The 63,147-nt window shown below is 46.2% G+C and overlaps 7 protein-coding genes and 2 pseudogenes across 10 annotated transcripts; 5 read left to right on the top strand and 4 right to left on the bottom strand.

Moving 5' to 3' along the window:
* Positions 1-8,578: 8,578 nt before the first annotated feature.
* On the top strand, positions 8,579-9,391 carry LOC112881170 (transcription factor MYC2-like). The gene has a single exon (XM_025945862.1). It carries the CDS (start codon positions 8,579-8,581, stop codon positions 9,389-9,391), a length of 813 nt encoding a protein of 270 aa, XP_025801647.1.
* A 7,667-nt stretch (positions 9,392-17,058) lies between these two features.
* LOC112882445 lies at positions 17,059-18,561 on the top strand (annotated as a pseudogene).
* A 4,770-nt stretch (positions 18,562-23,331) lies between these two features.
* Positions 23,332-24,155, bottom strand: LOC112881169 (annotated as a pseudogene).
* A 4,011-nt stretch (positions 24,156-28,166) lies between these two features.
* LOC112881693 lies at positions 28,167-29,741 on the top strand. The gene has a single exon (XM_025946509.1). It carries the CDS (start codon positions 28,292-28,294, stop codon positions 29,336-29,338), a length of 1,047 nt encoding a protein of 348 aa, XP_025802294.1. The 5' UTR covers positions 28,167-28,291; the 3' UTR covers positions 29,339-29,741.
* A 1,785-nt stretch (positions 29,742-31,526) lies between these two features.
* Positions 31,527-34,171, bottom strand: LOC112881694 (cytochrome c oxidase assembly factor 5). The gene is made up of 3 exons (XM_025946510.1): positions 34,011-34,171; positions 33,660-33,764; positions 31,527-32,057 (listed from the first exon to the last, which is right to left on the bottom strand). The coding sequence occupies exons 1-3, from the start codon at positions 34,077-34,079 to the stop codon at positions 32,016-32,018; spliced, it is 216 nt and encodes a 71-aa protein (XP_025802295.1). The 5' UTR covers positions 34,080-34,171; the 3' UTR covers positions 31,527-32,015.
* Positions 34,172-43,481: 9,310 nt separating this feature from the next.
* On the top strand, positions 43,482-44,136 carry LOC112879633. Its single transcript, XM_025943976.1, has one exon. It carries the CDS (start codon positions 43,491-43,493, stop codon positions 43,839-43,841), a length of 351 nt encoding a protein of 116 aa, XP_025799761.1. The 5' UTR covers positions 43,482-43,490; the 3' UTR covers positions 43,842-44,136.
* A 372-nt stretch (positions 44,137-44,508) lies between these two features.
* LOC112881993 (inositol-tetrakisphosphate 1-kinase 6) lies at positions 44,509-57,486 on the top strand. The gene is given in 17 exon segments (XM_025946934.1): positions 44,509-44,832; positions 45,353-45,388; positions 45,969-46,164; positions 46,333-46,421; positions 46,510-46,581; positions 46,669-46,871; positions 47,405-47,558; positions 47,653-47,766; positions 47,969-48,031; positions 48,137-48,273; positions 48,374-48,521; positions 48,667-48,801; positions 55,398-55,450; positions 55,543-55,742; positions 56,032-56,110; positions 56,199-56,313; positions 56,614-57,486. Coding segments are annotated over 17 exon segments (2,565 nt in total). The 5' UTR covers positions 44,509-44,691; the 3' UTR covers positions 57,244-57,486.
* LOC112881992 (L10-interacting MYB domain-containing protein-like) lies at positions 51,110-53,052 on the bottom strand. 2 transcript variants are annotated; one of them, XM_025946932.1, is made up of 3 exons: positions 52,190-53,052; positions 51,777-52,106; positions 51,110-51,697 (listed from the first exon to the last, which is right to left on the bottom strand). In XM_025946932.1, exons 2-3 carry the CDS (start codon positions 52,104-52,106, stop codon positions 51,134-51,136), a joined length of 894 nt encoding a protein of 297 aa, XP_025802717.1. In that variant the 5' UTR covers positions 52,190-53,052; the 3' UTR covers positions 51,110-51,133. The 2 variants fall into 2 exon arrangements, with proteins under 2 accessions (XP_025802717.1, XP_025802718.1); XM_025946933.1 differs by lacking the exon at positions 52,190-53,052 and having other exon boundaries at positions 51,777-52,169.
* Positions 57,487-58,565: 1,079 nt separating the features above from the next.
* On the bottom strand, positions 58,566-62,595 carry LOC112880348 (ankyrin repeat-containing protein At5g02620-like). Of its 3 annotated transcripts, none has more exons than XM_025944920.1 (4): positions 62,275-62,595; positions 61,276-62,124; positions 60,088-60,518; positions 58,566-59,714 (listed from the first exon to the last, which is right to left on the bottom strand). In XM_025944920.1, the coding sequence occupies exons 2-4, from the start codon at positions 61,682-61,684 to the stop codon at positions 58,845-58,847; spliced, it is 1,710 nt and encodes a 569-aa protein (XP_025800705.1). In that variant the 5' UTR covers positions 61,685-62,124; positions 62,275-62,595; the 3' UTR covers positions 58,566-58,844. The 3 variants fall into 3 exon arrangements, with proteins under 3 accessions (XP_025800705.1, XP_025800707.1, XP_025800706.1); XM_025944922.1 differs by having other exon boundaries at positions 60,088-60,497; XM_025944921.1 differs by lacking the exon at positions 62,275-62,595 and adding an exon at positions 62,241-62,269.
* Between the last annotated feature and the right edge of the window lie 552 nt (positions 62,596-63,147).

The raw sequence follows: 63,147 nt of genomic DNA, 5'->3' as shown, positions 1-63,147 counted from the left end.
TATTTTTTTTGAAATATTGTATAATCAACATTTTGGAAGACTTGCATCAACATCTATTGGCGACCCTTTTATTCATAGTGTCATGCATGTATGTATGCACAGATCCTTGCATGCATCTCTCCTATATAGATTTGATACTCGAATTCTTTTTAGTATTATAATTAAAAATGACAAGCTTATCCTGCGAGTATGTGCACAACTCCGTACCGGGTGATAACGGAATGCAATTATGGAGTTTGGTGAATTTACACCATGATTTAATTTTATCTAGGTTGGACCGGGCGAACCCACTCCAACCCGCCTCACTCTGCACTTGTGTAATGAACTCCATCCATCCTGACTCACTGAATTAAATATTACTCCCTCCGTTTCATGAAAAGTGAAATTCTAGATTAAAAAAATTCCACAAAGAGTGCAATTTTATAAATTGCATCTCAACTACCTGCCTAATTAAGTGGCCAGATTTGATTTGCAAGCTAAAACTAACTGCATTTAGCCAATAAATAAGGGTATAAGAGTCTTTTCACACCAGCACTAATCTGTCCGAAAAAACTTTATAGAATAGAGACAATATAACCTATTTTTGACCAATCTAAACACAGTCTACAAGTGTATTGGCTAGTTGAGCTAGTAGTACTATGCTAGCGATACTAGCTCGGATTAACTGTTTCTATCTGTATTACACTATTACTCCGCACTGGCCGCATCATCAAACTGAGAAGACCGCTACCAACACAAGCCCCTTGAAATGATAGGTTCAAACTTATCTGACAGTGTGCTACATAGGCAGCATGTAATTAGTGTTTACAAAGTCGGCTATATTAGCCTTTGATATCTCCCTCTACATAGCTAGGATACCGCTATTTGCTCCCATGTGTAATTTAATAGCTCTTTACCTCTCTATATAATTTTTTTCCATTTAACCAGCTATTCTCTCTTTTATAAGGCTGAACACACGCTAAAAATGTCTTAGCCTAAAAGTTAAAACATTTTATTCAATAAGGCGAGATCCATCTTGCATGCGCAGCAGCCATGAAGACCGGACACTCGGACAGCAGAACGCTCGATCCGCTACCGGTTCCTAAGATGGGCGATCATCGCAAAAGTTGCGATCAGGGATCATAATTTTACCCAAATTTCGTGAAATTTGGTATTTATTTTCTAAAAAAAAGGCACAACCCGATTGTCAGCTACTGCAAGCATGCTATTAATTAATTCTATACTTATTCTCATGGCTAATGGCTTCATACATTACTCATCTCCCCCGCCTTGTCTGTATCGTCGGAGTTGTAATCAGATATTCAGATGATGCGCTCAGACTCGGACAATAACGGAGGTAGCTAGGCACGGTCACGTGTAGCATGTAGCCATTTGCTTCCATACAAACCCATGACGACGAAAATAGTACCAAATAGGCTATACTAGCCTGGTACCTAGCTACTCCGTAATAACAGTATCTTGGCACATGAAATGTTTCATGCATTCTCTTTATCTGAACAATAACTTAGATGTAGCTCTCGTTAAAAGATTATGAGAGAGGAGACCTAACTACAGGGAGAGGGAGAGGGCTCTCCCGATAACGATAGGTGGAAAGGGCCCTAACCCCACCATCCATATGTTGCATGTGAACCGTGACGGACATCTGCATATCAATCTCAACTTTAAAAAAAAATCAATAGTTCTACAACCATACATCCAAATCAAATTTTGATTATATCATGATATTCTCATTTTAACAAGAGCTTCGAAACAAGATCCCACATGAGTATGTTTTGTTAAAAGTGGTGAAGTTCTTTTTTAAAAAACAAACCTCACTTCCTCTAACATATGAATTAGTCACTAGTTACTTTTTTTATCATGTATACTATTAACAAGTTACTTTCTGTCACAGACAAAAAATTACTTTTTCTAAAATTCATATACTACAATGTTACTTTTTCTTAACTTTCACAAAGTATAAAATTATATTTTTTTAATAGAGGCACGGATCAGAAAAGTTACTTTTCTAATATTAATGTACTACGAAGTTACTTTTTCGTATTCTTTATGGAGTACAAAGTTACTTCCTTGGCACTGAGCCCTCAAATTATTTTTAAGGTAAATATAATCTAGCTTTTCTTTTTTAAAAATCTGGTGGGATTAGATTTTTCATTTTAAGAAAGTTGGAGGGCTCTCCTTTTAAGACTAAATAAAGATCTCTCCGTTTATATTTTACCCAAGAGTATTGCCCACATGTAATGTAACATATATATTTTGCAGCCTCCGACATGTGTTTACTTTGAAAGAGGCGGGGGAATGGATAAAACAAAATTAGAACGGAAAACTGTGCATTAGAAATTAAGAAAACTAGCCCATGAATCCGTGTTCCTACGGTGCAACCTAGCGCTCATAGGATACATAAGTATTTTTAATGGAAAAATAGCTGAATTCATCCTAAAACTATCATGTTTGGCTCAATTTCATCCCTTAACTACAAAAATATCTAATTTAGTTCTCAAACTACCCAAATCGGTCTAATTTCATCCATCTGCTAACGTGGCTCGCCACGTCAACTTGCCTCATCACCTGCCCAGTCAGCTTCTTACCCTCTATGCAACATTTATACAACAAGCGATGATTTTAGTGCCAACTCTTGATGATTTAGCGTTTGATTTTACTGGCTCTTAAGAATCTTTTCTCATGTTTTCTTGGCAGACCTGGCATCTTTCCCACTCTAGGAGGCAACTGTTTAGGATTTTGGGACACATGCCATGCCGACTCATGCTCTAGTGGTTGCAGGACATGTTGATATGCCGTCTTGTATGCTTCAAGAGAAAAACACATATGCACATATTTATTAGGTTCTTTAGACATCTTGAACAGGACAGCACAAGCATATGCACTTGGATTCCCAGAAACTTGCCAATATCTGCATGAGCATGTCTTGTTGAGATACAGTGATCTACACTGAACATGTATTTTTTATCTCTCACTTCAAAACCAATTTCAAGATACAACATTACTGGATACTATGCCTGATCTTGCAGACCTTCCTGATAATGTATAATTTTAGGGGCGGCAGGTTGCCTGGGGGCGGACATTGGATGGGATGGGGTCTCGAACTTTGACGAGAAAATGCATGAGGGCGAGCTACAACATAGAGGGTAAAAAGGATATTTTATAAACTACATGACTGGGCAGGTGACGAGACGAGCAATTTAGAAAGATGGATGAAATTGGGCCGATTTGGATAGTTTGAGGACTGCATAGAATGTTTTCATAGTTGAGGGATAAAATTGAGCCAAGCACGCCAGTTCGGGGATGAATTTAGCTATTTCGCTATTTTTAGTACCATCTTTTAAATGTGTAGCACTCGAGAGTAGTCTCCACGTCGTCCATTACAATGCGAGAAGCCAGCCCAAACAAGGCCGCAAAAGCTAACTGAACCAACCTCGCTTTCATTGTCTCTACCTATGCCTATTGCCGTCCGCCTGTGCCCCTACCTATATGCCTCCCGTGCGGCAATCAGTCATCACGGGTGGACCAGCAGCAGCCGCGTGATCAACGGCCGGGGTCACCTCGATCTGAACGGAGGGCGCGCGCCGTCGACGCGTCGTCGTCGTTGATGGCCTCCGCCTGGCTGGCCGGGGCCCTGCTGGGCTGGTGGGAAGGCGTCTCGGATCCAACACGGCACCGCCCGGGTGACTGGCAGAATTGGAAAAACGCCAAGGGTGTATGCATGCAATGTATATGACGGATCGGATGGCTACACACAACTAAGTCTAAGCGAGTAAGCGTACGGTAAAGTGACCTAAAGGTATCATGAATAATGCCTCAAGAAATTAAAATTTTTACCAGCTAGGCTACAATAATCTTTGAGTTAAATCTCATGTTCAAAAACACGTACGGTCCGCTTTCCAGATTTCTGCAGCAAGCAAGGAATGTCCGCCTAGGTCTACACTCGTTCCTTTCACTCATACATAGTGTACGTGCCGCGTGTGCACGATTAACGTACCAGAGATCGATTGCTAGCTCTATTTGTGCACTACACCATCGAATTAGGCCATCTGACGGTCCAAAAATTACGCTAGCTAGGCCTGATCAGGATAAACTAGTTCTGTAAATTCAACGTTATCATGCCACGCTGAAACCTAAGATAACTTCATTCGATAATGTATTGAACCTAAGTCAACGTATCGAAAGCTGATTTTGTTTTTTATAAGTTATTAGTAAAATGCCTGTGCATTGCTACGGGTGAAAAAATTAAATGTAGAACCTCATCCTACCATATACAACCATAGATGGATTATTGAACCAATATAAGGGTTGAAATTAAGTGTGGGAGCTAATCATAGGATAAATCCGTACTCGAATGGTAAGCATACGATGTACCAATCCTTAAATCTTGAATTCTTGGTTGTTCAAACATTAGTTTATTTCCTTTTTATTTTTACAACCTGCTATACATTCCATCAAAAGTCCAAAAGGGTGAAAACTAAATTTTACAGTAGTTAGTTGCCAAACGAAAACGAACAACCAAAATGCTCACCAATTGGTTGTGCCAAGTTTCAACATTCCTTTTCCTCATCCATGCATATTCATGACACCCATGCTTTTATTTCTCTCAAACTGCAAACTCTGGTATGTGGTTTGTTGGTAGAGTATGCTATCATAGTTGTGATGCGGCATAAAGCATGTACCCAAGCTTTAAGGATATATTTTTCACGATATATTCAAAAACTGAGGAGTATAGAATGACTATATGGAACTGACGCCCTACAAACTCAGAAAGTGTTTCTCCATAGTCTGAAAAAATTATAAGAAAAGACTATCACTTATCAGTTACAAATCAAGACAAGAGAACAAGTCTACCACAACTCGTCATGGCTCCAAACAGACAGACTACCAGAGTTTGCAGTTCATTGGACATGGGAGTCTTCTTCTCAGGATCTGAGAGGTGTCTCCTCTTGTCAATATTTATCAATTCTCTCTCTTCTCGTGCAGATGGGACAAAAAAATTGGATTTCAATCCACTTCATGGAGTCCAATTTAGAATAATAGCACACTCAACATCCATGCCTGCACATCGGAAAAGATAAATGAGTTTAATATATTTAGCATTCAGACATCCTATTGCACTATTCCAAGAGAGCATTCAAGATGCAAATAGCTGAAACGCAAGCTCTATTGGGAACTGATGGCTGGCTGAACCCAGAGTTTACCACACTGTACATGGTGCAAACTATTCTATCCACTACCAGAAGCAATCCTTGGACCAACGTCTAAAAGATAATTTTTTACTTGGCACCACAAAAACAATGAGATAGGAAATACCCTATCCTTTCACTATCCTTAACAAGATGGCACATGATACAATTGCAGTGAAGGGAAAGAAGAAACAATATGGCACATGATACAATTGCAGTGAAGGGAAAGAAGAAACAACATATAAAATCGCATGTCATGCCCTAAATATAAATAATCAATTAGTGTTTGCACAATTTCTTCATTGTCCCATTTTGAGGGCTCGCAGAGCAAGCGACATGCTAATTGGAATAGATTTTTACCCTATTACACACTTGATTTAATTTGAATAGAAGATTGCCAGTGCTAATTAACAAAAATTATACAAAATTAACCTTAACTTCAGAATCACCTAGATTGACATCATCAATGAGAATGAGGATACAGGATGCAACGTATGAAAATAAAGGGAAACAAAAACTGAAGCCAGTAGCAGGGATGGGTTCAATATGCAGATGGCTGTCTTTAAAGGAAAAAATTATAGAGATTACAAACCAACTTGTACAGGTAGATATGCCAATCGCTATGCTCAGAATATGCTACCTGGATATCTTTCGTATCTTCATGAAGAGCTTGAACCTTTCATCCTTAGCAATCTACAGATCCGAGGAGACACATCCTGCACTAAACCCATCAAAGCAATAGAGGAGGGCATCATGCTCCCTCTATGTCCCCCGCGACAAGCTGGCTCTAGCTAGCGATGCTCCCCTGTGCCATATTTCGTCTAACACCACACGGACATCGCCGGTGGAAACTGAAGCAGAGACGGACAATTGTTTCCTTCATAAGGTGCAGCCGCTTCCTTCAAGAACTATTCATGGTGGTTCACTCATCGATTATAGAGCAATCATGATTAAACTATCAGTTTTAGCTCCACGTCATGTTCATGGGCAGTACACTTGGCGGTCATTGTCGTGAGCATGCACAACCAAAGATATATTGTTCAAAATATTAACTTGGTCTATTAAATAAAAATAGTCCAAGCTAGAATTAAAAACTTTGCAGATGTATTTCTCCCAAAATAGATTAGCCAAATAGATTCTAAATAAGGTTGTGATATTGGATAAAATAAGAGAGAAAGTAGAATAAAATTTAATTTACCAAGAAGCAAACAATTATGATTTGCAGGATTGCCTCCATCAAACTAGTAACAATGGGGTCACTTGGATGGACAGAAAAAGATCCCAAAAGCTTGATCCTTGATCCACTTGATTGAAAATGAATCGAGAAAATAATTCTTCTAATTGTGAGAACATGTTCAGAGTTCAGATCACAAAATTTTCAGGTAGTAAGAAAGAAGCTAGAGTTCATAGTCAGAGCATAAAATCTCTAAACTCATCTTCAGTTCATAGGTCAGAGCTACAAACAAACTGAACTTTCAACCTACTAATTCAGCAAAATGTGCCTGGCTAATCTAAGAAATTACATTTAAAACATGTTTACTATCTGAACTGGTATTCATCTTCATCAATTAAAATTATCGATTTATTTAAGAAATAGTAGACACAAATCATAAGAAATAGTAGACACAAATCACCAGATATCTGGACCTGTATCCCTAGAACAACAAATCAATGCACAAATCTAATTGCTTAGTTCGTTTTGGTTCCAAAGCTGCAGGTAAGAGGAAAGAAAATTAAATTTATGTACTTACATACTTCTGTAAACAGCAGGGTATTCTTTGTAGCAAGGATAACAATACCATATATTGGAAATGCAAAATAAGGCATAACAATACAAACACTTTGATTATCTTATATGTACAACAATTTCAGTTTCCAACTTTAGTTATTGCCAAGTTCATGTCTAGGTAGGAGTTTTGTGACCGAGACACTGCAAGCAGAGCCCTCAAATCCTCAATTATGGATTGCTGATCTTTCTTTTTCAATGTTCGATCTTTGGTGTGTCTTTTTTATTTTGCGAATATACCTTTCTCCTCCAAGTGTTGATTGGTCCAATCTAACCGAAAAGGTCAATTTGACATGGAAACGAAAGGCAATGTTAACTACCAAGCCATTTGGGTGCTCACTAATCACTGAACAGAACAAGTAAAGAAAGTCAGAGAGATGCAAAGAGCTATGTTTTGTGCCCATGCTACTAATTGTGTAATTGTTGAAAATAAAATAGAAGTATAGCCTTGCTAGTGGTTGTGGAATAAACATCCCGAAATGCCAATAGCATGTTCCTAAAATCTAGATGAAGGGATCAATCTAATTGCACCAACAATTGAATTTCTTCACCCGCTTGGTTAGGTATGGAAATGGATGGGGTGCGGGTGGAGAAAACCCTACAAACCTACAATGGATCGGGTGCAGGTGGAGAACTATCACATCTAGTAATATCCTTATTATGATGAAATTAATCCAGTTTGTAGGTTTCGTAGTCTTGCCCAGTGTATACCTAGTTTCATCTTGATGAAATCCACCATTTCTCTTTCTCTATAGATTACTTTGCTATGTATGTCATCACCGTTACCTATGTAGCAACTTATTTATTAGTGAGAATGAAACTTGTATAAAACCTTCGTTGGGAATGACTTATGAGGAAAAATCAGAAATTTACCGCCGGTAATTATTGGTAAGAATATGGGAAAACATGGAGAAGTGAATTTTCGTTTTTGACTTCCGTATTTTTCTTGTCATTTTTATTTCATTTTCGCGTTCTTGGTTTTGCTCTAATTTTCACTCCCCCCCCCCCCCCCCCCTACAAACACGCATTGTACTGACCCTAGTGTGACGGTAATCTGTGTGTAGGGTACATGAAACCCGACTCGCACGGGCGCACGGCTGCCCCACGTCAGGTGTCCCCAACAGTTTCATTCGGGCACGTTGGCGTGATTCGACCGTTGAGCTGCACAGCTTGTACCGGATGCCTGAAGTACCAGAGCGAAGGTACAGGACGCACGTATGGTATCCGGCCATGTCCTGCAATTTATTTGGGTTGATATACTGTATGTATCCATTCGCCGACAGGACATTCGTCATCTCGTTTCTAGTAGGTGGCAAGTAGTAGTACGTGGATTGTGTACGCGCTACGTTTTCCTTCCCTCCGGCGGCCACTGCAACTCGAACAGCATCAACGCTACCCGTTCGGAACTACGAGATCGAGCGTCAAAGCCGGTAGATGATTGGACGCGTTGGTGCATGGAGCTGAGTCGGCATTGGCATAGGCGTCTCCGCCTTCTAGATGAAAGCTGATCAGCGATCACGATATAAAACCTCATGATCACCATTTGCCATCTGCCACCTTCATCAGCAGTAGTGTTGCGGCGGAACGTGCGAGGAGCGACGCCGCCATGGATGAGCATCTCTCCCCATCCTCCTCCTCCAGACCGGCGCTTCTCTCCTTCTCCGAGGCGGCGTCATGCACGATTCTCGAGCTACCGTCCTTCGAAGTCCCGGAGCAGTGGCTGCTGGCCGATGTCATGGCGGCGGGCGAGAACGAGAACGATGACGTGGGGGGGACGCCGCGGCCGGCGGGCGGCGTGCACGTGCTCTCCCCAGCAGACTCGGAGCTCTCCAAGCTGCCCCTCCCGAGCCCCTCAGCACCGGCGCCGGCGAAGCGGCGGGGCCGGAAGCCAGGGCCGCGCGCCGCCGCGGGGGCCGCGGCCGCCAGCCACGTGGAGTCCGAGCGGCAGCGCCGCGAGAAGCTGAACCGCCGGTTCTGCGACCTCCGCGCCGCCGTGCCCACCGTGTCGCGCATGGACAAGGCCTCCCTGCTCGCCGACGCGGCGCGGTACATCGCCGAGCTCCGCGCCCGCGTGGCGCAGCTCGAGGCCGACGCGAGGCACCACGCGCCCGTGGCGAGGTGGGAGCCGGACAGCGCCGGCGGAGACGCGGCCGCGGCCGTCGGCGGGGAGCTGTACGTGCGGAAGGTGGGGCGTGACGCGGCCGTGGTGCGCGTGACGAGCGGCGCGCGCCACGCGCCGGCGTGGCTGATGGGCGCGCTCCGGTCGCTGGAGCTGCAGGTGCAGCACGCCTGCGTGAGCCGCGTGCACGGCGTGACCACGCAGGACGTGCTCGTGAATCTGCCCGCCGGCGCCACCGCGCTGCAGGACCATGATGGCCTGCGCGGGGCGCTGCTCCAGAGGCTGGAGGACAGCGGCTAAAATCGTCTTCAAACTCTCGTGTGATCTCAAAAAGGGCAGCATGTTCGATCTCTTCGTTCTAAGACGTGTGTTAGCCTTTTTATTTTAGTGTGTCAAATGCGTAAACACATCAATGTTCCATAGCGTAGAGGGACATCACAGAGGAAAGACAATCTGATGGTGTTTGTGCACAAGCGAATAAAACATGTGAGTTGGGACCACCGTCGATCACAGTTAGAAAACGAGCATTGGATGGGATTCTGCCCCATGAAAGCAGAGACAAGCCACGGCGAAGCCCCTTTTGCTCTGGGAACCGTGGCATCGGATCTAAAACCACGTATTTGCATGGTCATAGTCGTTGCCATATGGAATGTTGCACAATAGAACAAATGCAACAAATGAGATCTCGTATTTCTTTTTTCTCTACTATAATAAAAGAACGAAGTTGGACAAAATGCGACCTTTGATCTCATCCGCGTGGGTCCGCTAACTCTACATCTCAGTCGTCCGATCAATATCCCCGTACATCTGAGCCACCCACCCCTAGGGCTAGACGCCGAGCTCAAAACTTACGAGCTAGCTCGACTTGGTTACTGCTCAGCTTGACTCACTCGGCTTGATGGATCTTTTAACGAGCCAAGCAACGGTTTTTGCTCGTTTCATTAACAACTCGAGGCAGCTTGCGAGCTGCTCACGAGCTAATCGAGTTAAGAGGGGCTAAGGGAGCCAAGCTGAAATGGCCCAATCTGTCCTGCTTCCAAAATACTGTCCGTCTAAATTCTAAACTAAAACTCATATCTTTATTGTTGGTTCCTGTTCTACGATTTTTTTCATTATATCATTGAAATCTGATAATTAGAACCAATATAATTAGAAAACTATTGATAGGTTGTGGTTTTTTCATGCTCGATACATAGTGGATTTAGGAAGTTTGGAACTTTATAATTGTATATCTTTTATATTTCACCTTTGCCGAGGTGGTAATTCTAAATTTACATCTGTAGCCTAACGAGCTACTATTTCTGCTCGTTTGGTTAACGAGGCGAGCCAAGCTGGTTCGTTAGGCTAACGAGCCAGACCAAGCTAAGCCGAGCCAAGCCGAGCTGACTCGTCGTCTAGCCCTGCCCGCCCCCTCCTCCCCGATCCGCCTCCCACCCCCGCGTCTACCGACGGTTCTTGCCTCCTAACCCCGCCGCCCATTCCCCACGCTCCACACTCCGCACCTCCCCTCGCGCCGGCCTCCCACTTGCACCACCCTATCCCTCGCGACCCAATCCTCCATGCCGTCCCACTCCGCCGCCGCCGCGCTGCCGCTGCGGCCGACCCTCGGTGCTGCGTTTCCGCTCTAATCTTGTTGCGTGATGCTAGGTGCTGGGAGGTAGAGCATAATGGCAGCGCCGCCGGCGAGGGCTCAAGCCTACTACGACTACGACTACCTCATCAGGCTGCTTCCCATCGGAGACAGCGGTGAGCTCGCCGAACCTCTCGACCCCTTCCTCTCTGTCGTCCCTCGATCTGCGCGAGATCTGGTTGCTTCGGGATCGTGTTTTCTGTTCCGTGTGATTTGGCGTTTCGATGAGGATCTGGTACCCAAATCAGCCTCTTTTGCAGATGGTTGCGCGAAATGTGAACGGGTGAATGAATTTAACCACTGGACGGCACATGGGGGTGTTATTTGTGTAACGTTCATGTTGTTCGAGTCACTGTGCCCCTGCTTGCATTGACCAAGCGTCTGGATGGAAGGAGAGGGCCGGGGTGGCTTCGCCGGCATCCCATCGGCGGCGACGGATCGATGCAGAGGGTGACTGGATCGCCACTAGCTCAACCCAAATGGAAGGGAAGGCAAACTCGATCTCCATGCGCTGGAGTAGCTCTTCTCGTACGTGTGTACTACTTGCGGTGGGAGCTGCGGCAGGGCAGCAGCGCCTGACCGCTGCTGGGGGCGCCGCTACGTCTCTTCGACGATGTTGCCGGTCGTCGTTGTTACGTACGTAGGGTACTTTTTTGTGTGTGTGTGTATTCTTTGCCGGGAGAGGTAGCTAGATGCGATTCGCATCGACCATCTCCTACTCCTACCAGCAGGCTACCAGCAGAGTAGCCGGCCGGCCGGTGAACGGCGTCGTCACCTTAACAACACGTACATTGCTTGTGTAATGGTACATGATGTATGATGTATCTCGGCAAGGACACCGTGTATCGATCGATGCATGTTATTAGCACGCACGATCTCGTACGGTCGCACGGGTTCATGCATGTGATGTTAGGCTGTCTCCAGCGATATCCTCCAAATTCCATCCTCTACATCCTTCATTTACAGAATTCTCTACAAAATTCTCTCCTCTATATCTTATTTCTCTCCAACAACGTTCTCTAAATCTCGTTCTCTATACATTAAACCCTATATTAGAAACGTATTTTGTTCCAAATTTTTGTACATACGTATTTATCATACCTCAAACGCTATGGACATATTTTATTTTTATTTAATTCAGTGTTTAAAACGTAAAGAAAAAATAGAGAAGAGGAGAGAGAATCTCTATATATAGAGGAAACCTGTAGCGTTCTCTATTTTAGAGGACCATTTAAAGAACGCTGCTGGAGCAATAGAGAACGGAATCTTTCTCTATATACAGAGTACAGAACGTTTTACAGAACGCTGCTGGAGACAGTCTTAGTGCTACCCGTGGTAATGGAAAAGGAGGAGCTAGCTGCAGGAGAAGGGGTGGCCGGCCAGGGAGCAACGGGGCACCGCCATGAGCTGCTGCAGGACTAATTCAGCCAAATTTCATCTCAGGACTTTGCCCCAAACTTTTGATGAGTTATATATAAATAACGTATAAACAATTTTTTGCTGTACAGACCACATTATTGTTGTAAAGACAAAATTGTTGTGCAGATTTCTAATAATTGGAAATGGCCAGGTATCTTGGGTTCTGAACACAGTGAGCCAAAGTAATAACCAATGGAGAACAAAACAATAGCTATCCTGAATGCGTTCTCCTCCACAATAATGCTCCTGCCGCCAATGTACTCCTTTGTCAAAAGGTGCTCTATGTATTCCATGGTCAAGGTGTCATAGGGGCTGCTAAGGAGAACCAGCGACTTAATCATGTCAATGTAGGGAACAGGAGCACCTAATTCATCATGAACTACATCTGGCCCTCTGTACAGGATACCAAGAACAAGATGCACATCCAACACAGACTCTGTAGGGTATACCAAGAACAAGATGCACATCCAAATCAGAGATTGGAAGGTCAAAACCATTCCCAATTCTTAGCGCAGAGCTGCCACTATCAAGATGTTTTAGCAGCGAGAATATCAAACCATGGTCAAGCTCACGAATATCTGGTGTTTTAAGCAGCCCTCCACAGCCTGTAGGCTTGACAAGCCTTAACTTCTCCCAGCCGAAAGCACTAAAAACACGCGATGCACATTCCAGGGGGAGCTAGCAGTGTACCTCGGGCACTTTAACTCGAACCTTCGCTTGTTGCTGAGCCATCACCATTCCCACCAACAGCAAGTGGACATCGCCGGATCTACCAGTTCTTTACCACGATGAGATCCAGCGCAGTGGACATCGCCGGCAGGAGCGGAGGGAGAGAGAGCGACAGGAAGAAGATGAAGGGATGAGAGGGCGACGGGAAGAAGAATCTGCTTGGAGGCAGCTGGTGAGGTAAAAACGCGGGGCAGAAGGGTGGCGAGACGAATAAAAAATTGGAAATGTGGTACAGACACGAATTTTGAGAAAGGCACATTAAATGCAGCAAACTTACGGGATGTTACCTACGCTAATTAGAGGACTAAATATGAATTAATTATAAAACTAATTGCAAAAGTCTATGACTAATTTACGAGACGAATCTATTAAATCAGATTAATTTATAATTAGCATATGTTTATCATAGCATATCATATGATCATGAATTAATTAGGTTTAATAGATTCATCTCACGAATTAGCTTAGAGATTATGCAATTAATTTTATTATTAATCTATATTTAATACTTCTAACTAACAATTAAAATAGGGTTAAAGTTTAACCCTGCTGGATCCAAAGAGAACTAAACATTCAATTTAACAGAGCTAAAATTTAAACTACCGGATCCGAAGAGGATATTACCTATTCGGATAGGGTGGGATGCTAATTCCTTGGAGGCATCTATTTTCTCTGCGTCTGCATAATAGCGGAGCTCGTGAAGGCCACGCAACTAGCTACGGCTCCGACGTACTCCGTCCATTTTTAAAGAATGCAACTCTTATCTTCTGAGGAGTCAAATAATTTTAAGTTTGATCAAATTTATATAAATAAATACTAATATTTATGTCTCCAAATATATTTAGTATAAAAATATATTACATGATTAATCTAAAGATACTTATTTTGTTACATAAATTTTAATACTATTTTGTATATATTTAGTTAAATTTAAAATTATTTGAGTCCATGAGAAGGGAGAGTTGCATTCTTATTCTTTTAGAGACAGAGGGAGTACTCCCTCTGCCTCCAAGATAATGCAACCATTGCTCCTTGAGGAGTTAAATAATTTTAAATTTGATCAAATTTATACAAAATAGTATTAGCATTTATGTTATAAAAATATATCTTTAGATTAATCATGTAATATATCTTCATACTAAATATATTTGTAGATATTAATATTAGTAATTTTATATAAATTTAGTTAAATTTAAAATTATTTGACCAGCTAGAAAGCGAGAGTTGCATTGCCCGGAGGGGTATATGATGTAGCTCGCGGAGCAGGGCATTCATGAGCGTAGCAAAAGTTAGCAAGGACTTGACCTGAACAAATCCGGCCCGCCCCGTTGCTAGATTTAAAGACTGTTTTTCTATTAAACCCTCCATTGAGCCCTGCGCCATGGCCTGCTCGTAAGACAGGAAAGTGGGTTCAGAGGCCCAGTACCCAGCACCAAGGCCAGTATGGGAACACATGAAGCAAGGCCCAATAGCTGCACCATTCTGTTTCTCAATGTCGTGATTGCATTATTTATTGCAGTAATCAGCAAATTTTGCGCAGGCACTAAAAAAGAGAGAGAGAGTAGACTTGGAGTGTGCAGACAAAGGTCTTGCATGTCCCCCCGGTGGTGGGATCTGCGGAAGAGCTGGGAATTCTCCCGTCCGTGGCTCCCTCGTGGAATACTATGCTACTCCGCGCGATTCAACCGTAGAAGGGAGTGCCGGCCGCTGCTGGCGGCACCACCGGAATGGTGATCGAAGCGGCGGAGATTAGTGTTGACAGATTGCCATGGAACCAGTGGTCACCGGCGGTCTTAGAAGAGATCTTAGAAGAGGGGGAGGAAGGAAAGACCGACTGCGGTGGCAGATTGCGGGATGGCGGCGGGGACGCCGGATGCCGGAGGTGACGGCTTGACAGCCAGTGGGTCAGAAACCAGAGCAGGGGCGCGAGAGCTAAACGATGGATGGAGACGGAGCAAGTGCCGAGCGGTAGAATCCGGTGGCGAAAGCCATCGAAGATCAGGAAGACAACCGGCGGCGGAGCGAGCGCCTTCTGCAACACGTCGCTCCTCACTCGCATATGCGGGGAATATAACTCCCCGGCCCCCTCTCCCCGATTCTTCCGCCAGCCACCACGCACCCATGACAGCATGACCCCCAACGGGGGCTGTTAGGGTAACCTGCGTGATTAGCATTGGATAATTTGGATTCGTCGCAAAAGGGATCTCACGGAGCAGCTGGTTTGGTCTGAGAATTTAGAGATCCAAGTTGATTCCTTGATGAGAGCGTGAAACGAATTAGACGCTCGAGTATGTTTCTGCGGTGCAAATCTTTACAGCGTATCATTTATTCCTCGTACTCAAGAGTTTCTGTTAAAATAAAAAAATAATTATTTTATTTTAAAGTAATTGTACCAGAACAAATTGATTATATGTGAAAAAAGTGCAAATAATTGTACAAAATATAATATATAAAGTTTTAAAACTTGTTGCAATAGAATAGATAAAAATAATTATAAACACATGAACTTTGTTTTTAGTTAACATAAATTGAAAAATCATGCTAAATAAAAAAACACTTGTTCCATTGGAACATACGCTTATAGATATCATGTGAAACAAGAACTCATATCTTGTGGAACAAAAAATACGATGATATGGAACAAATATTTTGATCTGATGGAACAAATATAGATATGCATAGAACACAAACTCGTGCTGTGTGGAACAAATGATCTGATTATATGGAACAAATATTTTTAACTAGTGGAACAAATATAGATGTCACGTGGAACAAAATATATTGAAATGCAAAATGCATAAACTACATTTACACTAAAAAAATTGACCTTCTTAGGACCTCTCGTGAAGAAGTCAAAAGGAACCGAGAGGTTTGACCGCGCACGGGCCAGCCGTACAAAAGGTTGTGGGCTTGTGGCGTCATGGTTGTTGAGAATTTAAGGAGGTGTCAGGATATCCGAATTAATACTAATTAAAAATATTAAATACGGACTAATTATTAAACCAATTGCATAAATAAAGATTAGTTTGTGAGATAATCCATTAAACCTAATTAGTCTAATAATTTGGTAATATTATGCTACAGTAAATATATGTTAACGATGGATTAATAGGCTTAGACCCGTTTGGCATAACTTCAGCTTCTCTGGTGAGGCAGCTTCTCTGTTGAAGCTGAAACTGTTTTCAAAATTATTTGGCGAAACGTGGGTCTGCGGAAGAAGCTGGGCGAAGTTATGATTTCCAATTTCTCCTTCCTAGTGTAAGATAAAAATAGCTTCATCAGGTGCTTCATGGATGAAACTGTTAGAAAAATATCCTTTTGGCATAGCTTCATATGAGGTTCTTTTTTAAGCTCTTCAACAAGCTGTGCCAAAGGGCTCTTAATAGATTTGTCTTCTGAATTACTCTATTTATATAATTAATTTTATAATTAGTCTATATTTAATTTTTCTAATTGGTATCAAATATGTGATGTGATAGGAATAAAAATTAGCCACCTAGATTTAATTAAACAGGCTCTAAGAAAGATTGAGCACTAGAGCTCTAGAAGCAGTTGGGGCTTGTGTAGAGCGGCCTGCGGCAACAGTGTTCAGCGGGACTGACCTGTCGAAAACGTGCTGCGGGTGAGCTGCCCAATTTCACCAGCGAAGTCTGCGTACTCCCCCATGAGACGTTCAGTTCCATCGTTCCGCCCAGTATTCAGTATCCCGATTAAACTTTAATCCCTATCACATTAGATATTTAGACACTAATTATAAATATTAAATATATATTAATTATAAAATCAATGTATAAATGGAGACTAATTCGTAAGATGAATTTATTAAGCCTAATTAGTTATATGTATAATTTATATCCGCCATAAAAATTATGCTACAAAATTATTATGTAACAAGTTAGGAGGAAAAAGTTACAAGTATAAATCGCGTATAAATTGTATATATCTTGAAAGTTAACTGTAATAAAATATCAGTAACGAGTTATATGTCAAAATTATATACATAAATTATCATATTCTAAAAGTAGAAAGTTACGGGAATAAAAAATTTTCAAAAGCGGAAAGCTCGGTGTCTTCGGAAATCGCTCGCATACAGAATCCCAAACCTAATCCTCTGGGGGAAAAAAATCTAAACCGACGAATAAAGGAGAGATAAGTTGTCTGTCAAGGCTCCAGAGTCCAGAAGAGCCACAAACGTAGATAAAGAGGCTCCCTTGTGGCGTGACCATGATGCCACGCCCGTCGGCGGGGGCGTCGTCCGCTTCCGACGTGCCGGCCAGGCTCCGGCCGCACCTCGCGCGGATCACCTCCGTCCTGATCGTCTTCGCCGTCGGCTACTCTGTCGGCCTCCTGTCCTCGTACACCCGGCCGTCCCAGACGACGATCGTGCGGCCGCACGCCGCGCACCTCAACGACGCCTCCACCACCGTCCCGGCGCCGAACGCCACGGCCGCGGCCGTGGCGACAACGACGGTGGCGAGCTACCCGCAGTCGCCGCCGCACGATCTGTTCCGGTTCAGGGATGAGTGCGGGGAGCCTGTGCCGAGCGACGCCGTCGTGCCGACGCTCCTCGAGAAGCTGTTCGACGGCGAGAGCCCCTACGCGGGCTTCCCCGCTCCGCGGACCGCGACGCTGCTGCAGTGCTGCACCCGGCGAAGGTGCGCCCGCGCGGGTGGGGCTCGACGGGGGCCGTGTGCGCGGAGCTCATCGAGGCGGTGCGCCCGGAGGTGATCGTGGAGCTGGGCGCCTTCCTGGGCGCGTCGGCGCTGCACATGGCGGCCGTGTCCCGGAACCTCTCGCTGTCCCCGGCCATCCTCTGCATCGACGACTTCCGCGGGTGGCCGGCGTTCCGCGAGCGGTTCCGGCGCGACGTCCCGCCGCCGCGGCACGGGGACGCGCGTGCTGCCGCTGCCCTTCTCCACGGCGTCCGCGCTGGCCGCGCTGTGCGGGTGGGGCGTGTACGCGGACCTCATCGAGGTGGACGCCGGGCACGACTTCCACTCGGCGTGGGCGGACATCAACCTGGCCTGGGCCGTGCTCCGACCCGGCGGCGTCATGTTCGGCCACGACTACTTCACCTTCGCGGGCGGGCGCCGCGCGGTGACGCTCTTCGCCAAGGTCAAGGGGCTCACCATCCACCCCCACGGCCAGCACTGGGTGCTCTCCCCGAAGCCGCGCGGCAACGGGCCACGGCAACGCCCGGTGAGCGGTGAGTACGTGCTCGTCGCTGTCGCCATCGATCGCGACCCGGGCAACGCACTGGCCATCATCCTCCGGCCGGTGCGGAACCTGACGTGTCCCGTTGCACCAGCGCCCTGCTTGCCCGTGTACGTACTTGCAGGTTCAGCACCCACCTTGATCAAAAGCCGACGAAAAAGGTTGCGGCGTTGCTACTATTCTCCGAAGTGTTCCTTCCAACCACCATCAATCTTTTTCCGGAAATCCAATTCCGCCAGCGCGCGCTAGCACGCTTCCTGGCGCGCGACGAGACGCTGAGACAGACTAGCTTGTGTCTATACGTGAGGGTCTCGAGAGTCTCAGACATACATATACGTATTGAAGTCTGTTATCAGCTAATATTTTATTAGCGCAGACGCACATGATGCGATGATGGGAAATGTATTAATTATACCGTTTAGTTCTGTTAAACCAAGTGTTATCTTTTTTCCCTTTTCAATATTTGTGCCTTCTATTATGTTGTCACCTGAGAAGATTTTGTTTGATAAATATTTCATTGAAATTATGCTAAAATACATTTCTCGGGAAGTTGGATGGTGAACTTATGCGTAAAAGTTGCGCGAGAACTTATCTTGGGAGTTATACTAAAAAAATCTTCGGATAAATTTTCTGAAAAAAAATGTTATGCATGTAAGTTCTATGTCGTGAAAAGTTATGCTAAAAAATATCTTCTGAGAATTTGATTGAAAGAAGTTATGCGTAAAAATTTCATGTATCATGAAAGTTGTGCTAAAAAAATATTCCTTGAGAAGCTGTTTGGAAAAAAAAATATATGTAAAATTTATGTGCGTTTCCAAAACTAAAAAGTTGCGGATGAAAAAAGTTTCCTAAAAAGGAAACTCGCCTGCTGTCGGAGATCACGTGCTAGCGGCCTTCCTGGCGCACGCGCGCCGATTAGAAAAGCCCATCTTTTTCCCCGCCTTATTCTTCTCTAATTAGACGAAGATTGGTAACAAAACTAAGAGTGCATTGTTCCTCTGAGATACTATATTGGAGTAGCATTGGACGATGTATTATGGAGTAAATTAAGCTAGATAGTATATGGAATGTTGCTGTTGATGGTCTGTTTCTTTCTTGCTTGTTTTATTTTCAATCGGAGAGAAGCGGATGTATACATCTTTCATGGATGCGAAAGTGTATTATAGAGTAATTTACAAGGCGATCTCGGGCCACTGATGGCGTATGGATTAAGTTACTGCGATTGTTGGACGGCCAGACAGCCATGAACACTAGGGTTTTTGACGTAACAGAACTAATCGGTAGCGGCTGTGATCACACCCGCAGCCGCAGGCAGCACTTGATAGCAACAGCTGAACCGTACCACATCGTGAGCGTGAACGAAGACGAAGACGAAGAAAGCAAATCAGCCCATTGGATGTTCAAAATACCGATGCCTAGATTCTTCGTTTCAGATGATGTGATCCAAAACTAGCAGATCTCATCTCACAGCCCTGCGAAGTCAAAAGAAAGCAAGTAAACACATCTGAAACTAGCAGCCCAGCTTGTATCTGAAGAGATCCGAAACCACAAGAATTGTTTCCGCAAATAAAAAAAATTATTGCCAGATGATCAGAAAGTGGCGAGTCAACCCAGAGCTGCCGGTGAATGGGAATTGTGCAGTGATCCAGTAACCTGCAGGTGGATGGCTGCAAAGTGCAAAGCGTCGGAATTCGGAAGTCTCCAGGGCTTGCGTGCTAAGCTTTGGACTGACGTACCGTGCCCTTATCCGCGTCAGGAACATTGTTTAGCCCTCTTGGCCAGCCGGTCAGCATCTGAAGTCGACTACTCGTAGTTCAGATTATGATAGGTGAGAATCATCATTTTTTTCTAGGGGAAATATTTTGAGAAACAAATGGATCGATGCAATGCAGAATTATCACAATAATCATGTGTAAAAAAGTCTTCAGCGTCGGATAAACCGACGTTGTACCGGATGATCTAGTATAGTTGCCAAGAGGCATTCGTGCAATCGTGCTTTAATTACTCACAGAGCATGTTTGTGTCCAGAAGTTTTGGAAGAAATCTATTCAGCAACAACTGATCCGATGGATGTCAGATGAAGCGTCAGATGGAGGCGTCGGTGCAATTATTCAACTAAAAGGTGGCGTGGCAGAAAGGGACCAATGGCTATGTGGCAAAAAGGATGGTACCGGATGATCCGATACCCACTAAAACAGAGTGTCGATTCATCCGGTACTACTGTGCTTTTTCCGACCGTCGGAGCAACGGCTCTTTGGAGTTGTTGTGCTATTTATACTCCCTTTACTCGCCCATTTAAGATTACTGGAGTCCAGAGGAAGCGTATACACATTGAAGAAGATATCCAAGCCACATTAGTACTAATATAATTGATCACATCCAAAGACTTTAGCACATGCTTAGAGAGTGTTAGTGCTATATTAGACCTAGAGAGAGTGAGAGGGTAAGGTATTGCTGCCTTGTGTTTGGTTCTAAAGTGAACCACCACTGTAGTCTTGGTGTGACAATCTCTCGGAGTTTTGTTGACTCGCTGGCAACTATTCGACCCTCCGGGTTGGTGTCAAGCGGCGTTGACGATCATGTTTGGGGGATAAGGAGATCCCTCCTTCGTGGGAAGCTCTGTAGTGAAGACGGCATTAAAGTGACCGGTGTTAGGGGTGGTAAGCATTGTGTCAGTGTTTCGTACACCGGTTAATAAATTGCGTCGCGCTTCTCCGTAGCTCCATGGCTAACGCTCAAAGACAAGGGATTAGACTGGTTCGGGCAACCGCCCTACGTCCAGTATGGGTGGCTTGTTCGTGTTCCTTGTGATCGAGCGTTGCGTTGGTTGTTTACAACAGGGTGCTTGCAACGTGTGGGTGTGTGCAAGTTGTGAGAGTTCAGATAGAGCGAAAGAAGGCCTAACTCCACCTTATATAGTCTGGTGGGCTGGGTTACAATTGAGAGGAAGGGCTGCCTCACCCCTGGGGTTGACATCCCTGCGAGGTGTTGGGAGCTCTACACGTGTCCTAGATAGAGTCTTCAGTTGGTTGTGTTCCATCTTATCATGATGCCAAGTCTCGTCCGCCTTGCCAACGGCGCCCTTGGCGTGGCATCGGTCGTGTCCGCCATCTCCTTGGTAGGATATGGCGTGGGCGTGGTTGCAGTACGGCCGCCCCGGTTGGCTTCTTCGTTCCGTTTGCCAGGTCAACGACCCTCGAGGGGGTCGGGGTCGGATTGCCTTCCCCCAAATCTTGGTAGTGCGCGGCGGGCCCGTTAGCCCGGCGGGCCTCCCCTGCCATAGGCCTGATGGCGGAGGGCGATGCATTATGGCCTGTCCCATCACCCTTCACAGGGCGGGGGAGATGGTGTGGGCATCGATCCTCGGCATCATGATGGCCCGACTAACCAGGGGCGTGCGTGTCGAACCTTCGGTCCTTGAGCGGCGCCCCTATCTTGCTTGTCAGACGGGGCGCGTGAGCGTGCATGCGCATCACATCAGGTTGATGCATTTAATGCTCTCCATCGGCCCATCCTAGCCGTGCCACCTGTGGGTCTGGGCATAGGACATGGCTATTAGGAGAGCGCCAGCTTCCCGAGCCCTCCCGGCCCCTTGCGGGTGGGAGGGGAGGCTGCCACGTGTCTCATGGGCCCTTAGGTCCAGCTCTCGGGTCATCGCATGTCGCGTAACCCAGTCGCCAGTTCTTTTCAACTTATGGGCATTTGCTTCTGGTTCGGCCGTCTTGGCACTGGCCTGACCCGGAAAGGTCTATTTTGTAGGTATCCATGGTACCTAACCCTGTTACATTGCCTTTATGGCAAGATTCTCATCTACTTGGGTGAGCTTTAGTGGCGAGACCGCTCTCGATCGGAAGAGACTCGGAGACCGGGAGCAACTTTTGGTAGAGCTCCAACGTGGACTAGGGATTGCTTTAATTAAACCCACCGATACCACGGGAAAATACCGACATGCCGACTTTGCATTTCTCTAACCCACATCTTTACGTTTCCGCATTTCTTACATGCGACTTGTGTACCTTACTTTTACTTTCTTTAGAGTATATCTTGCTATGATTGGCTCTAAGTTACAAAACTTTTTTTTTGGTGGATTGCACACTAGTTGAACTCTAGTTGCACATATAGGTAGCATGTTTTAGTTTATGTTTTGTGCAATTTAATGGAAGCCATGCCTAATTCACCATCTTCCCCTCTTAGACTACGAGCACCGATTCCTTTTATAGTTTAAAGCTGTGATCTTAAATATTAGAATGTGTAAACTAAATTCTTTAGGAAGATGAATATGATTTATGAGGATTTCCTGGTGCTTCATGGGCAGATGTAAAGACAAAATCTTTTCGCGATCTTGTTGGTCAAATGATAACCGTGCAACAATATGCAATGTGCATTCATGAGATTCGATGAAACTTCAATGCATCATGGTGGGACTCGAAGGCAGGGTTCTTAATTGTTTTATTTGAAAACCATGTCATCCCCTCCATTGGGAGGGGTTGAATCAGCCCCTGCTTGTACATGGTGGCAACGACAAATTTAAAGCATCTAATACTTATAACATCAATCTAAAATTTAGACACCAACTATAAATCAAAGCTTTATCACATTACATTTGGACCCGTAACATCTACTATAATATGAAATTACATATTAGCAAGAACAACTTGCCCCTTTGCTCTCAGCCTCTCATCCTCGCCGGCCGAGTAGGCCGCCAAAAGTCTAACAATACCTAAAAAAAAGTTTAATGCCTACGGACAAAGAAATTGCCTTTCTATCCTCATAAGAAATTGCCTTTCTATCCTCATGCGACGATGTCCCTCTAAGCTATGGCGCATAATTTTGTTTACGCATTTGACACATTTTAAATCTAGAAACGGCCCCAGAAAAAACACTAACACACGTGTTACAGGATCAACAAAACTGATATAACAAAGCATCTACTCCTTACATTTTTATTTACATATTATATTAGATTTATCCTAAGTTAAAGTTAGCTAATTTTGATCAAATCTATAAAAAAATATAGCAACAACTGTACTATCCAACATATGCACTATCAACGTATACTTCATGGTGGATTCAATAAAATAAATTTAGTATTGTAAATGTTATTATTTTTTCTATAAATTTGATTAAATTGGACTTAAAAAATTTAATATGATATATAAATAAAAATAAAGGGAGTAATAAGTGCCAACATGTCTTCAAACGAAGAGAGGATGCTGTCCTTTTTGAGATCACACGAGTTTGAACGAATTTAGCCGCTGTCCTGCAGCCTCTAGAGCAGCGCCGCGCGTAGGTCGTCATCGTCCTGCAGCGCAGTGGCGCCGGCAGGCACATCCACGAGCACGTCCTGCGTGGGCACGCCGCGCGCGCGGCTCACGCAGGCGTGCTGCACCTGCAGCTCCAGCGACCGGAGCGCTCCCAACAGCCACGCCCGCGCGTGGCGCGCGCCGCTCGTCACGCGCACCACGGCCGCGTCCCGCCCCACCTTCCGCACGTACAGCTCCCCGCCAACGGCTGCGGCCGCGTCGCCGCCGGCGCTGGCCGGCTCCCACCTCGCCACGGCGGCGTGGTGTCTCGCGTCGGCCTCGAGCTGCGCCACGCGGGCGTGGAGCTCGGCGATGTACTGCGCCGCGTCGGCGAGGAGGGAGGCCTTGTCCATGCGCGACACGGTGGGCACGGCGGCGCGGAGGTCACAGAACCGGCAGTTCAGCTTCTCGCGGCGCTGCCGCTCGGACTCCACGTGGCTGGCGGCCGCGGCCCCCGCGCCGGGGCGCGGCCCTGGCTTCCGCCCCCGCCGCTTCGCCGGCGCCGGCGCCGGTGCCGAGGGGCTCGGAGCAGCAGCTTATTGGAAAGCTCCGAATCTGCTGGGGAGAGCACGCCGCCCGCCGCCGCCGGCGTCTCCCCCAGGCAGGCACCAATGTCATCGTTCTCGTTCTCGCCCGCCGCTACGACATCTGCCAGCAGCCACTGCTCCGGAACTTCGAAGGACGGTAGCTCGAGAATCGTGCATGACGCCTCGGAGAAGGAGAAAGGCGCGGGTCTGGAGCAGGAGGACGGGGAGAGATGCTCATCCATGGCGGCGTCGCTCCTCGCACGTTCTCCGCCGCGACACGGCTGAAGGTGGCAGATGGTGATCATGAGGTTTTATATGGTGATCCCTGATCAGCTTTCATCTAGAAGGCGGAGACGTCTATGGCAATGCCGATTCCATGCACCCAACACGTCCAATCATCTACCGGCTTTGACGCTCTCGTAGTCTCGAACAGCGTTGAGTATGTTGCAGTAGTGGCCGGTAGCACTTACACAATCCACTTGCCACCTACTAGAAAGGAGAAGAAGAATGTCCGGCGAACAGTATATCAACCGAAATAAATTGGAGGACATGGCCGGATGCCATACGTACGTCCTGTATCTTCGCTCTGGTACTTCAGGCATCCGGTACAAGCTGTGCAGCTCAACGGTCGAATCACGCCAACGTGTCCGAAACTCCGAATGGAACTGGGGGACACCTGATGTGATCGCCGTGCGAGTCTGGTTTCATGCATGGGTACTCTTAGGGGTGGGAAAAGGCTTAATTTTTAGCCTAGATAATCTAAGAGTCAGGTATTAAAAGGATCAGTCTCTAATCTTATATAATTTTGAACTAAAAATATTAAGCGTCAAATTGGATTGTGAAAAGAATATTAGGACTACGATCCATTACTACCCCTAGGTATTCTACATATATTACCATCACACTAATAAGATCATCACAATTTGTGTTTGTAGTAGGGCTGGATAATAATCTGGCTCGGTTGTGCCAACATGCCAGCTCGTTAAGACTAGAGCAAAGCCAAAAACGAGAAAATAAAAATGAAAATGAAAAAATATGGAAGTCAAAACAAAAAAGAATCGCTTTAGCTGGCCTTTTTTCTACCGTTTCCATATTTTCCCATATTCTTGCCAATAATGACAGACGATAATTTCTGATTTTTTCCTTAGATCATTCCTGGAGGTTTCGTAGGGGTTACATTCTTATTAATTGCTATGTACATAAAACTTATGATATAATAAAGTAATTATCTATGAAGAAAGAGAAATGATGGATTTCGTAGGGTGAAACTGGATATGGCAAAACTACGAAACCTGCAAACTAGATTTTGTCAGAATATGAATGTAACTAGACGTGCTAGTTCTTACCATACTTTAGGTTTGTACGATTTTCTTCACCCGCACCCTATCCATTTCCATCCCTAGACCCCAGCAGCGGCCAGGCGCTGCCCTGCCGCAGCTCTCACCGCTACGTGGTACGGAGTACACGCGTACGAGAGGAGCTACTCCAGTCTCCAGCGCCTGGAGAGTTTGTCTTCCTGCTTCCATGTGTGTTGCATGAGTGGCGATCCAGTCACCCTCTCCATCCGTCACCGATGGGATGCCGTCGAAGCCACCTCTCGATCTACTTTCCATCCAAAGCGCTACGTCTATTCAACGACGTTGCCGGTCGCTATTATTACTACGTACGTCGTAAGGTTTTGTGTGTGTGTGTGTGTGTTCTTTGTCGGGAGAGATAGCTAGCTAGATGCGATTCGTGTCGACCATCTCCTAGTCCTACCAGGCTCTACCAGAGTAGCCGGCCGGCCGGTGAACGGCGTCGTCACCTTAACAACACGTACATTGCTTGTGTAATGGTACATGATGTATCCCGGCAAGGACACGGTATCGATCGATGCACGCTAGCACGTACGTACGGTCGCATGGGTTCATGTGTGTGACGCACGATCCCAAAAGCAAAGCCCGGCATCGATCGTCAGTGCTGCCCATGGCAATGGAAGAGGAGGAGCTGCAGAGAAGGGGTAGTGGCCTGCTTTTCAGAATTTCTAAAATTGTGTGTTTTTTTGTAAGATAGAATAACTAGTATTAAAAGTGTAGTATTGCTTCGTGCTCAACCTTCGAGACCTATTATGGAAAACAAAATAGTGGTGCTCAGGATGCTAGATGCTACCTAGCTTGAGGTTCTTCTCTTCTTCACAGAATGTCAGACAAGTTTTTGCTTTCTGCCAAAATTTAGTCTTGCTTGTTTTGGTTCGCGTCGCAAAAGTTAGCGAGGACTTGACCTGAACAAATCCGGCCCAACCCGTTGCTACATTTAAAGACTGTTTTTTTTTAAAGAAAAAACATTGAGCCCTGCGCCATGGCCTGCCCGTAAGATAGCAAAGTGGGTTCGGACAGCACCAAGGCCCATATGGGAAGACATGAAGCGAGGCCCAATAGCTGCGCCATTCTGTTTCTCAATGTCGTGATTGCACAATAGCAGTAATCAGCAAATTTTGCGCACGCACTCAAAAAAAAAAAATTGCGCACGGCGTTGTGAAATAAGACTTGGAGCGTGCAGACAAAGGTCTTCCCTACACCCCAAGCCGGTGGTGGGATTCGCGAAAGAGCTGGGAATTCTTCTGTAAATCATCGGCTCGTCGCTCACTCTCCCTAATTCTTCCGCCACTGCGCACCATCGAACCAATCTCGTGCATAGTGTTATCGTGCAGTTATTAAAACTGCCACGTCAGCTTGATACCGGGATAAAACCATCCCCTTTATATATAATTTCATTGCACAATTTTATAGATAAATTATCATATTTAATTGTTGATCAGTTTTGTACCATGTGACCAATAGGAGTTGACGAATGTGTAGATGAAACTAATTATTTTTTTTGAAAAAATGATGAAATTAAAATTCTCTCAATAGTTTCATAGCTCTTGGTAACTGTGTACATCAAATTTTATCACCATAAAATTCTATTATTCTCTTTTCACATAAATTGCTTGTCATGTCATCATTTTTATCTAAGTAGCATGTTATTTAATAAAACAAAACTTGCATTGAGAATGGCCTCCCACCCGCTAACCAGCGATCGCGCCGTTGATCGCTGCCGATCGGTCGGTCAGGCAATCACCCCCTTCGTGCATGCAGGTGCGGTGCGCGCGCGCCGCGCTTGCAACTCCTTTGCAACCAACCAGTGCTCCCAATCCCACGGTTCCACCCCCAACTGGCGCACGCAGTGGCTATGGCCATCATCCTCGACCTCGCCGAGGCCAACCCCCGGTCCTGTCCTCGCCCACCTAATGACTTGTCAAACACCCGCAACGGATTCTTACCCTCTCGATCGCAGCTGAACTGAGAGCGAGAGGTTTGACCGCTTAGCCGCGCACGGGCCGGACGTACAAAAGGTTGTGGGCTTGTGGCGTCACGGTGGTTGAGAATTTAAGGTTGAGCACTAGAGCTCTAGAAGCAGTTGGGGCTGTAGCAAGCGGACAAGCTGCTGCTTGTGCGGCTTACGGCCATGTACAGTGTTCAGTGGGCAGCTCTCCAGGCTGAGAGAGAACTGAGAAGACAAGAAAACGGGCAGTGACCTGTCTCAGGGACTCAGGGTGAGGCAGACGGAAACTCGGTCGAAAACGTGCTGCGGCTGAGCTGCTCAATTTCTCCAGCGAAATCTGGGTACTCCTCGTCCTGCTCAAACTTAGCCGATCATTTCAGGTACCGTCGTGCCTCTCCTCTATTCTTATCTTGTGTGCGAACCTAGGATCCCTGACCTGCAGCTGCCCTACCTCCCCCTGACTCACAGCTTCGCTTGACAGAGCTTAGAGCTCCCAGAACCCGTGTCTCACAGTATCTGTATCGCCTGATTGAGGAGCATGCTCCAAGTCTATGGCAGGGAGACCACATACAGGCACTCTGCACTGACATCTGAAGATCCTGCCTGCAGAACATACCTCTACGACTCACTTTTCATATGCACGCGTGAAAAATCTTCAGAGCTTCCTGAAACCTGAACCCAGCAGCTGCTGCTCCTAATCGCCATCAGATTCTCCACCCAAAACCCACCAACCGGAGCAATCGCTCCTCACAAGCATCACAATTTTTCTCTTTTCCAATCTCAACGAGGAAAAAGTCTCTCCTTTTCTAATAATTTTCCCAAAAAAATCATATTTCTACATGATGGCTTGTTTTTATATGTTCCCTCCAACCAAAGAGCAGGAATATTAAACTGAACTAGCTAACAACCGCTTCTAGCTGCAGCTCTCCCCATCTCATCTATAAATATACAGAATCCCAAACCTAATCCTTCGAGAGAGAAAAAATCTAAACCGACGAATAAAGGAGAGATAAGTTGTCTGTCAAGGCTCCAGAAGAGCCGCAAACGCAGACAAAGAAGCCCTTGTGGCGTGACCATGAAGCCACGCCCGCCGGCGGGGGCGTCGTCCGCTTCCGCCGTGACCGCCAGGCTCCGGCCGCACCTCGCGCGGATCACCTCCTTCCTGATCGTCTTCGCCGTCGGCTACTCCGTTGGCCTCCTGTCCTCGTCCACCCGGCCGTCGCTGAGGCCGTCCCAGACGACGATCGTGCGGCCGCACGCCGCTCACCTCACCGACGCCTCCACCACCGTCCCGGCGCCGAACGCCACGGCCGCGGGGGTGGCGGCGGCGGCGACGACGGCGAGCTACCCGCGGTCGCCGCCGCACGACCTGTTCCGGTTCAGGGAGGAGTGCGGGGAGCCGGTGCCGAGCGACGCCGTCGTGCCGACGCTGCTCGAGAAGCTGTTCGACGGCGAGAGCCCCTACGCGGGCTTCCCCACGCCGCAGACCGCGGCGCTGCTGCACCCGGCGAAGGCGCGCCCGCGCGGGTGGGGCTCGACGGGAGCCGTGTTCGCGGAACTCATCGAGGCGGTGCGCCCGGAGGTGATCGTGGAGCTGGGCGCCTTCCTGGGCGCGTCGGCGCTGCACATGGCGGCCGTGTCCCGGAACCTCTCGCTGTCCCCGGCCATCCTCTGCATCGACGACTTCCGCGGGTGGCCGGCGTTCCGCGAGCGGTTCCGGCGCGACGTCCCGCCGCCGCGGCACGGGGACGCGCTGCTGCTGCCGCAGTTCATGGCGAACGTGGCCGCGGCGGGCGCCGACGCCGCGGCGCGCGTGCTGCCGCTGCCCTTCTCCACGGCGTCCGCGCTGTCCGCGCTGTGCGGGTGGGGCGTGTACGCGGACCTCATCGAGGTGGACGCCGGGCACGACTTCCACTCGGCGTGGGCGGACATCAACCTGGCCTGGGCCGTGCTCCGGCCCGGCGGCGTCATGTTCGGCCACGACTACTTCACCTCCGCCGACGACCGCGGCGTGCGCCGCGCGGTGACGCTCTTCGCCAAGGTCAAAGGGCTCACCATCCGCCCCCACGGCCAGCACTGGGTGCTCTCCCCGAAGCCGCGCGGCCACGGCAACGCCCGGTGAGCGGTGAGTACGTGCTCGTCGCTGTCGCCGTCGATCGCGACCCCGGCCACGCACTGGCCATCATCCTCCGGTGCGGAACCAGACGTGTCGCGTTGCACCAGCTCCCTGCTTGCCCGTGTTCGTACTTGCAGGTTCAGCACCCACCACCTCGATCAAAAGCCGACGAAAAAGGTTGCGGCGTTGCCACTATTCTCCGAAGTGTTCCTTTCAACCACCATCAATCTTTTTCCCCCGCCTTATTCTTCTCTAACTGCGCTTAAGAATGCATTTGTTCTTCTCTGAGATACTATATTCCTGTAGCATTTGGACGATGGAAATTTATGTATAGACATGAACACGACGGCTGCAAGTGTACTATGGAGTAACTTAAGCTAGATACATGGAATGTTGCTGTTGATGGTCCGTTTCTTTCTTGCTTGTTTTATTTTCAATCGAAGAGAAGCGGATGCATACATCTTTCATGGATGCGAAACGTTAGCTAGGGTTCCCTTTCATCTTCTCTATGGGACAGTGTGTGGGCTAAAGACACGAGATGCGCCGGTACGCACGGCGATCCGGTGATGATGGTGAAGGTGACGTCCCGTAGTGGAGGGTGACGCGGGGTATGCGTGCCTGCCGGAGGAGGAAGATGGTGTCAGCCGAACTCTGAATTCCATTGAGTGGATGGATGGATGGGTGGGCGTGGTAGAATCATGGCCGAAAGATGCATCGTCTGGTTATCATGCATCATTATAGAGTAATTTACAAGGCGATCAAGACGATCAGACCGCTGATGGAGTATGGATTAAGTTACTGTGATTGTTGGACAGCCATGAACACTAGGGTTTCTGACGTGTAACAGAACTAATCGGTAGCGGCTGTTTGACTTTGATCACGCCCGTACGCAGCACTTGATAGCAATAGATTAACCGTACCACATCGTGAACGTGAATGAAGACGAAGAAAGCAAAGCAGCCCATATAGGATGTTACTTGTTAGAAACACCGATGCCCTGGATCGTTGATTTCTCATTTCAGATGATCTGATCCAAAACTAGCAGATCTCATCTCACAGCCCTGCGAAGTCAAACAAAACAAGTAAACACATCTGAAACTAGCAGCCCAGCTTGTATCTGAAGGAAAACCACAAGAATTATTCCCGAAAAAAAAGAATTGTTGCCAGAGGATCAGAAGTTGGTGAGTCAACCCAGAGCTGCCGATGAATCATAATTGCGCAGTGATCCAGTAAACTGCAGGTGGATGGCTGCAAAGCCTCGGAAGTCTCCAGGGCGTGCGTAGTAAGCTTTGGAAAGACGTACCGGCGCGCCCATATCCGAGTCAGGAACCTCGTTTAGCCTTTTTGGTCAGCATCTGAAGTCGACTGGTTCAGATTGTGATAGGTGAGAATCATCATTTTTTCTAGGGGAAAATATTTTCAGAAACAAATGTTACATCATACATTCAGAAACTCGCTCTAAAAAAAGGTTAAGAACTTAACTGTAGTACTCCACCCATGTAATAATCTACCAAAGTACTGATGATAATATTAGACAATGGATAGGAAGGACCAAAGACACGATAACACAAAAGCTCCTTTTGTGCATTTTCTTTCTACAAAAACAAATGCACACCGGGCCGTCCGGAATCTTGAATTTTGGGAATTTTTTTTTGATAATATGAATTTTAGGAATTATGTGTAGGGATCGCACCAGCGTTGTGATAACCAGGGCCGTTGGAACAGGAACGGCGATGGTTATCAGACGAGACGTCGCCGGTCGCTTGCGCCGGTGAAGTCCGGTTCCACTTTGCGGCACCCGGACGCCTGGCGCCGGCGCGAAAAGCATCGAAGCCGCTTTACTGGGATCGCTGCCGTCGGATCGGGTCGAATCATGGCTGCTTCAGTTTAAGCTTCGAGGAGACTAGTGGAGCGGCAATTTTCTGGCACGCCATCACATCGTTCTGCGTACAGAAAGGAAATAGAGGGAAATATCTGGTGGTGATGTTCTTGTACTGGTAGTGTCTGCATACCTATAGACCCGGCTTTGAAATGTAACGAGGACCTTACTATTTTTTCCTATTGATTTATTTATATTAAAAAAGGTTGTAACACGTGAAGGAAAGATAGCTGTAAAATAATTTTGGTCCAAAACATTGCAACACATGCAGTGAACTCTCGGCCGAAATGCAGGCTCAGCAAATTACTAATCCACTGAAACACATAACGCACACAGCCGATGCGAAATCTTTATTTCAAGAAGATCTCAAGCCTGTCCCAGAAATCAAGCTCGCTAGATGGGTCCCGAGATTCAGTTCATTGTACAGGGGGAACAAGACAGCACAACAGGCCACACCACCTGAACATATGGGGTATGATGGAACAACCTCTCCGGAAAGACAAAACGTTGCACATCAGCAACTGAATCCACTCATCAAGTGGAACAACTCGTGTGATCTGATTCGAGTTCCTGCCTTCTATAACAAACAAAATGGGGGCCGACTACATTATGGCACGAAACAACCTTTTTCCCCCCAAAAGATGTGTTAGAGGCCAGCACTGAGATGCGCTTCTCATCAATTGAACCTACCCTTGCTTCTCATCAATATTAGAATGCAGACAAACTACAGTGTGACATCATTACACCTCAAATCACAAGAATGGCTAGAAACCAAAACTGGTTGAGGACATTGCAGGAACACAGCTAGTATCCCTTGTTCCCACGTATCCGGGCTCGCATGTCAACCTGTTGGATGATAAACAAAGTTATTAGAAATTTGCAATTTCACTTAAAAGCATGTGCCAATTCAGTACAAACTGGCAAAATGATGGTGGGAAATGCAGAAGCCGCATAATGAAATCACGGAAGAACATGAAAAGTATATGCAGGCATGATACTGAAAGATATGATGGATACAACAATGACTGTAACACCAGATGCAATAATACTGGCCCAATGCAATCCACAATATTCCTAATCTAGGTTATGTGTCACTTTCAGAAACTGTACTATCTGGCTTTCACAGATGACGTGTATGATTATATTTCCACTGAAAGATACAAAATGAGCTGTCCATCAGAAGTAATATGATTACATAATACATACAGGAGTTGCATACATCTTAGTAACTTTATATATCAAGAAAGGATTACCAGGGTTTCAGACTTTTAGATTGGTGTTTTTAGTGAATAGAAAAAAGATTGGTGCTTTTAGTTCTTTGTACTCAAAAGGGTACATACAAAAATTAACATATTGCATTAGTTATGGTATGGGAAAAAAATCCAAGAGAGAAATTGTGTATCGTTATTGAAGGTATGTATCCATAAGACACAATGGCACAAGAAATAGAGATGATATTGGCCACTGGTTCGTACTTTACAACTCTAGACCCTTTCCCAGCTCGATGTACTTCCTATAGGTACGATTAATTGGATGTTTAGCACAGAGGGGAAGTTACAGAAAGACAGTAATTCTGACCACTCCAAGATTTAGCTTTTTTTTCAGGTCGTCGAATCAAGATCAAAGGGAAAGAATAGCATCTCTTCACTGTACGTACTCATTTTCACTAGGTTCAAATATTTTTCTAGCACCATCTGCAAGTTGTACATACGCCATTCCTCAGATTCTTATAAGCTCCACTACCCACAGAACTTAAGAAACCAATAAGATTCATCTAGAAAGAGCAACAGTTTGAAGTAACTAAAATAAACAAAACTAGCGAACTCCATATTCAGAATAGAAACAAGAACTAAGCGCCCAACCTTGTCTAGGTTGAAACACAACTTTTATGTTTTCCTCATTTTCAAGTCGCCAAACAAACTATTACTGAGAACGCACACTACACACATATTGAAATGTAACATTCACTACAAATCTATGAACAGTTTTAACATTTATCAATCTAACAGTTACTATCATATGCAAACTGAACTTATCACCGGTCACATAATTCTGTATTGGCTTGTATCATCATTGACTATGGGACTGGGACCAAAGCAATGGACTGTGATGAACATAGTGCAACAAGCAACCAGTTTATTTGCGCTGAGGCACAGGTATTCATGTCATGTCCAAAGAATGTCGGAATGCTAATTATTCAGATCTAATTGCTAACTATGCAGCACCTCTGTAAAACCTAACACCGTGGCCAATTCAGGGAACAACAGTCCAGCAGCACTGACTTGGAATCCGGGGGGGAACCCCAACATATGGAAAATGAATGGCTCTAATGAACCAATAAGAAACTTATGTGCACGAAATACTATCTGACACTACAAATCGCAATACAACCTATCAACAGGAAGCTGGCGATTACTAGTAGTATTTTGCAGCGAGATCAGGATATACCTGTCCCCTCTTGCAGTTGAAGTAGGTCTCCCGCAGTCCGACGCACTCACTTGTGATGTTGGGCACCTTCTCCCCGGCGCACTCCTTGTACGGCCTCTTCTGCACCTGCACATAACCAACCGCATCAGGAAACCAGAATTAGGCCGGGCCACAATCATCTCAACTTCTTAAGCAAGATCGAAAACTCCGTCGCCTATTCAGCATCACCCCTTCCTGATTCTCTCCCCCCGCACTAGCTTGCACCTAATCGGATTACGCTTGCACCCAATCGGATCGAAACAGCCAGCGGCAAGCCGCGGCGTGGGTGGACGGGGAGAAGGGGACGAAGGGAGGAGGAAGGAGCCGACCAACCTTGACGCAATCAGTCTCGCTGAGGCACTTGACGAGCTCCATGGCCAACCCCTTGCACGACTTCGCCATCTCTCTTTCGCCTCTCCCCGTCGTGTTCCCCCCACGACGGCGGCGGCTTGCTGGAGGGGAAAGGCGGAAGCGAGCCGAGTGGCGAGGCGGCGCGCGTTCTCCGCTCCTTCCCCCGGCGGCCGGCTTGACGGGCTGGGCCCGATCCGTTCGTTGGCCAATAACTGGGCTTCGCCTACGTAAGGTAAACCAAGAAAACTCGGACGGCCCACTCTATGAATGCTCCCGGTCCCTTCAAGTTTCCGCATGGTCCAACCCAAGTACCCAACAACCTTTTCCTATTCAAGAAAGAGCTTAACTGAAATTCCTCAGAAACCTGAGAGCTGAACTGAATTAGAGTAATTTTTCCTCGCGTAATTTTCTATCTTTTTATCAATCGATTTTTTCAGATGAACCACCAAGCAAATTATCTAATATTTTTCCTGGCGTACGTGGTAGACAGGCAGCACTTCACCGAGGCACCTAAACCGATCAGACACTTGATGCCTGCATCAGATGAACCATACTTGCACGAACGAATGATTAAACACCTGATAATAATGTATGGTTCAGATTCAGAACATCTGCTGATGCAGGCATTATCTATTTTTCTCCATATTAGGTCGTGCCTGATTTGCTTAAAAAAAAGAGGACTGTACCTGCTGATAGTGTATGGTTCAGAACTTCAGATTCAGAACTCGTGCTAACGACATGTACTAACTGCTGGCGGCTAACTCTGCATCATTTGATTAAGCAGGTACATCCACGAACGGTTGTGGCGTGCAGACTCGTCCAAGGTGCAGCTGTAAAGCCATGTTGACCACTACCCAATTCGGATCATTCATTGGTTCATTGCGAAGTGCATGAGTCAAACGCCTTAGTTTCAGGGCAGTTTCTTCATTGTTTTAAAGTCTCTGTTGATTGTCATGGACGGAGCTGCAACTGCAAAGCGCACGAACTGCTGACAGCCTGACATGCCGCGACGATCCAGTTGCAGATAGATGCGCGGGCATATATATATCCATGGCAGCCAGATACAAAATTCTCAAAGCGACCCCTCAAAAAAAAAAATCTCAAAGCCGCCTGACGGCCGCCGGACATGCTCAATCAGTGTGGCTAACTGGAAAGCTTCAAACTCTCCAGCATCCGTTCTGGCTCTGCATTTGTTATAAGAAGCCTTTTTGCCGTGGCAGCTCATTCCTCGCAGTGAGAACCACGGAGTAGCACTCTAGCAGCAAGCCGGTCGACCAAGTGCTTCGAGTCTTCGGCCGAGGGCAGCAAAATCTCCTCCTCGATCTGTCGCTTTTGTAGCGGCGGCGCAGAGATCGTTGCGAGATGAGGATGGAGGGGCTCATCCCTTTCGTTTTCGGCGCGATCAAGAAGCGGAGGGCGACGAGGAGGACGGCGCACTACGACCTCGTCTCCTCCCCAGGCGCCTGCCCTCCTCCTCAAACAACGCGGGGGCGGCCGGCGGAGCGGCTCACCGGAGGCGGCGCCAACTACTACCGCAACCAGAGCCAGAGTTGCCGCTTCGTCGTCCCGCGTTCGCCGGCCGACGAGCTCCATCTCTTGCGCGACGATGACGGACGGGACCGGGCGGAGGGTCTCCCGCCGGCCGCCGACGGGCGCGGGTTGTCCAGGTCTCGGAGGTTCAGTAGCATGAGGGTGTTTGGACGCGGCAGTGGCGTGCCGGAAACTGTAATTCTCTAGTTGTGCAGGAAGCAAAGCACTGCACTGCTATTTTTCTGCTGTTTTTTTCCTTATTATTATTGTGAGGAATATATACCATTTTGCTAATACCGGCCCAAAGAGTGCCTAGTTGGTAAATATGCCTACGCGGCCCAGAACAGGGGCCAGGCGACGGCACGACGTGGCGTCGGGTTGGTGGGCCGGATCTAGAACCAATTGGGCTTCTATATAAGCCCGAAAAGAGGAAAAGGAGGAACAAAATAGTCCGGCCCCGGTCCGACGATTCATATGGAGCCGAAAGTTCAGAGTTCAGAATTCATTACATATTTTGCAGATAACAAAATTCAAACGAGAATCGACTGTTATAAAAAAGCAGAGAAAAAAAAATGCAAACCGGGTCATGTTGCTACTGGGTTATATCCTTGTTCAGATGGAGATGTTGTTTGACAGATCACAGATGAACCTACTCCGGATGAGCTCAGCTACTCTTGACACAATTAAGCATCCATCACAATACACAATCCAAACTGGAGAAATTGTTTATTGTTCAGACTAGCCTAACAGGGAAGGATAAAAAAAAGCCATGCATGATCCAGCACAATATCCATGGTAACTGATACTTGAAAGCCCCACAACGCAACCTGGACGTTGCAACCAAAGCTATCTGTATGATGGATGTAATCGATGCTACTGTGCTGCCCTAAAAGGCCGGCGAGCGCGGGGGTGATGGAGTGGCGTGTTCCGCCGCCGCCGTCCCGGCCTCCTGGCAGCAGCAATCTTCCAGCGGCGTCGAACAGCCGTAGCCATACTCGGGCGACGCCGGGGGTTGAGGTGTGCGCTCCCGCTCGCAGTATCTGCCCGGGCAATAACACGGCGAGGTGGGGGCACCGCTCGGCGAGCTGGGGCTATAAAAGTTGGAAAATGGCGAGGGGGCATCATCGTAACCCGGCGAGGTCGGGGACGGCGTCCGCGGCGCGTCCAGCGTCGAGTCGGGCGAGAAGCTCTGCCACAGCCACCACATGCCTCCCCTCCCCGGTGAGGTGGGGGTATAAACCGGTGTGGGTGGGGAATAATAAACCGGCGAGCTGACGGCCGGAGTAAGCCGGCGAGGGATACGGGAACGGCGAGCCGTGGGGAGAAGTAGGGCTCGGAGGCGTGGGACGATCGTCGTCGGCGTGGATGTAGGGCGACGGCGTCTGGCTGCGCGGTGGAGACGCCATGGAGGACGGATCGGTCGTGTTGTTTGCCCTACCTAGGGGCTAGGGCGAGGCTTGGCGTCGATATCAAAAGATTAGTGTCATGGATCCTTAATGGGCCCTGTTTATTGTGCCATTAGTCCGACTCATGCGCGGGCTTTGGATCCGCCGAGTCACTGCCTGTTCCATCTCACGGCCAACAATGCTCATCATGGCATAGATCTGCGCATACTTGTACACAAAACAGTCGAGAGCGGAACAAAACAAACAGAGACTAGTACTGTTCCAAGAAAGCAAACTTGAAAAAGGATTGAACAGGCTCCCGTTGGGTGGTGGTACGGAGTATTTCCGAAAGGATGCAGATAATCTTTGAGACGTCCTCGATCGAAAGGTTGAGCGTTTCATTTGACTCCTGAAAAGACGAATCTGCAGGAACGGTGGGTGCTCAGTGGGTTGCAGAGATGTTACTTACATGCATGTTGCCTGAACCGGGTAAGCTCAGATAACAATACTCCCTCCTGCACAAATACGTGACACTTTTTTCACCAAATCCTGCCAGACTTTAACACTCTGACCATCACTAATTTTCAAAATAACAAATTTAGGAACATAAAAATCGTACATATTCAAAGTTAAATTCAAAGATCACGAACTCAGCGGCATCAAGTGTTTATGATGACCGTATGGAGTGCTGTTTGGCCGAGTCTTGAGGTTACACATACATAATATAACATGTATTTGGCTCTTGAATAGTAATGTTTTTATCCGCATCTGATGACGAAGGTAACATGAACTATGAGGAGATTCTCAATAGTAGCACAAAGGAGTTGCGGCTGCATGTCACAACAAGCTTTCGTATTTCACGAACTAGAACACTTGGCGCGCTTTTTCGCACCCTATCATGACCATAATAAATAAAACGATGAAATGTGCAGGATGCAAGACACTGAAGAGATGCATATAGCTATGTTAAAGCATCAAAGCAGCAGTTAAATTGCATCGCACTATCTATTTGCTTTCCATCAGTACACAGGCAATCTATAGAGACACCATCTTTGGAAACCAGGAGCGTGAATATATTCCGCCCAAAAAAGTGAAAACACAGATGCTTGCTAGTCATGCAATAGAGAAAGAGGATATTAAACCATAAGGTTTATCTTGCTAGTGACATCACTACATTGTAAGGATGGCTTTCAGTAGAAATCAGACTGAAAGGTCTTTGGTCTAATAATCAATGTAAGGCCTAAAACAGTGGCCAACATTTAAACTATGAAAGTGGCTACACATGTAGTAATATGCAGTTTGCATTGCCAACCTATACTGGAAATGAATCTGGGTGATTTACCTAATTCCCTGGGGCGCTTTAAACCAAAGAAAGGCTGGGGGCATATGAAGATAGGAGCAGAAATTGGTTCAATTTCCAAATTGTAAGTATGTTCTGCCTTTCATCTGCTGTAGACTCATCCCGGCCAAAACCTACCAAACAACATTAAATCTGTGAAGCAGATACAAACATATATAGATCAAGACTGTCATCAATGATGTGGCTCAGCAGTCAACCGGCCTGTAAGTTGCGGCACTGGGAGTATTTCCGTCGTACATGATTTAGATCACTTATATCCCAGTTATCGCACCCATGTGCCTGAAAAACATTGAATGATTTAATTAGCAACATACAAATAGGCAACAAAATATGGATATCGTTCACTGTGTTGGAGCACAATAACTTAAATGGAGTCACTGTATGACTGTACCTTCTTCCTGATTCCTCAGTCTCGAACATCATCCATAATTGAATTCCTAAAGATATCTGGTTACCATTCAGTGCCTTATGGTATTTGGCAAACGGGATAACAAATTCAGCAGGGCTAGCCCTGAATGTCCATATCTCGGGTAAATCAGTCTGAAGGCTATATACAACTGACAATTTAGCTATACTTGATCCTACAAATGAATTCCATCATCATACAAAGTTAAGTAAGATCATATTTCTCTAATGCAAAGGTCAGTGCTAAAATCTACTAAAGTTCATTATCACACAACTCCTACAGGAGTCAGGCGTCCACCACACTTTGGTGATGCCTTTTTTTTTTGTAAATTATTCAAACCCTACACGTATATTGAACAAAGGTACTGATTCCATGCTTATGGAAGATGTTTCCAAAATTGCAACAACCTATTAATTGAAAAGATTTAAAGCATTGCATGCCCGCAAGCTAAAATGGAACCAGCAGTTGCTGGTGAGGACAGTAAACTGCTAATAAATTACAACAAGTTCAAGTTCCTAAAATTTGGGATCCAAATGTTTTAGATTTTTATGTCATTTTTAATGATGAAAACTCCCAACCATTTAACCTACACAAAATGACAAAATTCTATAAGCATCCAATTTCACATCAAATTTGCAGCACTTGGGCCCAAAGAGGCATGGAAATCGACATTTCAGATACTGATCCTATTCTTATCTTGCAATCTTGGAGCAAAAACCAGCTTAGAAACCAATAGTAGGTGATTGTTTGGCAGCCCAACCCATCCATACACACAATGTAACGACACTTTCACCTGAAAAACAATGCTACTTTTACCATGTACATACGTTGATATTGAAGTAAGTTAGAGCCCTTCGAAGAGAACAAGCGAGAGGGTATGTGCACACTGTACCGTACATGTTCAATTGTGAGGCATCATTCCTTGCTTGCCCGTGTTAGGTTGTCATGGAGTGTGTTGGTCTGCCACTGCAGCGGACCGGCCACCATTGCGAGCAGGAATTGCGGTTGCTAGGGCAGGTGAGGAGCATTGCCTCCTACTCCTTTCCCCTCCCTACCCGTCGCCTTCGCGGAGGGCGCTCCAGCGTCCCCATCCCCATCACCACCACCCTACACTCCCTCCAGCTAGTGTTGCCGCTCCCTCCCCTTCCTCAGGGGCGAGCATCCTCCATCTAGCTCTTGCTGCTCATGGGCGGCCACCTTGGGCTTCGGCGGTTGCAAGAGCTACACTACTGATTGCCGCCGTCTGTTGGTGCCGCCTGGTGAGGGAGAGGGGCACTTGGCACAGCTGGAAGGCCTGGGCGTCAGGGTTGAAGTCCTCCGTTGACGAGTAAGCATCTCCCCCCACCACTTCCTTTGCCAGGCAATGTCATCGCCGCCGCTTTCATGGATCAGAGAGAGAGAGAGAGCAGAGGAGAATTAGAGATGGGGGAGGGGGATCACATTAAAGTTGTGAGGGGCTCACGCACGTGGAGAAGATAAGGTGTTGGCGCGTTGCACCCGCAAGCAGCTAGGTTACGCGAGCCCTCGTGCCACGTGTCCCCACGCGGTGGGCACCGCAAGGCTGCCAAACACGGAGAGGCGGGAAAGGAGAGTTGGATCTATCCACATGCATGCAGCAGAGTCGTCAAAAAGAAAATTACATGCTCAATCAGTGGCTCCTGCATATATAACGTCAAGAAAAGCGGGTCTAGCTACTAGGAAATTAGCACGCTTTAATAACACACTAACACATATGCTCTTCTCCTATAAGATCTTTATTCTTAATCCTTACAGTAAACTATACCAAATAGACATGCACCAGAATCTCAAATCAGCCTTCAAGCAGCTTGCGAAATGGTTTGACCAGCAATAGTTAACCTTTCATTACTCACCAAAACATTGTCTCCACCCCCTCATTCTGACAAAGAAAACATATGAATATAATGCTAGCTATCTACTTCTGCTGCACAAAGAAATCCATATAAATACATGATACAGCACACGACAATTCACAAACCAAAGAGGTAAACTAGCATTTTGGAGTCCAGAGAAAAAAAATATATCGGTTTAAGGTTCAGATACAAGCTTATTGAGTTACTTGGTTATCACATCACAGGCAGAATATAAACGGCATCTAGCAAGAGTTGCACGGCAAAAATCCTAGAATACAGGACCAACTGGAAACCTACTTGTAATTGAAACAAAGCCTTGCTCAGCAACGGCATAGAGTGAACCTGCAGTGCCAGCGGGATCGGAATGGCAGCAGTGAGGTAGCATGACCGGATGATACATCGGCTCACTGGGAAGGGGCGTCGCCTTCGCCGGCCTGGCAGCAGCAATCTTCCAGTGGCATCGAACAACAGTAGCGGTACTCGGGCGTTGCGAATTCTCCAGGGCCATAACCTGGCGCGATGGGGGAGTAGGCCTCTGTGCAGTTGCCATGGATCGATGAGGTGGGGCGATAGCCCGGCGACCCCCACGCCGGAGATGTATGATTCCAGCCGTTGAAGTATTCAGGGCCATAGCTTGGCGCGGTGGGGGAGTAGGCCGCTGAGCAGTTGCCATGGATCTGCGAGGTGGGGCAGGACGGCGTCACCGGCGCCAGGGGTGTACGGTCCCGCTTGTTGAATCCTTCTGGGCAATAATTCGGCGAGGTGGGAAGATAGGCCGTCGAGCAGTGGCAGTGATCTAGCGAGTTGGGGTGACTAAAGGCCGGCGACGGCGAGTCGCTGAGTGGGGAATAACTCGGGGAATCGAGGCTATAGGTCGGTGTGATCGGCGCTTCGAGCGTCGAGATGGGAGAGTAGTAGGCCGACCCCGGCCACCAGGACCACTAGGGCGACCCCGGCGAGCGGCGGGAGGAGAGGTCGGGCTGGCCGGGCGCGTGGGGCTGCTGGCGGCGATGGCGCGGCTGCGCGGCGAGAGCGGGCGGTGGGGCAGGGAGGACGGGGGTGGCGTGGCGACGCCATGGATGACGCGTGGCGACGCGCACGCCGATCTCGGCCGCGAGCAGGTGGCGGGGGAGGAGATCGGGACGACAGCGCGGTGGTGTGTGTGATAGTGTCTTTCTACTGTCTTTTGCCCTAGCACAAGCGGTGTGCAGTGGCATGGTCGTCGGGTTCTTGTACTTGGCGGATAGGTGCTTGATGGACCTTGGATTTGCTTTGAGCTTGGGCGGTGGGTCAATGGGTATTCGCGGCCCGTCTTACGGACAAGCCACGTGCATCTATTTTCTCTCGCCCAACAAACCTTCTCATGTTATGGGCCCTCAAAATGTTTCAAAAATTTGGCTACCGAAGGACTGTAGTGGAATTTTCGAAATAACGGACCATACAATTTGACAATTGGCAATGCTATGAATCCACCGCCAATTAATTTGATTGACCACCTATCTATTCTATTTCTATAACTCCCCCCCCCCCAAAAAAAAATCTATACTTCAATTGTAAATTCGCTCCAACTAGGATTCGAATCCAGACATGCTGGGTGCTACTCGAGTGCTCTAACCGCTAGGCTAGAGACAATTGGCAATGCTATGAATCCACCGCCCAACTATTTTGATTGATCATCTATCTATTCTATACTTCAAACCATCGATTGTTTTTTACCTAAGCAAAACTGTGTATATCTTTCACCCCACTTGCTAGGTACAGTAGTAGGTAACAAGGAGTGTAGAAGTTTCTTGGAGAAACTCATATCCTAAGATGTTTCTGTCACTTTTTAATTTTGTTTCACACCGCATGTCACCCCTTACCCTTACCCTTACCCTTACCCTTACCCTTGCACTGCATTACAAGGGTAATAAGATGGAGTACTACAGTAGTTTGAAAGAAAAACAGTAGCTAACGGGAAGTCAATGCAAACTCTGACTATCATGCACGATATGTTTCTGTGCTATAAGAAAGAATCCTTGTAATGCACTTCATTTCCAAGAAAGTTATAGAAAAGTCTATCCAAGAAAGGAGAAAATAAAGATACATTTTTTATAGCCTATAGTTCTTCATCTTATCCATTTTTTACAAATGATTTTCTCCGTATTATGAAGTCAATACTTTGTAGGTATATCAGAAAAATCTTGAACAAATGGCCTTTACAGTTTACATAAATGGACGAATACATCATGATGGTCATCCCTGCGCAGACGCAGATGTTGCTTCCCCTCCATGTTAGATGCAGCTGGTCCAGGTAAATTCAACTGGCTCTGCATACCTGCACGAACTACAGTGGTAGCGTCTGAATAAAATTTTATACACGTATATTGCCGACTAACTCACCTTCTGAACATCTGAGGAAGCATACGCACGAGCAGAATCGCGTAGGGTGAACGTGGAAGGCTCAGCTGTAATCAGTTGGAATTGGCCGTTGGGTAAAGACATGTTCATCACTACCGAGATGGTTGCAGGTGCATGTGAAGCCTCTGTTTCAGTTTTCCTTTTCCCTTTTCTCAATTAGCTGTCGTAGATCCGACTGCAGATGCAGTCATATGACCATATCTCAATGGTACTCAGCCAAGCAATATAAAATCCCAGAGATGCCACAGTTACATGCTCAATCAGCGGCTACCGGGAAGTCAATGCAAACTCTGACATCATGCGTGATCTGGTGCCGGTTTCCTATATAAGAATCTTTGCAAGGCCACTCATTTCCTTTCATCCCCACATCAAGCCAGCAAGAATCGAGCCATCTACCGAACCTCATGTTGGTTCTGCGTCAAGAAGAGTAGAAGATCTCTTGCTCGCTCTGTTGCTCGAAGAAAATCTCCAGCATCTCTGCTGCTCCGGGTCGGGGCAGATCATTGCAACATGAGCATGGAGGGGATTATCCCGTTCGTCTGCGGCGCGATCAAGAGGCGGAGGCTGGTGAAAAAGGCGTCGGACTACGAGCGCCTCTCCTCCGCCGGCGCTCCTCCGACGTGGGGGCAGCAGGAGCGCTTCACCTGCGGCGCCTACCGTTCTCGGAGTCAGAGCTGCCGGTTGGCCGCGGATTCGCCGGCCGGCGTGCTCGGTTTCTCCGGCGACGAGGGTGACGGGGCACTGCCTGAGGGCATCCGGGACGAGCCGCTTCCGCCGGCGGTCGACGACGGGTGGCGCGGCCTGTCCAGGTCCCGGAGGTTCAGCAGCATGCGCCTGTTTGCGTGCGTCAGTGGCGCGTAGGAGCATGGTGGTGGGTTTGTGACGCGAGCACATCCTGTACAGAGAATATCGACGGCCGAGTAAAAATGGCGAGTGAGACGCAGTAGTTGCTGCGAAGCACAATGCAGGAAGTGATCTTAGCTTTTCTCTGATGGAAAGATGAAATACTGTACTAACATGGCTGACTGCATTTTGAGTTTTTGAACATAACTGAACTTGTTGCATTACCATGGCACAAACCAGTGGACTTTTCTATAGGCGCAAAACAGTTTCTGTATTCAAGAGAACAAATTTAATTTTTTTTTCCTAAAGACAACGAATCTGATTCCCTGCCAGTTGAAACCTAACCTGATTTCCTTTTAGGCCTTGTTTAGATTGCAAGTTTGTATAACAGTTGTAACTTTTTGCTACTGTAGCACTTTCGTTTGTATTTGATAAATTTTATCTAATTATGGACTAACTAGGCTTAAAAGATTCGTCTCGTGATGTACAATTAAACTGTGCAATTAGTTATTTTTTTTACATACATTTACTGCTCCATGCATGTGTCCCAAAATTGATGTGATGGAGAGAGAGTGTAAAAATTTGGAATTTGGAAGCGATCTAAACGGGGCCTTAGTTTGCTGCGAAGAAAAGGAGAATAATAACAAGTGTGTTCTGACTTCTGACCGGCTGCTGCGCCGCACATCTGTTCGCCTTCCTCCCGCCAGGTGCCATCCATGCGCCTGTGGGGCCCACCCGTGGCACCGACACCTGGGCCCGCTGCTCAGGAGCTTCCCCTTTCCCATGCCCGGCTCCAGGTCCAGTCCCCCCAAGTGCCAACGCCGAGCACAAACCGAGCCTAGCCGTTGGCATCTCCCTCCCCGAAGCCATGGCCATGGGGCGGCCCGTACGGCTTGTGCTGGATGCCTCCCTCCTCCTCGAGCCCTCCGCCACCGGGGAGGCGGCGGCGGCGCTGCGGCCCGGGGTGGAGGCGCTTCTGCGGCGATTGCGCTACTCCAATCTGACAGTGGTATGACCGGATGAGTGACTTGATTCATGATCTGCCGTACTGTTCGAGGAAATCCTCTCGCTGATAGGTTGTCCCAGGAAGTTGGCTAAAGGCGCAATCTTTTCCATTTTTTTCCTGTTCGCTGATGTCATATGCCAAATGTTTCCTATAATCTACTAGTATTAGTTTCCCTTGATATCTGGCTTCCATTTAGGGGAGTAAAACTTCTTGCGATTGATGGAATGTTGGTTACTGTGTTCAAGTTTAGCCCAACTGTTCAAATACTTGCTGTCGGTGGATCATTGCAGTTAAGAAGAGTTCATAAACTGATCGAGCGATGGGCAATAGGGCAGACTAGTTTTACATCTAAACGTGGTAGTTTTAACACTATCCCTTGAGATATTCATATAATGAGCACACGTTCCTTGCACATTTAGTATGACTTTTTTTTGTTGCTTATATCATTGTAATGTGATTGCAGTGCGCTATCAACATGTGGAATGAATATATAGCTGATGGTATCCTCCTTATCTTTTTTCAGGCAATCTGCTATGTGGAGAGCATGTCGACTAATGAGGTGCTCTATTACATCCCTTTGAAGCTGTCTCCTCACAAGTTCATATCAATACCTCTTGCAACATCTAAGGGGCACTTTAGCTTGCTGTGCTTCAAAGAATGGCACTAATAAGAATGAAAAAGCAATCAGTTCTTCTGGAAAGACAGTTTATTCCTGGTGATCTAGAGCCTAGGGGCAAATTCCTGTTAGATTTCTTATAACTGACACATACTTCAATAAGCTTTACACATGGTCCCATGTCTCTAGCATATGTCCTATAAAACCAAGCGGATGATAAATCATGTCAAGTTCTTCATAAAATGCCCAAATAGAATTCAATCTTCAACTGATCATTTACGATTATCATTATTAATGTTGGAAGCAATGGGTATTCTTTGGCATTGCTTTTGAATTTTTGACAGTTATGACATGCATTGGCTAGTTGCTTCAGTAGAAAGATTTCTGAACTGTCAAAATGTCCATGCTAACTAGAAGATTCAATACTAGTGCTCTAATATTTAGCAAATGTGATTTTCTGAAAATGACATGACAGATCAAAAGAAAATTATGCTTACACATTCCCCCTATTTCCTTCTATTAGTCAGGCTTTCTTGAAAAGGTCGCAAGTTCACACTCCTTTGGATATATGCCACTTCTTGCAAAAAGTGGGAATTGTTCTCCAAACGAATCAATATTGGAATGGAGTCGAACAAGTTCTTGTTTTTATGTCACTTCAAGAGCTGACAAAGGTTTAATTTCTGAGCTTCAGAATCACAACTGGAGAGTTGTTTCTGTAGGTAAGCATATGCTGGAACTGAAAAGCCAGGTTTTATTTTCATGCTGTTTGAGTAGCATGTTGTATTAGTATTTTGCTCAGGATATGTATGCAGTGATGTGTTGTATTATATATTGAACGATTTTTCCTAGTGAGGGTTGATGGGAACTGATATTCTTCTCTGGTCCAGGTAAAGAATACAACATAGAGGTTCCTGGGGTTTTAAATGTTGGAATGCTTCAGGAGTTGCTTCTCACTTTGGCTACTTTAATAAAAAGGGTAAATTTGTCTTTGCCATCTACTTATACACATTTTCTGAAGCCAGAGAGTGCTTTTAATTTGAAACGTGTCCATTTCTTTGAATTAGGAAATAGGTGGCTCTTCTGTTCTGGTGATTGGATATGTAATGAAACAATCCCGCGAGGAGGACTTTGCAAGGGCAAGTGTCTACAGTTTGTTATTGAATATTAACAACTAAGTGTTGTATATCATCTAGAACATCATGCTCTTTTCATCTTGCTTACAGAGAGGAGCATTTCCCATATATCCTAGTAAGGATGGTCTTATCTTTGTTCCTCTCTCATTCGAACTTCCTTTAAGTTCACAACTGCAAGAAGTTGATATGGTCCTCCACAAAATAACTGATGAGATTGTCAAGATTGATCCAAACTGCTCCATTGATTTTCCAAAAGGCATTTTATTTTCTGCAGGAATGTCTGAAATTATAAGGTAAATCACTAGGCCCTACCTAGATTTGAATGAAGTATTCGTGGGTGTGCATGTGAATATTTTCTAATGCTTACCGTAGTAATTATGATATGGCAACGGTTGTTTGAAATAATGTATAATGCTGTTACCCTATTACTTCTACATAATTTCTGGTGAGCCACCTTTAGCCTACCAACTTTCTGTAATCAACAGATTGATTTGACTATCAGAGGTAGTCAGCTTTCTGAAATTGTTTTCCAGAACACTGTTAAATCCCAACCCATCAGAGTACTGCAAAGAAGCTTGAACTCCATAGCCCAACTGTTTGTGCACTGACCAATCTGGAGTGGTTTTTGCCTTGCCTTGTTATATAACTTGTTGTTTCCAAACATACAAGGAGAAACATATGAGGCAAAATGGAGTTTAACTGTGAACAATCCTCTATGATGTTAGTTCTGTACATGAGCCTAGAAAAGTGAAGATTTGTGCATTAATATTTCCTGCTACGAAAAACTTCATTATTCTGTCTCATTATATCCCTCTGTGTTGAGCAGGTTTGTGGAAGAGCGCCCTGATTTTTGCATCATCGATCCATTTAAAAATATTTACCCGTTGCTTGATCGTCTTCAAATCCAAAATATCCTAGTCCGATTAAAAGAACTTGGCACTGAAGGAAAGCCAAAACTTCGAGCACCATATTCTTTGAAGGTCGTTTTAACATGGTTACCGTTTTAAGTTATTGGCCCCTATTTTGAATGTTTAGTGCTATCATTTGCCTGACTAGCCATTTTTTTTGAAACAGGTTGATAACTTTCATGATGGTGAATTAGATAAGCATCTAACAGAAGCTAATTTGTCCTTCCCACTCATTGTGAAACCACAAGTAGCTTGCGGAGTTGCTGATGCCCACAATATGGTTTGCTTTTTGTCATTTTATTTCTATTCTTTTACATTTTGGACCATATATGAAGTCATTTTTCTAAATCATCACCTCTTATCACCAGTTCCATGAAGAAAATTAAGTATTCACATGTGCCACCACATTAATTCCAACCTTCTAAATTCAGAGTTTTCCTTTACTTCTCGCACTGCTGAATCACAGTTTTTGCTGTGTGCAGGCATTAGTTTTTCAAATTGAAGAACTTAGCAACCTTGGTGTGCCTCTTCCTGCGGTGCTACAGGTACGAGTTTAACATTGCTCCTTTTCTTGAATTTCCTTCCTTCTGTTTAAGGCTTTCTTTGGCGATGCAGCTTTCAGTAAGTGACCCGCTCAAGAACATTTTCAGGAATATGTTGATCATGGATCCAAGATTTTTAAATTTTATGTAATTGGAGACAAAGTTTTCCACGCGGTTAGGAATTCAATGCCTAATGCAAGCTTTCTGAAGTCATCATCAGGAGGAGAACCTCTTACATTTAATAGGTACCCTTTAAACATTGCACATATAATTGGTGGATTGCTTCATTATCAGTCACTGTTCCGAGCCTGACACTGAACTATGCTTCGATTTGGCTTCTGCCAGTTTGAAGACTCTTCCGGTGGCTACTAAGGAGCAGCAACTGCAAACGAGGGTGCAAGACAGCAAATCAGTGGATGCTGATTTAGTAGAAGAGGCTGCAAAATTTCTGAAGGGATTGCTTGGACTAACGATTTTTGGATTCGATGTCGTTGTAAGTATCCTCTGGCCCTTTGTTGTACAGTACAGCTACAAACCATTATGGTTCCTGGTACTCTAATTAGAATCTGTAAAGTTGGATATCTGAAAGTTGCATTGTATCAAGATACCGGTTAAGTGAGTGTTCTTTGGCTGTGAAGGTTCAGGAGGGCACTGGAGACCATGTCATAGTGGACCTAAACTATCTCCCATCCTTCAAAGAAGTTCCTGATTCTGAGGCGGTGCCTGCATTCTGGGATGGAATCAGGCAGACATACGAGTTGAAGAGAGCGAAGGTGCAAACTTAGTTCAAGGCATCCCAATGATTGAATCTGCTAAGAGCCAAAGGTTGCAACCTTGCAGGAGAGTTTGTGAATTGCACTGTCGCAGGCAGAGGTGTTCACTGAATGTAATGATTCTAGAGCAAACACGAAGTAGTTATGTTCAGCTCCACTTGTGGGCAAGTGGGAATAAGTGAAGATGGATAGCTTAATAATGAACAAACTAAACTATGTTATGCTAATCTCTTCCTTTCTTCATGTCATCTAGATGTCAATCCGAGCAACCTTTGTGGGCACACAGCGGCAATTAGAAATAGGACGGTGATATGCGTACTGCTGCTGCGCGTATGGTGTCGTTTTCTCTGCATCTTGATGTGGTTCCACCATCTGATTTGCTAGCGTGTTCAGCAGATGATTCTCCATGTGACTCAAATTGAGGTGCACAAAATGTTCCTGAACTTCTTTGTTGAGAGAAATCTGAAGGTTTCCTTTTGTCGGCTGTGGCTTAGTCGCACCTTATTGTGGATGCGTTTGTGAAGACTTGTTCAGATCTGGAGCGCTGTGAATTGGTCTGAGCAACCTTAAGAATTTTTTGAGTGTCAGCCAAAATCAAAACACAGGGCCTGTTTGGGACAGCTGGAACTTGTTCAGAAGCCAGCTGGTAGCCAGCTGGCCAGAGAAGCAGCTGGTTGAAGAAGCAGCTGGTCACAGAAGTTAGATGTTTGGCAGACTGCTTATTGAATGGGCTGAAACCCTGTTAGAAGTGGGAAATGACTGAAATACTCTCCCTGTTGTCTGAATACATGTATTTAGTATGTATAGATGTATATTTATGTATTTATAATAACAAACTAATAATAAAATAATTAACAACACAAATTAAATAATTATATATTAGATAATTCATGATTGTTACATAAGTTATTTGGGCAAATATTACATATCTAGTAACCTCCCATCAGTGCTTGCGCAATGACATCACGTACATCTTCCATATCTTCTTCATCCACAAATTGACTTGTACTAGCTCCCATGTCCCCATCCTCATCGATATACGTCTCATCTGCTGCCATTCTATCAAAATCCACATCACTCAAATTACTTTCTCTAATAAAGTTATGCAACGCCATACAAGCAATTATGATCATTGTTTGCTTCTCCATTGGGTAGCTTGGCACATTTCAAAGAATGCGCCATTTCATTTTCAAGACTCCAAATGAACGTTCAATAACATTTCTAAGTGATGAGTGAGCATGGTTGAACACCTCTTTCAATCCAATCGGTTGCCCTGCATTTTGAAATTCTAGAATGTGGTACCTTTGACCTTTGTACGGTGCTAGATAACCCTTTCGATTTGGATAACCTGAATCAACAAGATAGAACTTTCCTTGAGGAGGATGTGGAAATTTATCCTTGTACTTGCCATACAAAGTGTCCCTCCATATACGTGTATCATGAGCAGATCCAGACCATCCCGCCACCACAAATGTGAATCTCATGTCAAAATCACAAACAGCCATAACATTTTGACTACAATATCCATGTCTATTCATATGTACTGCCTGCTCTGATGCTGGTACAGTGACTTCAATATGGGTTCCATCTATCGCGCCAATGCAATTTTTGAAATGAGGCCAAGATCTATGCTCTCTAATTTTTGGATGTACCACAGCAAAAGAAGGATCTTTAGGTTTAATGTTATCAGCAGCCAAAATGTGAACACTTTCCAAAACATCATTGAACCTCCTACTAATAGTTTCTAAGGAATGCGTAAAAATATGTTTTGTTTGGCGAACTGACTGAGGGGCACCACACATCCATAGAAACATGCCAAGAGCTTCTATTGAGCACATCTCATCCGAAGATGCTAAGCCATAATTATTCACCAAGACCTCATGCAAGCTGAAGAATACTGACCTTCTCATTCTAAACATGTCGTAGCAACTTTCTAGATCACTTAGCTGCCTTTGAACCCACTGAAAACCTGTCTCCTTCGGCACTTTCCTTGGCTTCTTTGCAGATGAAGGTATCCCACAATCAACCATTGCATAAGCTGCAATTGCAGCAGCTTCATACATCCAACCACTTGATTCACTTGAATTACTTGCTATCCCAGTTTCATTAGAGTCGCTTGAAGTGAATGCCATCTGTATAAATGAGCAGCACCTCAGCACTAGAAAATATTTAATAATAACACACAGATTTCAGAACTGATTACAACCATACAAGATATTTCATATCAGCCATAAATTATTGATATCAGGTTCAACATTCAAAACCAAGTTCATCATGCAACAAGATAAAATCAAAGTACAATACTAATGGTACAATGCAAAGCTAGTATTGTCTAGCGTGTCTTCCTCTCCTCCCAAGTTCTCTTCAGCCATGCAAGCTTCCCAGCTGGGGTCTTAAGAGTGGAAAACACATCACGGTACTCCTTCTTGACGAGGAGTTGTGTGGCATAGAAATGTTCATCACTTCCTTCACATGCTCCAGCCTCAATAACTGATTCCAACATTTCTGCTATCTCTTGTCTAACATAATCATTAGGAGATGAAGTTGCGGAAGTCTTGCTTGAACTAGCTTTTTCCACAAATGAATCCACAAACCGTTTGAACTGCAAATCTCTAAAATTCTTCTTTGTTTTCTTCATTGGGGATTTGTGAGCAGCACCTCTTTTCTTAGCATTTGCTCCTGGTGGGGAAAATGGAAGCACCTCCTCAACCTCATCGTCAGTACCATCTGATCTCTCATTTGCTCCTGATGTTCCCTCCTTTGCTCCTGCTGTTCCTTCCTTTGCTCCTGGAATAGCAGCATATACATTAGTGCAAGACGCACCACTAAACATTATTTCAAGATCTTCTTCATTCTCCAATGGAGCAAGTCTAAATTTTTTGCATGCGGGCATGGCCTGAAACACAATTAGTTCTAATAGTTAAAATCAAGCCATGGAAATATAATATAACAGAACCTAGCACAACATTGCATACCTCTATTTTTTCTTTCCACCATTCAGCATCAGCTGCAATAGAACCAGTCCTTGGATCTCTCCCTAAACCAGATGCGGCCAGGAGTAGTGTCTTCCATGTTGTATAGTCATTTTTCAGTGCATCCCAACGATTTTTCATTTGAGAACGGTTGTAATTTCTACCAGTCCGTTCATTAAACTGGGCAATAAGATTGGCATACCCTTTGTTGTTCAAACAACCTTGTGGTCTATTATTTGCCAACACTTGTTCCACACATATCTCATTAAAAATTTTAGCAGCAGTTGGATCCCATTGTGCATTTGGTTTCCTGCTCTTTGATGTGTTCTCCATCTATGCAAGTGACTAAATTACAGCTACTCTAATTGTTTAAATTAGCACAAAATAGATCACAGAAACTAGTTGCGTTGCCTTACCTTACTGGTGTCGATCTTGAAGAAGTGGCAGCAGGGGCGGGGCGGGGCGGTCCTGGCCTACCTTCAAAGAAAGGTACAATAATTCCTGCAACTCAGTACCTGCAAAACATCGAATGGTGAGATCTTTGCTCAGCAATGATGTCCCTAGAACAATACTAGGGTTTTTTAAGCCTCGAACTTAGATGTCCATGCATAAAATCCTTGGAATAGCAGGCATCACAAGCCAAAGCCTACAAAGAAATGAGCTGTCGCAAGCTCTTCTTGCATCTAGCCAAAGGCTCAGGTCACACTCCAAGCAACTTGTGAGAAAGATATACAGATGTATATATTCATGCAAAGGAACATTGATCATCTCTGGGTGATGACTTCATTTCAGAGACAACAATGGGGGGATACACATACTCCATAAACAAAGCCATGAGAGGCCACCGATGTGCAGGCAACTTCTGTTAGTGGTTCCCACAAATGTGTGCCCAACCAAACCAAACACCTCTCACCACTGCACAAAGGAGCCATTGGCCTCTTGCCTTGCCTTGTTTATTTCGACAGAGCTATGTTGTAGCATGTTTATTTCAAGCAAGCAATGATAATCAGATTCTTTCAAAGCTGTTGCAATTAGGGGGTCATGTTTATTTCAAGCAAGCAATGATAATCAGATTCTTTCAAATCTGTAACCCTAGTGCATTATTTGCACTATCATGTTTAGTATGAATTATATTTGCGAATTAACTTTCATGGATTAAATCTCACGTCCGTTGTTTCCCCTCATTTAAATCTCTCAATGTAAACCAACCTTTCTTCAGCTACCAGGCAGATCCAGAGAGGCGCGGAGACCAATCTGCGCGTAGAGGGGAGGGAGTTCACCTGGAGGCCGGAGGAGCGGAGGGCGGCGGAGGCCGCAGCGGGGCGGCGCGGGCCCGGGGCGGCGCGGCGGAGGCCGCGACGGGGCGGGGCGGCGCGGGCCCGGGGCAGGGCGGCGGAGGCCGCGGCGGGGCGGGCCCGGGGCGGGGCGGCGGAGGCCGCGGCGGGGCGGGGCGGCGCGGGCCCGGGGCGGCGCGGCGGAGGCCGCGGCGGGGCGGGGCGGCGCGGGCCCGGGGCGGGGCGGCGGAGGCCGCGGCGGGGCGGGGCGGCGCGGGCCCGGGGCGGGGCGGCGGAGGCCGCGGCGGGGCGGGGCGGGGCGGCGCGGGCCCGGGGCGGCGCGGCGGAGGCCGCGGCGGGGCGGCGCGGCGCGGGCCCGGGGCGGCGCGACGGAGGCCGCGACGGGGCGGGGCGGCGCGGCCGCGGCCCTGGCCGGCGCGGCGCGGCCGCGGGCGAGGCGGGCTTGGTGGAGCAGGGGGCGGGGAGAGCAGAGAGGGGGGCGCAGGAGGGAGGAACGGGATGAGAGAGGGGCGCAGCGCCGTGGGGAGTCGGGAGAGCGGCGCTGAGACCGCATAAGCGGTGGGAAGCGGGTTGGCGTCAGCTTTTTCTCTACGCTGTTTTTACGAAGGGCAGAGCAGCGCTGGTTTGGGAAGCGCGGAACGAAGCGTACCGTTTGGCTGTCTACGCGCTTAGAGATGATGAAACGCTGGTTGAGAAGCTGCGCCAAACACCCACACAGACGAGAGGAATTTGCCGATCCACAGACGATGTTCACTGTCCATGCCAGTCCTACAGAATCCCTTCATTGGCAAGGTGACAAGTCCACCGTCGCCGGCAGGGTAGAGGCCAGCTCGGCAGCTCGTTACAAAATGTTCATCGGCGAGGTGACAAAGTCCACCGTCGCCGGCAGAGTAGAGATCAGAGCTCGTTACAAAATGGTGGCCGGCTGGTGCGACCGCAGGGAGCACAACGAAACTTCCCTCCGGAAGACGAGATACCTACCTGGTCCATTCGCCGCCCGTGGTCGGAGAGCTCGGATGCATTTGTGATCTCCACGTCCTGCGAACCCATCAGCCATCTCGGAGATGGAGGATTGGAGGTCAAGTACCCAAGTGAGGCCACGATTTACAGTGATGTACGTACGTCACCACCGCGGATGGCATGTCGTATCTTCTCGCCGGACGAGGGGCTGCCCACCGGCAACCTCGCGCTTCCGCCGCCGCTGGCCGGAGCACTCGGCCGCCTCCGGAACCAGGGACGTTAGCTGTGAAGGGATACAAAACTAAAGGCGCATTTCGTAAAATTCCCTCGGCGCCTTCTTTTGACGTCCTAGATCTTGGCCGCAGGAGTTTGATCGGACGGTCAAGGTGGGCCCAAGTTTAGATCGCGATTAAACCAGGGGTGAAAATAACAGAAAACGTGTTTGAAGCCCTTTTTCGTAAAATCTCTCGGCCGCCTAGGTACCAACTACCTATATGAACCGCACATTTGGGATCCAACGGACAATCCGGACCCAGAATTGGATCGCGACTATTAATCGCGATCCAAATCAGGGACGTAAATAAAACGAAATTTACCGTATAGGGGCTATTATGTAAAACTTCCCTGGAGTCAATTCTGGCCAGCGACGGTTGACCGTACCGGCGCCCGTGAGGCCGTGACCCTTCGTGGCGTGCCGCCCTCTCCCTTTCCCCTCTTCCCGGCGCGTGCCCCTGACGCCGGAAGGCTGCCGGAGAAGGCGATTCCCCTGTGGGAGAAGGAAGAGCTGGGTCCTTGAGCGTGTGTGGACGGATGCAGCACATTGGCATCAGGGCGTCAGGCTTCCTGACGGTTTTGGGCGCAAGCGCGATCCGGGACATCGATGGGCCATTCGTGGAGGAGCTAAAGAAGTTGAAATCTATTATCTGGGAGATGCAGGGGCAAGCTGTCGTGGTGGGCACCGTGGACACCTGTTAGACACCGGCCGAGATGAAGGCGCGAGTGGACCGGGACTGGAGAAGCTGCACGGCCACCGTCTCGGCTCACAGCTGAAGGTCAACCCTACCAAGAAGGGAAGGCGTCAAGGAGAGAAGAGAATCAGAGGTGAAGAACCTTCCAGCTCCTGTTCAATTGATGCCATGGTTCTGATTTCTGAATCTGACGCAACATGCGCTCTACTAAAACGCCATATGGAAAAAGGCAAGAGATGGATGACATTCAGGCTAAGGCCAAAACTGAAGAAAACTCGTTCGTGCCATATGGAGGCCAAGGAGAAAGGAACATCGCACCATATGAATCGTCGACGCTGACAATGTCCATTCGGTTGCATATGCCTGTCCCTTTCACCAACACATCTCTTACATTTGTACACATCGTGTGGAGCTCCAAGGATGGTTTCAGCATTGCCGGCACGATTTGGTCCTTAAGAGTATTTCGGCAACCTCATTCCAAGATGGTGATATATGCACTTGCTCTCCCAGCGTCTCTCAGAGCCTTTGTGGATTGTTGTTCAGGCCTTGTGATTAACGATCTGCGCCCCTGAAGATGGATCGCGTGAAGAGATTCACTGGCATGGCAAAGGGCGTGTCTGCGGTCCCAGTTCGGAGAGATGAAGATGAGAGCTTGGTTCTGTTTGGGGAGCTGTACAGGCATGAGAAAGAGAGGGATGTGAACCTCCTTGAACCAATGTTCTCAGTGGAGTTTGAAGCTGTTCAAGGTGAGGGTTTACTCTTTCTAGTCGTTCACGGATTCACCTGTTCATGCTGGTACTAAATGACAGCCATTTTTCCTGTGTTGTCATTTAAAAGGCTGAAGCATCAGAAGATGGATGCATAACCATGTCATTTACTAAGAAATTTTTTTGATTGAGGTGTATCCCTTTTCTCTAAAAAAAATTGATTGAGCGCTTTGGAACATTCTTAAAAGCGTCAAGAAACTATGCAACTAATTAGCTTTTCAGAACAGACGCTCTGATGAGGGTGCGTTGCTTCTTTGACTGAATATAGGAGATGGTCGCATGTTTAAGCTTCCTTCAGGAAAGAGGGATTACCTCCTGCCAGATGGTGAAAAGCATGACTACGATTGGTAAATACATAGAGATCCCTAATTTTTAATGATATCCATATGCATCCATCTTTTTATCTCCGTTGTCAAACATAGCAGTTCATTTCAGGCTCAAGACTCCTCCAGCTACACCACTATTTCCATCCCTTGAGATGGAGGCCAACTCCTCCCAGATGATTTTTCAGAAGGAGCTGCCTATCCTTCAGCCAGTCAGAACTTCAAGGGTATGATGAATGTTGCATTTGTACCTTTCCCTTTACATGTCAATGACGATGTAGTTCAACTGTCACCAAGCTGAACTACTCAATCAAACATTCCACTATAATTACCTAATCTTTTGAGAAGCTCATGCATTAACATGTTCAGCAAATATCCGTTCTAATACAGCGTTTTCTCCAATCATATCCATGCCAAAAAGGGAAACATTTGATATTTTCAGTACAATTTCTTTTTGTAAAAAGGGCAACAAAAATGTTGAGTTCCTTTTCCCCTGATCTTACTGTGATATTATGAAACTTGTACAGTTCTCAAGCAAGCCTGATGCTACAAGTGCATCAACATCGTCTGGATCGCCTACCTCCAGCTCCACCAAGTCTGTAACTCCAACAGCAAGGCCCAGCTCTTCATCATCAAAGAAAAACCTCAACAGAGGAGCTGCTGCACCATCTAAAGAGCAGGATTCAGCTTACAGAATAGATAAGAGGTCCAGCTATACACCTCTGACGAATAGGCAGCACAATTCAATTCCTGCAGCTCCAAGTACTACTACTGCTACTACAGCCACCAAAGCATCCAAGAAAACTTCAGGCGGCAAATCTCAACCATCAAAAGCAGCCAAGAATGATGCCAGACCGGACAAAGCATCGAAGAACGTTACAGCAATCACAACAAAACCTCGGTCGAATGATTCTTCAGTTGGTGCAAAGGATAAGAAGGTTAATGCTGGCACCGCCAGGAGACTATCAGGCCCATCCGCTGCAAACCCGGACAATGTGCAGGCTACAGCAGCACTGAAAGGGAGGAGCAGAGCTGCCACCGGCTCTGTGCCTGCTACCCGTAAGGATGGCGGTGCCACTGATGCGGTACTGAAGGGAAGGGGGAGAGCAGGAGAGAAGGAGCAGAGGCCAAAGCTTGGAAGCCTTGCAAAGAAGTGAGGACAGTGGTTTCAGAAGTGAGGACAGTGGTTTCAGCTGATAAGAGTAGAATGGTTATTCTTGTTTCAGGATGGGATGCAGAGAGGGTAACATCCATTCCACCCAATATATGCAAATACACTTGTTGGAATGAACTTGAAGTTATTTACATTATTTCGTTATTTATGAAATACATGTAACTCAAAAGTTCTTCACTGTTCATGTTCTTGTGATTGTGATATACAGTGTTCACCATTGGTTAAATCCCTCAGTTTTCAGAAAAAGATTCACCATGTGTTAAATGCATAATCGCAAGTTGAGAACCATATATATTGTCACACAAAATGTTTCGGCACCCAAGAAGTTAATTTGTTCGCGCATTAGTAAATGCAACTCCTAATATGCAAGGAGTTGAATATTAGAAGCAGTTGGTTTAGAGTCCACAGAATAGGCCCTAGAACCTTTAGTGTAAAAGAAGATAGCAACTTGTGCACCACTCTCCTCTTACCCTACGCAAATTCTTCCGGTTGTCAACCCATGGTTTCGTCTGCATCTTAAGTCGGGACTTCACTTTCCATAGAAGTTTCTGAATTTCGGCCTTGTCAGTATCTTCATGTAACAGAAGCACGAAGATTGACTACTAACCTGGTGGTGGAAGTGGAACACCGGAGACAGTTACACGAGTCAGGAACGTTGAACCATGGAACGCAATGCTATCCACAAAGATGTTCTCCCTCTGTTCTTCGTGACCATCAAGCTGGCGCCTGTTGCTTTGCTGTAAGCGGAATCGTCTGCCGACGTCCGACGTCTGGCTGAAGTGATCAGGTCCAACTGCCAATCCAACAAGTCATCCTGTGCGGGCGCAGTGTTCAGTCACTCTACGTAACTACGGAGGATCAAACAGCCAGGTGAGCTTCAGGCATCTGGACTTGCGGAGTGCCACCGAGAACACGGCGGTTAACAGGCTGGAAACGCAACAGCAAGCTTCATAGATGAAGATGCTGGAGAGCTGACAACGTTCTAAAATATCTGCTTGTTTTCCATGGAAAGAGCGGTAATTTCAACGATTTTCCTGTCATATCTTAATCAAGAAATAAACAGCTCCATAGGAATGTCCATTTGATTTGACAGAACGGCTGCAAATGCCGCATAATCATGACGGTCAACAAAGTTAAAAACAATCAACATATGGCTGTCCAAGTTTTCTCCAGTCCAAGTCCAAAAGGTCATGTGTGAACGTTGTTTTTGGCCTCAGTTTACTGCAGTCTCATGCTGCATGATATGGTCATCTATGGCCGCATAACTTTTGACATAAGGGCAACTTATTTCATACTATTCTACTATACAGATACAATTTCACGGTTTTAATTTCCATTCACAATAATAATAAGCATATAAGATAAACATCTTGCTAGGCAAATAGTCATATTTTGCCTACAAAAAGTGGCTACTCCTATCACCTGGAATTCACCCCTCTGCTCATGGAAGGAGGCTGCGGACTGCAGTTACATACAGGTGCCATGTTCTAGGCCTAAATATAGTTCTAGTCAATCCCACTTAGTGCCATGTCTCTGGCAAATGGGTACATATATACAGACTCGACGACAAGGAAGGACGGCACCCTAAAGGGCATACATCTTCTTATATTCACTGTTCATCAGCTCCGTTTCCGAGTCAATTGATACGGACCACGACTGGCTTGTGGAGGTCCTTCTAATTTTCCTCATGTTCTTCTCCTCCATCCTGTGAGAAACAATGCAATAACACATGGAACCAAGAGTGGCCACCATGATGACAGTGCCAATCGCCATGGTACACCAAGCCAACCACTCGTCATCTCGGCCCACAACAACGTAGGTCAGTGCTATGAAGGCTGCCGAGATGCATAGGCATGCAAGCCACATTAACTTGTTTATCACAAAAACCATCTTCTTCTTCGCCTTCTGCTCGACGACAATTAGAGATGTCTGGACAACGACAACAGCAAGGGAGATGAAGAGAGCCAAGGCGTCAAAGACCAAGAAGATTATAAAAGCTGGATTACTGGCTATAAAAGCTTGCCCCAAGGTCATGTCCGGATCAGATGCGTCTTTCATATCCTCCAGAAAATTACCAGGGAGTTGGAATATGGCTGCAAAGGCGACGGTGGCAATAAGCACTGCAACTACGGTATTGGAGTTGATGGCGTTGTTTAGTCCACCAATGTGGAGCTTTTGAATTCTCTTCTTGATTTTTTGGAATTGCATCTTGGTCTGGCGTGTTTGCTTGATCTGTGATTGAACATCATGTCTGATATCGCTGACAGTCTGCTTGAGCTGCTTTGCTGGATTAGGAGGATTCACTTGCTCTTTTGAAGTTACTCCACCAACCTCTTTAAGGATGTTAATAAGCTCTTCATTACCTTGTTTCTCTGCAATAGCAAAAGCAGTCTCTCCAGCTCTATTAACCGCATTGATTTCAATCCCTTCAACTGATATTAGGGTCTGGACCATCTGTAAGGAACAGACAAGTTTCAGATGCAGTACAAGTTAGTAATTTGTTGTTTGAAATGCTAATTGCATGTTATTATTAAGATCGAGCAATATTCAATCCAAAACTTCTTAGAAATTCTTGCATTTTTTTAAGTTCCAAGGAAGAAAGCATTCCCTTTTTTAGTAGACCCTGAACTTAACTTTTCTTTCATTCCTGGAAAAGATGCAAATTCTCTTAGAATTATTTTAGAAAACATTGGGTACTATAAGTATTAAGCAAACAATATCTCACGAATGCAGATAACTTCATTTTACTACTTGTCCTGAGCAACATAACTTCAACAATAAATAGCCAGGGAAGAAATCAGAAGATTTTCTGAGATAAGCTACTTACAATGGTGTTCCCCTTCCGAGTTGCAACATGCAATGGTCTGTTCCCCTTGCTGTCTTCCACATGGATAACTGAGACATCAGGCTTTAACAACTCGAGCAGAATTTCCGCATTTTGGCCTTTTGAAGCCATGTGTAGCGCTGTCTGTCCCTTCTTATCTGTTCTGAAACCAATCCCTGGATCCTTATTCAACAGTGCAGTGACCACCTCCACATGGCCCATTCTTGCTGCTGAATGCAAAACTGTCTTGCCATTATTTCTTGCAATCCTAGCAAGGCTTGCATCTGTTTCTAGCAAAAGATTAACTATATCAATGTGGCCCTGAGTTGCAGCAGTGTCCAAAGCGGTGGCATTTACAGAATTTGTTGTCATAGCTAATGAGGGAAAGGCTTGCAGCAGTTCCTTCAAGACATCTGCAAGATCAACAAATTGAACTGATATAAATATGTTATTTTTCTCAAAATATGAATAGAAACTTTTTTGGAAAAATAAGATTAAATGAAACATTCTGTGTAATAAAACACTCTTAGTAATAAAACACCGTGAGTAAAACGACAACTTGCATTGCTCTTCACGACAGCATACCAACTCAAATATTTGAAATTACACAGCCTGATTGGTTTGGTTAAGGTTTGTAGCTGAACAAACAAGTAGTAGGAAGCGCTATCCCATCGCTAGATCTAAGTCCAGGTAAATTATATTCCATGCTGAAAGGATTGCTTCTCCGTTGTTCTAGACATACAAAGTTATAAACAATTCTTTAAGCAAGATTGTAGGAAATTGTAACTCATCATAAATCATCAATTTGTCTGCAAAACCAAGAAAGACAGACATGGTAGGTTGGAACCTAGAATAAATCAGCCAAGTAAATTTATCAGCCATTTTGTTGCAGAAGGCAGTTAGCATGGAAATGATTTAGTACTCCAAGTTGTTGAGAAATAAATTAGGGAAAATGTCCCTTCATGATCATAGAGATTTGCAGAAGTCAATGAGATACAAGTCAATTTTTATAATATACCAGCTGCAAGCACTAATGAACCAATATATGAAAGATCAGATAGAACTGCCTGTATAAGCCAGTGAATCAAGATATTAAAGAATTCCAATTCAGACTAGCCATATCCTCAACTAATTGATTTTCAGGTAGAATTCATTGGGACCAAATTCAATGATGGAGGAAAGAGAACTAACCCAGATGGCCCTGTTTTGCTGCAATATGGAATGCATCGAAGCTGTTGCTGGCCTTGAGCCCTGCTGACTGCACGTCAGAAGCCTTCAAAATCTCACACACAACCTCGACATGCCCCTTTTCACAGGACACATACAGCGCAGTCTCACCATCCTGATTCTGGCGGGCAGCTAACTCCACCACAAGCTCTGGATCGCACTCTGCAAGGATCTTCTGGACATGGGCAACACTGCCAGCCCTCGCCGCAAGGTGGAGTGCGGTGTCACCCCGCTTCCCAGGGCTGTCCTTGTTCCTTTTGAAGCTCTGCTGTTTCTCCATGGACAAGAACTTAAAGCTTCTCTGCTTCTCTATCCCCCGGAAGCTCTTCAGTTTTTCTAGCGGGCCATGTCGCGTGCTGGATTGCTTCTCCATGTCCCAGGATCAAATGGTCCTTACTTGTTCACTCTTATGGTATTGTGACGAATCCCAAAATTGGGAGGCCTTGTTCTTGCTTAATCCAATAAACCCCTCTATCTGTGCACTTCGGCAAATACGGCTCAGTGATTGAAAAATATCAGGCCTCTAGATCACAAGAAGAAGGACAAAAGTTTAGCAAGTCCTTGAAGAATCCAACAAGCCCCTCTACTGTCTCCTCATCAACTGCAGTATCTCCCTTAGCTTCGGCCCACATGAACACCACTCTAGCTGCTTGACAGATAGACTAGAGATCGTCCCTCCCCAAATTCTTCCATACAGGTCTCCTACAGGGCGGCTAAGAGGCCCATACGCAGAAGACGCTTGCAGATTTTGGACTCGAGACCTCTCACCCACCCTTCAAAGGCGCCAAAGGATGAGCCAAATATCACCTCAAACTGCAGAAAGGATCAGCAGAATTAGCACATACTAACGCCTTCCACACATATGATCCTAACGAAGAACAGCAAATCGAACGAACAATAAATTTCTAAGGAAAATGGGGGAAACACACTTATCCCCAAGAAGGAAGATAGAGAGTTCCTCACCACGAGAAAACAGACACCAGACGAGAAGCCAAGGGGGGGGTGCCCGCAGCGTAAGAATCAGAAGAACAAGTGGTCCCAGGGCCAAAAAATCGCATCTTTCTAGCACCCAGCCAAGGGGGAAAAGAACGCGGTGTGAGGCAGCGAGCTAGTGGGTATCTTGGAAGTTGGGCGCCTCCGAAGTTTTCCTCCGGCGGTCCCTCTCCTCGACCTGGAAGCTCACTTAATTAGGTTGGAGTGCTCCACCACCCCCTGGCCTGCTTATCATCGAGGACGACGACTGCTAGAGGAAGTGAGCACACGTTTGGTAGTCTTCTTCGGCTCTTAGATTTTTCTATTTTCACCCGTGGGGGAATAATTCTGCGACTTTGCTGCCTTCCTTTTTGCGTTAAAAAATCCATCCTTATGCGGCATATTTTAATCGTTTGCCTTTTTTTTATACTTACGTTTCCCGTCAAAACAATGAGGCCCATTTTTTACATTAAAGAAAAGTGAACTAATTTATATGGCTAAAATCGATAACCAATTCTTTTTGCATGCCGTTCGGAAATGAAATCCCTCCGCCAAACATTGACGGTACTGGTTTTTTACCTATCTTTGATATGTGACTTTAACTATTTCGTACAAATATATCATAAAGTCTAAAAATTTTATAGTTATGGAAGTAATATTTGTATAATCTTATAAACTTTAGGAGACAAATAAACAACGCAACATACTTTTTTCATCAGTGAGCATGTGGTTTACTGCTTGAAGAGCTGAGATTGTTGCTGTGATTTCTTGTGCCGTTATCAGCTCCATGCTAGGTTACATATAAAAAAAATCATGAAATGGTTAGACACATGCTCCAATCAACGCAGGTTATCTGCTCATCTG

This window comes from Panicum hallii, chromosome 2 (genome assembly GCF_002211085.1).
Source record: "Panicum hallii strain FIL2 chromosome 2, PHallii_v3.1, whole genome shotgun sequence".
NCBI lineage: Eukaryota > Viridiplantae > Streptophyta > Magnoliopsida > Poales > Poaceae > Panicum > Panicum hallii.
This window is presented reverse-complemented; position numbering and strand designations above follow the sequence as displayed.

What these genes read in the sequence shown, in the direction of transcription:
- LOC112881170 (XM_025945862.1), top strand. Translation starts at nt 8,579, where the DNA reads ATGGATGAGCATCTCTCCCCATCCTCCTCCTCCAGACCGGCGCTTCTC.
- LOC112881693 (XM_025946509.1), top strand. Translation starts at nt 28,292, where the DNA reads ATGAAGCCACGCCCGCCGGCGGGGGCGTCGTCCGCTTCCGCCGTGACC.
- LOC112881694 (XM_025946510.1), bottom strand. Translation starts at nt 34,079, where the DNA reads ATGGCGAAGTCGTGCAAGGGGTTGGCCATGGAGCTCGTCAAGTGCCTC. An exon ending in GCGAGACTGATTGCGTCAAG is followed by an intron (nt 33,765 to 34,010) that starts GTTGGTCGGCTC and finishes GGTTATGTGCAG; the next exon opens with GTGCAGAAGAGGCCGTACAA. An exon ending in TCAACTGCAAGAGGGGACAG is followed by an intron (nt 32,058 to 33,659) that starts GTATATCCTGAT and finishes ATCATCCAACAG; the next exon opens with GTTGACATGCGAGCCCGGAT.
- LOC112879633 (XM_025943976.1), top strand. Translation starts at nt 43,491, where the DNA reads ATGAGCATGGAGGGGATTATCCCGTTCGTCTGCGGCGCGATCAAGAGG.
- LOC112881992 (XM_025946932.1), bottom strand. Translation starts at nt 52,106, where the DNA reads ATGGAGAACACATCAAAGAGCAGGAAACCAAATGCACAATGGGATCCA. An exon ending in GGTGGAAAGAAAAAATAGAG is followed by an intron (nt 51,698 to 51,776) that starts GTATGCAATGTT and finishes ATTGTGTTTCAG; the next exon opens with GCCATGCCCGCATGCAAAAA.
- LOC112880348 (XM_025944920.1), bottom strand. Translation starts at nt 61,684, where the DNA reads ATGGAGAAGCAATCCAGCACGCGACATGGCCCGCTAGAAAAACTGAAG. An exon ending in AGCAAAACAGGGCCATCTGG is followed by an intron (nt 60,519 to 61,275) that starts GTTAGTTCTCTT and finishes TATTTATATCAG; the next exon opens with TTCAATTTGTTGATCTTGCA. An exon ending in CTCGGAAGGGGAACACCATT is followed by an intron (nt 59,715 to 60,087) that starts GTAAGTAGCTTA and finishes TGTTCCTTACAG; the next exon opens with ATGGTCCAGACCCTAATATC.